The sequence below is a fragment of the Macadamia integrifolia genome, chromosome 12 (genome assembly GCF_013358625.1).
Source record: "Macadamia integrifolia cultivar HAES 741 chromosome 12, SCU_Mint_v3, whole genome shotgun sequence".
Classification (NCBI taxonomy): Eukaryota; Viridiplantae; Streptophyta; class Magnoliopsida; order Proteales; family Proteaceae; genus Macadamia; species Macadamia integrifolia.
In genome coordinates this window covers 19,846,498-19,907,221 of record NC_056568.1, presented here as the reverse complement: position 1 = coordinate 19,907,221, position 60,724 = coordinate 19,846,498, and the positions used below count along the sequence as shown (strand labels likewise).

At 38.7% G+C, this 60,724-nt stretch overlaps 2 protein-coding genes across 6 annotated transcripts; both read right to left on the bottom strand.

The window, feature by feature from the left end:
• Positions 1 to 2,918: 2,918 nt before the first annotated feature.
• LOC122057259 (protein YIF1B-A-like) lies at positions 2,919 to 8,857 on the bottom strand. The gene is made up of 5 exons (XM_042619308.1): positions 8,699 to 8,857; positions 5,702 to 5,874; positions 3,868 to 3,966; positions 3,637 to 3,788; positions 2,919 to 3,500 (listed from the first exon to the last, which is right to left on the bottom strand). Exons 2-5 carry the CDS (start codon positions 5,870 to 5,872, stop codon positions 3,122 to 3,124), a joined length of 801 nt encoding a protein of 266 aa, XP_042475242.1. The 5' UTR covers positions 5,873 to 5,874; positions 8,699 to 8,857; the 3' UTR covers positions 2,919 to 3,121.
• Positions 8,858 to 16,765: 7,908 nt separating this feature from the next.
• Positions 16,766 to 52,165, bottom strand: LOC122058032 (ELMO domain-containing protein A). Of its 5 annotated transcripts, none has more exons than XM_042620425.1 (11): positions 51,699 to 51,953; positions 45,268 to 45,441; positions 45,059 to 45,161; positions 41,410 to 41,516; positions 39,940 to 40,008; positions 29,897 to 30,012; positions 29,760 to 29,814; positions 25,619 to 25,739; positions 18,443 to 18,585; positions 18,219 to 18,346; positions 16,766 to 16,897 (listed from the first exon to the last, which is right to left on the bottom strand). In XM_042620425.1, exons 2-10 carry the CDS (start codon positions 45,406 to 45,408, stop codon positions 18,221 to 18,223), a joined length of 981 nt encoding a protein of 326 aa, XP_042476359.1. In that variant the 5' UTR covers positions 45,409 to 45,441; positions 51,699 to 51,953; the 3' UTR covers positions 16,766 to 16,897; positions 18,219 to 18,220. The 5 variants fall into 5 exon arrangements, with proteins under 5 accessions (XP_042476359.1, XP_042476357.1, XP_042476358.1 ...); XM_042620423.1 differs by lacking the exon at positions 16,766 to 16,897 and adding an exon at positions 51,960 to 52,165 and having other exon boundaries at positions 17,874 to 18,346; positions 51,699 to 51,804; XM_042620424.1 differs by lacking the exon at positions 16,766 to 16,897 and adding an exon at positions 51,960 to 52,165 and having other exon boundaries at positions 17,874 to 18,346; positions 51,699 to 51,797.
• Between the last annotated feature and the right edge of the window lie 8,559 nt (positions 52,166 to 60,724).

Genomic DNA, 60,724 nt, shown 5'->3' with positions numbered 1-60,724 from the left:
CCCTATATATAGTTATCACTGACTCATTAAGTGAGACTAATGATCTAAAGCGAAAGGGAAAGAGGGTAGACCAGACCAACATTGATCGTGTTGTACAAGGAACATATGAGAAGAGGTTTAAGGAGTTGTTATTCTTCAACCATGGATTCAGATATGTCTAAAATATGTCTTTGTAGTATTTATGGCACATGCTCATCGATTTCCATGAATCGTTTCCACACTTATTTTCTATCACAAGGGAGAGGAGTTACAATTCCTCAGATAAATTTGGAAGACAATTTGAAACTCATGGCCCATCCCAAATTCAATATTTTCCTTTGGAAATCTTTAAGGGGCCTACCCATATTTCTCCAAATTAAAACAATTCACAAACCTTGATGACCATTGTAGATTTTTTTTTTTTTTTGATGAAACAATTGCTGAAACAACAAGTACTGTACCAAAAAAAAGAAGAAGAAGAAAACGAAAGAAACAAAAAGGTACATTGAGGAAGAGAGACTAAACTTACATCATAATGAGTAGCTTACTAGAAATAAAATGCTTCAATTTAATTAAGGATTTTCTAAGCAACCCTTCCTTCTCAAACCTTGAAAAAACCTCTTAATTCTTATCACTTTCTCCATCACTGCATACTTCCTTTGGATCACAAGGAATAACATAATCTTCAAAAATGCTAAACCAAACCCCTACCAACTTCATTTCCAAATTACCAGATGTGAACGTGATCTGAAACTCATCTTACCACCAATGCCCACCCCTTACCACACTCATTAATCATCCCACCATCCCTCTTGATTTTACCTAAACCTACCCACCCAAGACCACCCTATCATTATTTCATATGGGAGTTTTGACCCAATTACAAAAGAAGCAGAATTGGCAACAGTTTACATCTCAAACAACCAGTTTGGCAACCATGACTTTTGGATATACAGGAACATCAGAGGAATCTGAAGCAAGAGGAATCCCAACAAGGTATTGAAAGAGCAATATCTCTGGGATTCCAAAACGTAGAATGCTGAACCGATTCGCTGGAGTTAGAGAACTACCTCTCCAATCCTCTGAAGAATCTGTGGCCCCTAACATATTTTAGCCAATAGAGCTAGAAGTAGGAGAATGAATGCTGTTATAAATGACAATGTAATTAACCACCTTTCTTAGTTTCCCTTTAATAAATTTTCATTTCAAAAAGAAAAGAAAAAAAAAAAAAAGGTCTGCTCTCATATTTTTTTCTTTTTTTTTTTTTGGTGGGGTGGTGGGGTGGGGTGGGGTGGGGGTGGGCGTGTGAACGCAGTCAAAGCATAGTGTTCGTCAACAGGAAGACCACATGCATGCAGGAAAATGGATAGAGCGAGGGGGAGAAAGTGTGAAAGGGTGGGGGTGGGGGTGGGGGTGGGGGTGGGGGTGGGCGTGTGAGAGCAGTCAAAGCACTAGTTGTTCGTCAACAGGAAAGACCCACATGCATGCCAGGAAAAATGGATAGAGCGAGGAGGAGAGAAAATGTGAAAGGGCAGGTGCTTTCAACATTTTCCGTTGGGTTTAGATCAACTCCAAAAGCAATGTTTCCAATGAAGTACCAGATATACTTTATGTTCAAGTCGAAGGATTCTCTATCAAATGAAGAGCTGACATTACGGCCAAGATAGGGCTAAGCAGAGGTATAAGCAAAAAGTCAAATGATCCATTTTAGAATGTGACCAACTTGGGCTAAGGAGGATTTAAGAAAGCAAAAGTTTCCATTGATGCTTGATGTAGTTGTCCGATGGACATAGAAAAAATAAATATCTTTTGAGTTGATCTTCTTTTGTTTTAGAAATAATTTCTTTTGAAATTAGCTAGCTTCTAATTTTAGAATAGTTTCCTTTCAAGTAGTTTCCATTAATTATTTGATTTTTTTTTTCTTTATATTAGACATATAATCGATGGAGTTTTTTCAGTTTTAATTTTGGAGACTTACAACTTTGTTGAAGAATTTTTGGGTGTGACCCATGGCTATCAATTTTCCCTTTCTCCCTCTCTGAATTTCTCTCCTCTCTTCCCTACCATTCTTACTTCTTTATTTCTTCCTCTTCCTCTTCATTATTATTTTCGGGTTTTCCCCTACCCTGCTCTGAGCTACAGTAGCTGCCCTATTTCTGGGCGAGAGTTGCAGCACTACTGAAGTGGTTCCAGCTCTCTTGTGTGAGATCTGTTTGGGTCAACACTGTGATCGAAGGAAGCCCTCACATATACGACCTGAACCCTAGAACCTTGGCTCCTATTGATTTCCCTATTGTGAGAAATAAGACCTGCAACTCTAGTTACTTGAAGCTACCGCTCAGATTTGATTTCAGAACTTCAATCTCCATAGCTAGTGGGTGGATCGAACTGCTACTAGTTACAATCAAAAAGATTAGGAGTCGAAATACTCTCTTCAAAAATTCTAGCCGATTGGGTTCTTATCGGAAGGGTAACAATACTCATATACTAGCAAGCCTCTGCTGGTTTCTAGTTCTCACGACAAGAAGAAAAAAAAGAGGTTTTTTTTTTTCTTTTTTCTTTTTTCTTTAGCACAATTACTGTTACTTTCCTATACTACCCTCACTTTTATTTCTTTTTTAATCTGTTGTCCTATTTTCTCTTTAGTCCTAAATTACCCTTTTACTAGCATATTGTAGCCTAGGCCTTTAGTTCCATCTAATTACAAGTCTGCCACTCCCTTCTAAAGTTCCATTTATTTACAAAACTACCACCTTCATTGGAGACTTCAGCTTAATTACAATTCTGCCATTTAGTTGAAGCTTTATTTCAATACAATTGTCATTGGCTGTTGCCTTTGTTTTATTGAGTGTTTAAGTGGGCCCAAAGCGATCCGATTTCAGCCCTTGATCTGGATCCGCATCAATGCTAAGCCTATATGCACCTAGAATTTGCATGAGTACATCAAATCCAAAAGAGCTATATTTTCAACAAATTAATGAAAGGTGACATTGTTTCTAAGATCTAACTCACAGCTATATTTACAAATTAATGAAAGGTGACATTGTTTCTAAGATCTAATTACAACATCATTTACAGCCAACAAAACGGAGTAAAGGGAAAGAAAAAAAGAGGAGAGAGAGAGAGAACAGCACAATCAAAATCAAGCCCCAATATTGCCAAGCCAGATGAAAAAGGGAAACTGGACCAAAGCCATGAAAAGCAAGAGATAGTGATGCTTGCTCGAATCATAACTCCTCACCTCTACAAAGAGAACTTGCTTCAGTGTCTTCACCAAGAAGATCCCCATGCACAAACACACCCATGGCATCAGGAAATAGTATGCGTAGCCCCACAAGAATCTACCCATGATAGCCACACACATTCCAGCAAAAGCATAACCACAATATGCGACAATGTCCAGAAGAGGTGCCTTTCCACTCCCCAATGAATAATACAGTGATGCTTTAAGCAGCATGACTTGTAAAAACCAGCCTAGTAGCCCTCTTGAGAACTGCAGACTTAAAGCTTCCGGGCTAAACCTGGCAAAAATGAATAACAAGAAAGAATACTTCCAGGGTTAGTTCCAAATTTAATACACAAGCATTTCATAAGGCTGAGGCACAAGAAAGAAGGTGTCGTAGAGAAATCTCATGGTCTAGTGACGCTGAATCTTACTTCCCAATAAGTCCCAGCGAGAAACCGGAAAGAACCACATAGGTACCAAAGGCCATTAAGGGAATGTACAAATCTGGAGCATTTATGTCATAGATTGGAGGTTTATAGGAGAGCCTGCCCCCAACTGGTTCGGTTATCCTCGTCCAGTGCCCCTGGGTGAAATGCAGATTTCAGTAACTTGTAAGACAGACAAGCAGCTAGCCAAAAGAACATGAGATTCATTGTGATTACCCTGTGTAGGAATGGAAATAGAATAACCTTCAACTTGTTCCTCACATACTGGTCATTCACCTGGAAATAGTACTGGGGATCGGAGAAATACCTGCTTATCTGCTCATATAAGAACATTCAGTGAGAAAGATGTGTAGAAAGCTAACAGGAAATACATGTGGCAGACAATATTTTGACTACAATGAAGACTACAGAAGAGGTTGACAACCCATTACACACCCATAGCCCAAATTAAACCCAGCCATCTGATAATTAACAGCTTTCACCCCGAATGACACAGCCACTGAACAAAAGAAAGACCAAGTGCCATGGATCGTCACTTGGCTTAACAGCAAGTTTCATAATCCTTCCAACAGGCAGAATCACAAGGTGTGTTAAAACAACCAGAATGGGAGAAATTTTAAATTCCAAATCCAGGATTAAGATCAGGCCCAAACACTGGTCAAGCATAGTCCTAAGATAGAGGGTTAAAACCCCAAACTTTGGCAGTGAGATGCGATGGTTGGATAGGCTGGTATAAAGGGAGTTCAGAAATAGAAACTTGGGTTTTCAGAAATTAGAAACTACCAGAAACTACCAATCTCTAACCAGATCAGGACCAAGTTTAGGTTGATGACTGTGCCTGATGAAATATGCCTCTAATATATTTGAAACTCAATGGTCAGATTTACAGATACAACTGATTCTTAGTTGAGGCAATACGATACAGGTTTGATTGACAGCAGCGAACCAGTATTAAATCCAGATCAGTTATGCCCTAATGAACGTAAAGGATGCCCACAAATAATATTCAGCTAAAAAATATCTGAGAACTTATTGAAATTGCAGGAACTGATAGAAAAAAAAAATAATAATAAAAATAATAATAAAATAAGAGAAAATAAGATATGATGGAGAAGAAGATGGAACAAAGAAAGTAAAGATATGGTTGAGCCTCCCTACCACCCAAACCTAGGTTAGAATCCCACTAGGGTTTCTGCATCCCACAGATCTGTCTCTCACAGTTACAGCATAAAGCCTTTTTTTTTTCAAACTTCAAATGATGGCCTCTATCCAGCCATTCTCGTTATTAAATAACAGAACATCTATTACAATAATGGAAACTTCAAAATAGAAACTATGACTCCAATATTTCTATTATATAAAATGGAAAGTCTACCTTCTAAAAGAGAAAACTGAAAATCAAAACTGCCTACTAACTAAAAACTTGGTAATCAAGTATTGTACAAAATAGGATCTAACTAAAATGGAAACTTTTAAAGATCATGGTAGCATCATTCCTCCCACACCATCTGGCATGGGCCCACAAAAGGCATATAGGATCCACTAAAAACTGCCAAAAATCACCTTTTCCAGATGCTGGTCAATGAATAAATAGAAGGTGGGTCTAAAAATATTTAACAGAAAACGGCCCAAATAAATAATAGAATATGGACCTGAACACCCATGAACCGATGGATAGGAAAAGGCTTGGCTGGGCTTGGTCCATCGATCAACGTCAAGTTGTCAAAATTTCAGGGTCACCTGAGCCATGAATTTTGGCTCTTATCCATGCATGAGATGGTTACCAATGTTACTAATTAGGGACAGGCATTTAGAAGTAATTTTACCCAAATATGAATAAAAGGTGGTGAGCAGAGGTACACTCCTATTATCAGATGTCTGTATAACCCCATAAATTCAGTAGATTAATCCAAATGCTAAATGTATAACATGTGGATTGTGGTGGAACTGTAAACTATTTTTGCTCCTTTTTTTTTTTTTTTCTGTCCTTTCTGTTTCTTTGTCTTTATACCTGAACTCAGGATATTTACAGCAATGGCATGGGACTTACAATGCTTTGTACATTTTCAGAGCTTGAACCCAGTATTTTCTCTCCATATGCGCCAAGTCCACCTTGGATGAGTCCTGAACCAGCTCCATAGAATGCATTCCCAAAAGGATTGCTTTGAGGGTTGAAGGGGGGCCTTGGCAACCCCGACTGTGCTCCCATATTATCATACATTTCTGTAATGACAAAGAAAAAGGTGACAACATCAACATAATCAGATAAAGTTGGAAATATAATTGGGGACGAGGGGAAATATGCTTCTGTGCAACAAATTATCATATTTAAGAAAAAGAAAAAAACTTCAATTTTTATTTTTTTTGGTGGTGGGGTGGGGGGGGTGCAACTCCACCCATGAATCATACCCCACAAAAAGAGGGGGAAAAAGATATAAATTTTTGAAGGCACACGCTTGAGAATCCATTTACAAATTATCCAAGTCATCAATAATGCAGTCGCTTTTCGTACTCTAGAGCTAAGACCAATGTCACTAACCTCAGAGGCATAGTGATGCAGCGAGCCCCACTATAAATATGGATGTTGTAATCAAATTAAAAAATGGTTAATGGAATGGAAGGGTTTCTTCGGCCGAGAATGGTTCTTTGCTTATGAAGGTTGATGGTAACCTTTGTTGGATTTGAGGGTCAAAACTATTTGACTGTTCATGGTGAACACGTTCTATATTAGTTATGTACTCTGTGGGAGTAGAAAAATATTCTTGATATTCTGCCATTTAAAAGTCTGCAACTAAGTTTCTTATAGGGTGCTCTGTTTTACAGTAGTTTTGGGAGTCAAAAGAATCTCTGGAAACTTAAATTTATTCATACAGATCAGCTTGGGATTCGGAGGGTGGATCCCATACCAGAGAGGCTGAGACTGACTGTGACTGTATATTTTGAGGCTGAAGGTTATGCCACAACTGGCCCTCCTTATGCTTCAAGTCAACTGCATATTTCAACATAAACATCGCAACTGTTTGGGTAGCTTCCGATTTCTGTTTCCAGCTTTCTAATTCTCTATCCAGCAACCACCATAAGCAACAATTTCTGCTATCAATTGCATTAAATGAGCATGAAATGCTGAAAACACCCTCTAGTGGAAGTGGGGCCACATCTAGACTTCATCATTTACTGTTTTCCATCCTAACTTTACCATTCTTGCAATATGATCTACTACCTCCTATTATTCATGAACATTATCATCCTAACTTTACCGTTGTTGCAATATCAGATACTACCACCCATAATCCTGTTCAGGGATTACAGGAATGGTGAAACATGCATCACATTTGACTAGCTTCTTCAACATACATCAACCTAAGTGAAGAAGTTTATACCTGTTAGTTATGTTGGATGTGTCAGAACCAATTTGAATAGTTTAAATTGATATAAGTTCTCATCATTTTATGTGTGATTAATTATACCTTAAGGTTAGACCTTTAAACTTTTCGTAACTATGGACTCAATTAGGCCTTCATTTCATATGGTTGTAACACTATATATTTTCTCATGAATGAGATTCTAGAAATATAAGTGTGAGTATTCATATGTTATGTGCATCAAAGGATCATTATGGGACTCTTGCATGGAATGTTGTCTATTGCATCTTGGCCACAAGACTCTCATCATTGGTGCATCAGTGCTGGTAGTTGGACATTGTGCATTTTAGCGTACAAAGGTTAATGCCAATATGCCAATACTGGCTAATTATTGGTGTATTGGATTCACAACGTTCACATGATAGATTCTCAATAAGGAATCCACTTCCTGAACAGGGAGAAAATCAAGTGGGAATTCATTGATTGTGATTGAACAAAATTCCGAGGTTGGTGGCAATTTTGTAAAGTATTTACAAATTATTTATCAAGTATTTCGTCCAATCCACATTCGAGATTCCCTGATGAATTGTGCCTGACAAATTAGATTTTGACGATGTTAGTTTTCCATACCCACTGATTTATTAGGAGATATTGTTCAGTGGAGAGATTAAGAGGTAAAATAATTTAGCCAATGTGCAGGTTTTTAATGACCACCCGCTAAGGGTTGTGTGATTGGTAAATAGTTTACCTATCACTTAAGTTGCCTTTTGGTAAATATAAGGTAGACGACAACAAGCCTAGCAGGATCACCCTATAAGATCCCACCACTCGTCTTGTGGGCTCGCTCATATTAGATTTTTCTTTCTCTTTATGATGATGCTAAGGGGAGGAAAAAAAAGATGCTCGAAAGAAACTGAGAATTTCAAATTCTCTTCTCTTCCTCTCCTACCTTTGGTTTTGAATCCTAGAATCCATAATTGAAGAATGGAGATCCTATGGCTGAGTGGAGACACATGCACAAGTGTTGAGTCCCTTTGGACTTATTGCGTTTGTGAGTTATAACACAAGAGAGGTAATCCAATACCCATCTTCTGGTTTTTGCAAATACCCTAATGCATGCTATGATGCGTTTCCCTCAGCCAAATTTTGATTTCACATCCTCCATCCCCTAATAAGTTGTTGGTTGCATATAAGCTGGGAAGAAGGGATTAGACCCTAGCTCTATGATTGTATCTGAACGCAGACAGTAGCAAAGTATCATCTTTTGCCCACTAATATCCTTCTACCACTGCCTCCACATTCCTCAAATCACACTTGAGAATTCCAAAAGCTCACGCCCAGCATGGTTTGTGGTAGAGAGCTGGGACAAGAGCTAGAGAAGGAGCGGATAGGGGAAGCAAACAAAGAATAATTCAATCCTCGAAGCTGAAATTGATGATTCATCTGAATAATAAATATTCTAATCTTTCACAAATAATAATAACAATAAAGCATACAATCTTCAACCCGGAACCACCCCCTGTTCCCTCAGATTCAATTCCTTTTTTGGGTATCTGAGGCGTAATTTCCCAAGGAAGATGTATACAGTTTAGGCTTTATTCACTAAGAAAACAGTCGCTTAATAAGCAGCAATTTCGCTATGAAACTTCCTGGGAAAGGTTTTTCCGGGTGGAGAGAGAGAGTACCTGGAGATTGCTCTGAATGGTATGTTTGAAGGAGATTTGAACCTGAACCTGATCGAACAAAGCCAACGAGGAAACCCCAGATACAATCGGGGAGAGAGAGAGAGAGAGAGAGAAGGCAAAAATATCCTCTTATCTCTGATTAAATGAAGTTTTTCTTTTTTTTCGAGGTAAGGACATTAAAAGATTACTTGCGTACGAAGATTTCGTTTTAAAAGCTTATGAGACACGAGCGCCATAGTACTTCGGAATTCGGATCGGTTTTTATCGATATCAATTTGAATCGGTTTGGATTGAGTCGTATCAAATAGATTGACTCTTATTTTTTAATAAAAATAGTTTTATTATATTTTTATCTTTAACCGTACTAATGTATCGGGATTGAATAGGTCAGAAATGGGGATCGATCATGGCAGATATCGATCCAATCCAAGTTTTAAAACCATAATATTACTATCTACTTATATAATTTTTTATTATCATTTTACCTTATACCTTACCAGTGGATCCTTCAAGGATCAAGGTTCGTCAAGGCCAATACCAATCCTATTCAACCAATACCAATATTCAACTTTTAAAATCATGGGTGGGTGTGATGTGATCTGGTCCTCACATAAGAATGCATCTCCAAATATTGTTTTCTTCCCTCTCGAATCAGGAATTATAATTCAAGATCAATATTTGATAGATTTATTCCTATTTTTTTTAAAATTAGTTTTTAAACCATTTTACCCTTATATGTTACTAGGTGATTAGTCAGGATTAAGGATCAGCTTTGGCTTATACTGATCTAATCTGATTTCTTTATTAAAAAAAAAAAAAATCTAATCTGATTTTTAAAACTATGCTTTGGAACAAGATTTTTTTCCGGGTAATAAACAAACCAAAAATTAACCTACACAAAAAGAGTGTGCATCAAGAAGATGGTCAGCTTCAGAAAATTATGATGATATTTACTGCATCCTTCAAATCCAAAGTTTTTGAAATCTTTTCTTTTCTTTTCTTGGCAATGAAACATAGTTAGGGTTCAAAAACCCTAACTCACTCTTATAGAGAGAAGACAGAGAAGATGAGCCTACAATCTTTGCTATATGAAGACAACCAAACACCTGAGAGTGAAAACAGAGAACTTATGTGTGGGGTATTTCTCCATCTCTCTCCTTTGCCTATCATCTTTCATTTGTCATTATTCATTTTTTATTTCTCTTCTCATTTCCTATCCCTCTTTTCTCATCTCTTCATCCCCTTTTTCTATTTAGACTTCACCCAATTTTCCCTACTTTGTTTGTTTGGGTCCATGTAGCTGATCTCATTAAGTTGAGAAATGGCTAAGTATGTTATTGTTGTTGTAATATCCCTAAGTTGCTCAACTTGATAAATAGTAGGAATTCATTGCGTAATCCCCTCAAGATATTTAAGTAATTATAGCTCTAGGTCATGGGGGAATCTCTCGTTCATTAATTATAGTGGCATGCCCATCTCAAATGCCCAAAACACCCCCTCCCCCCTATAAAACAATGTTGATGGGGGAATCTATTCAGAAACAATATAACATAGATATAACACATATGTCCCTAAAGTTCATTATAAGCCAATCCTTCCACTTAGCAATATCTCATAACGAATTGGTGGGTATTGAAATAATTATTGTCATCACCCTAATTCATTGTAATGTCTTATGCAAATAATTTTGACTATCTATTGAATAAAATAGTTTTCAAAACCTTTGAAAATTATTATTAAACTTTAGGGAGAGGATTCCCTAAAAGGTAGCATGGCTCCTACACCAGCATTGGGACCAATGGGAGCACATACGGAAGCATCAACAATGACGAGATTTCTATTTTTTTCATGGGGCAAGGTGGTTATTTTTCACTCCTCCATGTATCTCGGTGTAGAGTCCAGGCTACCTTATGGGATTCTTTTTTCCTAAACTTTAATAAGATTTTGAAACCTTTAGTAAATTATTTACTAAGTGTGGCACTAGATCTAGAATTTCTCTGATCATGGTCAAATATTCTCTCTTGATATTCATCATGTATGAGAGTGAATTTCTTTATCGAGCATCACTTTCATTCACTACCAAACAACATGAATCCAACACACTAATATATAGTTGGAGTGACATCAACCCTTTGTATGCCAAAACTCATAATGCCTAACAACAATGATGAGGACCTCTCAGGTCAGGGGACCTATTGCAACTTACTAATGAGAATTGTGTTTCTCATACAACTAACAATAGTGTATTCAAGATTCTCAGGTGATCCAATTCAATATACACATAATATGTATACTCACACTTTTAGCAGTAGTCCATTCAAGATTCTCAGGTGATCTGGTTCAATATACTATAATAAGTATTAAGTCTGTGGAACATTTCTTTAATAACCATTTTCTTCCTTTTATAGTTAATCATACTTCCATTGCCTCAATTCTAAAATAAAATAAAATAATGTTTTTTGTGGGATACCATAGGTTTATTAGTTTGTGTAATGTTTCTTATATATTAATTAATTGTTTAACTTCTTACTATCGGTTGAAACGCTTCTTAGAAGAGTACATATTTTTGTTTTAGTTTGCTTTTGTTCCAGGTAGGCAGATTTCTTATATATCATAATAGTTCAGGAAAATCTTCCATTTTTTTCTTTTTGCTAACGATAGGTATCCAGACCTTCGGCCTGACTAGTCCCATGGCCCATATTGACCCCACAATAGCATGGATCGGTTCATACCGCGGTTCAACTACTCAACTCATAAAAAAAAGGTGAAATTGACTACTTAATTATAAAACTTGACATGTCTAAGGCCTCTGACAGATTTGAATAGGGTTTTATTAGTTCCATTTTTTTATTTTAGGTTTTTTGTTCGCATTTTGGAGAGATGCTCGGTCTCTGAGGTCGTACTATTTAGTTAGGGTACAATATGAAGCATAAGGCTTAATGGCTTTGGAATGAGATCCTATAGTTAATACTTGCCAAAGGGGCTATAGGACAGAAAAAATTGCACAAGGGGGGAATGATACTTGATCATACTGGAACAAATATTGGGATGACCGACCTAATTAAATCATAAGATCAGAAGGGGATGAGCTTCTTGTTTTATTATAAAAACCGACCACAAGGAGGAGATGGTTGATTCTAAATGGTGTGACTTAGTACGTATATTGTATCTTCAATTTCTTATTCTATTGAGTTGGAGAGTATATTTTTTGAAAATATTGAACCCCCTAGAGGTATTAGTCAAGGTTGTCCCTCGAGTCCCTATATTTTTATCATAACTATGAAAGTTCTCTCTCATCTTCTTAGTTTGTATAGACATCTTGATATGTTCAGAGGTGTTCAGGTGCTAGAAGAGCACCTGAAATTTCTCAACTTCTTGCAAATGATACATTTTTTTTTTTTTTTTTTTTTTTTGATAACCAAAGAAAAAAAAATGCATTAAAATGTTTGAGAAAATTTATCTACATTGAAACTAGAAAGATTAATGTTAGTTTTGCAAATCATAGTTTGGTTGGTAAAAAATTTGAGGCTAAGGACCAAATTGTTACTCGGCCTAAGCCACAAATTAGTATGGGGAGGATGTCAATGACATCCAAAAAAGAAGGGATGATGCTCCAACGCCACAATTTGGTACTATTCTCCAACAATAGATGCTCCAAAATGTTTAGGTCGCTCCAGACTTCCACCTCCTGCATCCAAGACTCATGCTTGCTTTAATCCATAAACATAACTCTGTGACGCTGCTTCAATGTTGTTTCCTATCAAGAAATAGTTAGTAGCTAATGAGACACAATTCCCTTTGATAAAAATACAGTAAGCCCAAGCTGATATATTTTTTGCTATATCATATGTTCCTGTAAATATGAGGATAAACGGTTTAGGAAATGTTGGGTTCAATCTTATTAAAATTGGGTTTCGGAGATTGCTTTGTATAGGTTCCTATTCATTTGTGTAGGAGATCCATACATTTGCAGGTTTGATAATTTGGTAAGGATTTGGTTCGACATGGTTGAGAGTAACCTTGTTTCTATCGTTCCAAATGAAGTAACAAAAGATCATAAAAGAGATTAAAAAAGAGCTATGGCACTGATCAGATATATCGTTAGTTTGAAAGAAATACATAATTAGTTGTTTAAGGGAAAAAGCAGGTAACTTCTCAAGGCGTAATGTACTACCCCTAGCATTTATTTTGAATTTACCCTTATTTATCACTTGTATGTTACCTTGTGTTGCATTTATATCCTATAGTTTTCATGTATACTTTATTTTTATTATTATTATTATTATTATTATTATTATTATTATGTAATGTATGATTATATATATAATCATATAAGTAGTTATTTATATAGATCTAAGGGAGGGATATTATCTTATAAAATCTAATTTCAGTAATATTGGGGGTAGGCTAGCATAAATTGATTTTCTAGTGTGTGAGACATTGTATTATTTTGATGATTTAAGATAATTAAGCCAATCAATCATGTGATCTTATCCTAGTAATAGGATTATTTATTTTATTTGATTGGAGATAAATTGGTAATTTTTTTTTTTTTTTTTGTAAGTAAGTGAGTGATTGGAAAGAGGATAAGGTCATGACTCATAGGATGGATTTATGATAATTTTTTAAGGATGATGATTTGATCACCAAAACCCTCATCAATTTTATGTCTTGATTTACACCTCTAATTAGAGAAGTTTATAGGTTGATTGGTATTCTTTCTCCAAAATTTAGGTAACATTTATCAATCATTTTTTTACTATTTTAATAATAGAAAAGAAGAGGTGGAAGGGGGCACGATTTGGGAGAGGGGGAGGAGTTGCTACCACAATTTTAGGAGAAGGGAGGAAGTGAGAAAAGTGAGAAGAAAAGAGAGGAAGAGAGAGAAGAGAGAAGAAAAGAGAGGAAAGAGAGGAAGAGACAAAAGAAAAGAGAAGAAGAAAAAAAATACCAGTTGCAACCTTCCTACGGCATGCATCCATTGAAAAAGAAGAGGAAAAGTAGAAGGAGAAGAAAGCCTCATAATCTAGGTTGCATCCACCATCAGTTTATCCTCCTAGGAAGAGCTCAAAGATCCTTATCTAAGGGGTGAATCTAGCTACATCGTCAATCTTGTGAGTAGAACCATTATACTCTCTTTATATATATATATATATATATATATTTATATTTCTAAACCTCAAAGAAATTCATAGGGCTTTGCAGCCTTGTAGTTTCCATATCGCATGTGATTTTTCTACTCTTTATCCTTTTTTTATTTGCATGAGAATATGTCTTTGGTATATGTATGTGTGTTCATCTTTTCTTCCAAGACCTTGTGGATATATATGTTGCATATTACGTATTAAGTTTTAGGGGCTGATTAGTACTCACCCTTAATCAATGCTATGCTATTTTAAATTCGACTCTAAGGGACTGTCGACTGCTATTCTTGATTAGTTCTATGTTATATAAATATTCCATTTTAGGTATTGTTTTAATGATGATTTAGAGACTATTAATACTACTAATTAATCATTTCCATTCCATTCAAAATGATAAATGATAGAAGTGTTTTATTGATGATTTTAAGGGTTGTTAGCACTATGAGTTAATCAAATTTGATTCTTTCTAAATGTTCAATGTTAGGTATTATTTCGATTAATGGTTTTAAGGGTTGTTAGCATTCCTATTTGAATTAAGCATATATCATCTTGATTTTGATGATTAGGGTCTGTTTAGTGTTCCATTTAGTAAATCTTACCATATTCTAATTTAAGATTTGTAGGGGCTGTTTTGGTACTTTCACTTAATTAAATCAATCATATCTCGGTTTTATAATGATAGTGATTGATTTGTTCTTTGTCAATTAAATAGACATTACCTTGATTTCATGGTTTTAGGGGTTAAATTAGGTCTCTCTATTATATTAAATGTATCATATCATGAACTAGTAATTTAGAGGCTAATTTAGCATTGCTTATTGTCTTAGTTCATTCCATTATGAGTATATGAATTAGGGATTGTTTACATAATCATGTGTATTATTGGATGCGTAAGAACTGATTTTTCATAATTTTTAGGGTAATTTACAACACCACCCCTTGTAGAATGCCAATATTAGAGGGACACTCCATCTCTTTCACCAAATTAGGCTTGGATCCTCTGCCATCAGTCTCTGTTAATGAAGAGTTAAAATGACCGTTATACCCTCCCTATTCACTAAAAACTCATGTTTTAACCCAAGATTCATTAATGGTGTTTCCGCCTACTCCTCAACGGCAACTAGCAGCAGAGATTCCTTCACCTCAGTTCTGATTCTGATCATCTCTAAGGACATTGCTGTGATAAAAGCTTCAGATCGAACGGGGAATGGGAAGATCAGTGGTACAGAGATCGGTCGATTAGTCATCTTGTCATCAACAGGGCTACAAGATCAAAAAGGGAATAATGTGATCAAATTACAAACCTTTAAACTCTGCTATATTCATTCTTCCAGTGGAGGTTTTGGTTATATCTTAAACTGTTGCAATAGATTTAAGGGGAGAAAGAGCCCCTATAAAGCATGCAAGTGAAAACCAAATCTTTGGTCAGTTGGTGGGTTTCACAAGTATATGATTTTCTAAATAAAAATGTTCTTGGTCTGCATATGGGAGATGGTATTGCATCCTTCCATTATTTTTGTTGCGTCAAAGTGATAAGATCAAGTCTATGCCAAATGTCTCTAAAATGCCCCCATGGAATCTCGAACTGTGAATCTTCTTTTGTGTGTTGTGCAGTCAAAGAAAAGAGGGCTCTCCTCCTGAAAAGCAGCCGCTTGATCGATGGTTTCTTCCTCAGTGGCCTCTGCCTTCTCAGCCTCCTCAGTAGCAGCAGGAGCAGTAGCTTCTTCTTTGATGAAGGCTGGCTTGAAAAACACCTCTTCCGCCAATGCTGGTGGTGTGTCTCTCTCCATCGTCGTTTTCTCATTCTTAGCCACAACTACTACTTCCTCTGTTTTCGTCTGGGTGTTCTTCTGCTATGATTAAAGATGAAGATTGAGACATGGGTTTCTTCGCTTCTTCGACGAGATCAAAATTTAATTAGAGAGAGGGAGAATTTGGGTTCTGGGCTTGAGGAGTTGAGGGGTGGAGAGGGTTTTAGTGGAGAGGCTTTGCTTCTATGTTGTATGTAGGGTCAAAGGAAGAAGAGAACCAGTCCATCAAGTTGGACATCTCAATTAGTTATGATGTTGCCATAGCTGTACCGGATTCCGGTGTGGTTGCGGCTCTTGGGTACACAGAGAAGGCAGGGGTTCCCTTCCAACAAGGGCTGATAAGGTCGCACTATGTTGGGAGAAATGTTCATTGAGCCATCCCATAAGATAAGGGACATGGAGATTGGAGACCTATGTGTCCCAACATTCTTCTTCTGATTCCGGCAACAGTGAAGACTGTGAATGAGAGGATGACAAGGGTTTTCTCTTGCAGAGAAGAAATGCAGTGGGTTATTACATGGGTATTTTAGGTACTTCACATATAGTAAGGGCATTTTGGTATTTAAAATAAAATATAGTAGCTGACATCAGTCTATAAGATATGTTTCTTAATGGTGACTGACGGCAGGGGGTCCGAATCTAATTTGGTGAAAGAGAGGGAGTGTCCCTCTAATATTGACATTCTCCAGGGGGGTGGCATTGTAAATTACCTTAATTTTTATTATTTTATATGTTAGTATAATACTCTTTAAACTCTAATACATGATGTGTGTACATGGACTGAAATGTATGTTTTAAATTATTGAGAAACAAAGAAGCTGTTATTATAGCCCATAGTCTTACATGGCAGGGCTAGAGCCTAGAGGGGAGAAAGTGAGGCTGATAGCCTCTGAAAACGTTATGGATGTTATTTCAAAATTTCTTTAGCTTCCATTTTATTTTCCTTCTAATAACAATGAAAATAAATAAATAGAAGAAAGAATACTACCCAACACGTACATACAAGGATTTAGTTACCCCATAAGGGATTGTCCATATCGGTCAATATCATCCCTATTTTTCATATTAAAAAAAAATAATAATAAGATACCCGATCCCAAATTGGCCAGGTATCGGGATCATCTCAACTGATACAAATACGATACAACCAATATCTAAAACCATGAATACATGCCTAGACAGCGAGTGCAAAAAGACTGTTCTACCCCCGTGATGAAGATGCTCCCGCCAACCCTCACATTGGCCTGCGCAAACAGGGTAGTGTTCTCTTGCCCAAAACAATAAAGGGTGAGAGAATGCTAATTGATAGTTTACAACCACACCAGTGCCTGCAGCCAATGGGAAGACACACATCAACATCTTTAAGATAGGGCAACGCGGACTTTTCACACCCGCTGTGTCTTGACATAGGTATCTGCTATCGGGTAGTGTTTTTTCTTTCAAAACAATAATTATGGCCCTACAGCTGTAAACTAATAATCCATATTAGGTTAAGGGAAAAAGATCCATAGCTGGTCATGCACCCCTATGCTGAGACATGGGTTGGCAAAAAGACCACCTTGCCCCTTGATTGGATGCTTGTGCACCTCTTCTGGTTGGCCCCTACATTGACGTAGTAACCACACAACCAGATAGCAATCCCCAGCCCTTAGGTTAATTATTGGCAATGCTCCCTATTGCTTCATTTTTTTCGTTTTACCACATGAAATAAAAAATTTATGGAAAAAGGGTTCCCACGGGCCACAGCCAAGGAATTTGTACGCTACACCTACACTAACTTTGTCCCTAAACTTTTGAGGAACACTGCACACTGGCCACGTGGCAAATCTTTTTCCCAAAATTTCTATAGGCATTGATTAACATAAACTGGATTTAATCTTGATTTGCAGAAGATATTTCCTTACTGCTCTTATACTTTTACCACAGCAGAAAAGGCTCTTGTTTCACACTGGACGCACTTTGGGTGCTTATGTATTGGTGAAAACCCCCCCTCCCTCCTCCCATCTCCACCATATTTCAATACAGTGAATTCTAATCATTGTTTATGAATGCAACTACTGACAAGCACTGAAAGAACACCCATCTCCCACCTGAGAATTACTTGATGCTTTCTTCCTCTTCAACCTATAACCCATTTTGAACAACAACACTACATCAAATGGTGAAATATACGTTGCTGTCGCACCCCTTGGGGTTGCCAATCCTCTGAAACAGTCACAATGTTCAAATAGGATTGAAATCTTAAGCAAATCAGAAACAGTCAACAAATTAATGCTCGCCTGAATAGCAAGAACAGGTACAGGTGGAAATCATGCCGTTTGAAAGACAGAAGAAAATGAAAGTACATGCTATGGTCCTCTCTCCGTATTGTAAACGTCGACGTACTTGGACCAATGAGAATGTTGGTGATGAAACTCGGCAGTATAATTTGTTTTTATAATGTAATTATTTACAGATTTCAAAGGAGGTTAAGTTAATTGAATTTAATTTTTCACATAAGCAAAAATTTTCATGTGATGTCATCGAAACATCTTCATAGCTTACAGAGGGTAAAATGCTTTCTACCTTCAAAAACCAGGCAAAAGTGGCTGGCTACTTCTCAACAAGTTGTATGCAGGCAAGTCCTTTACGTTGGTGACATCTTCGAGAGCAAGCTCACGCTCCAACTGCATTCTTGTTGACTTCAGAACCTCCTGCAGAGAATAAGGCCAAAGCATGAAAGATTAGGAAAGGGGCCTTACCTAACCCTGACATAAAAATGGGCAGCATCAAGCTGGTGGCATATTTACATTGAATTCCATGTAAGTTGCACGCTTTGCAAGCCATTGGGCATCCATCATTTCAAATGCAATACAGAAAAGATTATCAAAAGCCATTTCATCTTCTATTAGCAGCTCTAAGAACCGGATTCCTGCCATTGACGTTGGCTTGCCTGCAAGAAAATCAAACTCCTATAAATTATATTTTTCCATTAGTCCTTTCTCCCTCACTTGTCTATATCTATCATTCTTTCCATCTAATACATCATACAGAAAGAATGAAATAATAATAATAACAAAAAAGACAAAAAGGAAGAAAAGGAGTTTAAAACTTGCAATGCAAGTGGATTGGGAGAAAGATTAAACTTGACTATCTGGAAATTCAATTGACATGTAGCTGAATACTTACAAGAACCATTATAAATCTGGTACAGGTTGGGAGAAGTTTTTGTTCAGTAACAAAACCTAACTACAACTTTACATTTAAAATCAACTCAATAGAGAGGAAAAGGCTGGCAAGGCTGGCAGCTGCAAGTGTCATGTGGCAACCTACCTGGCACCCAAATTTGGAGCATATTTATGCCCCAACCTTCTCTAATCATGGTGTTCAATTTCAAGTTTCAACCTAAACGGACTCTGTCAAATTCCAAAATAAAGCATGACAATTGAAAAAAAATGTCGAAAATAGAAAACAATTTAATGGTTCAAAGGTTTAGGAAAAAGTTCCAATACATGGTGCCCACACAATTGAGACAGCCCATGAAATTTGAAACAAGGCCAATCCAGAAAGTTACATAGTTACCCTATCCATCAAATAGTTCAGACTGGACACAGTGCTCCATGTGGCTCAATTTAGGCCGCAAGCTGCTAAGCCAAACAAACAACTGCTGATACAACTTTTTTTCCATTTCCAAATAGAAAGTTCAAAGGGTCATAAATTATGGTTCATATAGAGTAGCTCCCCATACTTGAAATTAAACAATGGAAACTAATTTTTGTTATCCTTGAGAATAACTAGCTTAGGGCCATTTATACAAAATATGTGACAAATTCTGCTCAAACATTAGTTTTTTCTTTAAATACTCCATCTGTTAGTAAATGTTACTGGGATAACATTCACAAAAACACAGGAGGAGAAACCAAAAAAGAAGAAACAAAAAGGATTATGGGGTTAGTTTTCAACCCTATGGGATTAGCTAAATTGGCCTTATGGGGTTAGCCACATAGATTCTGTTTCACAATTCAGTTTTATTCAAAGCCATACTGTTGTCAACCTCAATACATGCATTCCTTTCTCATTACTTCTACCAAAGTCATTTTACAACTGACCCTTGCTGTTATTGCTTCAATCAGACTTATAGCACTCCTCACCAGTGCATTTTCAGATCTTCATTGCACATAAAGCTAGTCTTACCAGTTACTAAATAATAACAAGAGGGTGGGGGGGAGGGTGGAGATAGGTGATGCAGATAAGTCACTTAATGGGCTTCTTTTATTACAAATAAGCCTTGTGTTGGGTTATGTATCTATTGGGCCTTTGATCCCATGAGTTTTCTTTGTAATGAGCCACTTTAATGGGCCTAAAATATGGGTAGAAAGTAGGGAAACGGGATTTAATTCATTAGTTTAGTTAGAGTCATGTTTTGAGTCTATTTCCTTTGTTATTTCAATTTTAGTCAGTTTAGGTTTCCCTATTAGCGAATGACTTAGTTAGTCACTTACTCCATGTTGGAGTTATATTCCTACTCCTATTATGAGTCCAAGTCCTGCTAGGAGTGCCTAGTCCTATTTGGAAACTAGCTCCTGGTCATGACAGGATTGTTATTCTTCCCTCTTTAAATAGAGGAGCCTATGTATTCATAATTTCATATTTGAATAATGAATGATTTGCAGTTTATTGCTTAGAGCAGCTAGGATGGTTGTGGGTGAGAAGCCCAGGCTAAGATAACCACTTCCTCTCCCACATTCCCTTGTTTCTTCTTGTTTTCAGTATTCAATTCCTTTTCTTTGTTCACTGTTATTGCCATCAGCCTTCAGGAAGAGCTGATTCTGTCCAGCATTACAAGAGCCATAATCGATCAGCAAAGAGTTCCTGTTCTTGAAGAATCTTCTCAATTTTCTCTCTCCTAGGTCGGAAAATCAAGAAAGCTTGTAACTTCACAGCCAGCTATCGGAATCCTCTCAACTTTGGGTGGGTTTTGTACCCTCCCTAGGCCCTACAATCGACCAAATTTGCAGCTCAATTGGAGCCCTACAGACCTAGCCGCACTTCTCTCTCCAGCTCTATAGCAGGTCTTTCTCTCTCCTATCGAGTTGGATTTTGGGCTGGTTTTGCTCCTGTATTGGTATTGTATCATTTGGGGTTTATTTAATGATCATATTTTTTTGTTTCTTGGTCTTATTTGTCTTGTTTGGGGTTTATAAATTGTGGGGGTTAGTTTCTTGTAATCTACTCCTGCATTAATAGGTGCCTAACAGAAGGTTTGCATCAGCGTCTTAGGCTTTCTTGTGCACCATTTTCTATAGTAGTTTGCTAGAACATCTAGGTTTCTCCTTATACCTTCCAATTCACATGACTAGCAGGAGGTACCTGGTTTATCAAACAATCGGGATGACTACGTCTGCCATCCTCATGCATAGGACAAGAAGTAAAGACACAGTCAATGGAGCTTTACCTTAATCAACATAGGGAACTGATCTGTCAATTCTGTCCATCACATAGATTAGGTATCTTTAGATTGACCACATATCACACTTCAGGACATTAACCATGTGACTCGCCATGTTTTTGCTTTTCCCCCGGTATTTTCAGTCTTTCAAACATTTTTTGTCCAAAGGATGACTTTTCTACCATTTCACAATGCTCCATACAGCCATATAGTAAAATCCATTTTGGCAAAACATAAGATTAGATGGAGGTGCAATTATTTAAAACTAATTATTAGAAATGGGACTGCTCTCCACCAATCCCAATCCGCTGATCCTACCCAATCTTTGGCTGTCAGGTATCAGTAAGTATCGAATGGGTATGAGTCGGTCCATCTTGATCCTATTACTTGAGAATCCTTGCAAAGATATAGATCATAAAGGGCATAACCAGTCCATAAGGATCCTGCCACTGCGGGGTCTGGGGAGGGTCATAATGTACGCAGCCTTACCCCTTTTCATAGAGAGGATGTTTCCCACGACCACTAAGTCACAATAGAGAGACCTTACCATTTCCGAGGCCCTCAAGGACAAATTTGTGCATCAAAGTTGCAATGTTATATATACTATGGCCATCAGTGAAGCCATACCTAGGTTATGGGTATCTCATTTATGAAGCTAGAACAGATCTCCTGTCTATTTGAGCAATGAGGGTTGAGTCAACCATTCGAACCGTGACACTCCATGTATTGGATTTCTCTGCCTTGGACTTTGGGTAGTCAAAACTTTGATATCTGCAGTTAAAAAGATAAAAAAAAAAAAATAATAATAACCATACGAAAACCAACAACATGCATTAATGGGAAAACACCTAGCCCCTATCCCATCTTCTTTGATCCACATACTCATTCATTTGGAATGTTTAGGCCCCTAACTTTGGCATTTTTGCCACTTTGTATCGCATATGGTCTTGGGCTATTTGAGAGCCAACAAGTAACAAAAGTGCTGCAGCAAAGTCTGAAAATGTGTGGTATTTTTTTTTAATGCCAAAAAGTTTGTCCCAAGAGCAACTGGTGCAGATTAAATATAGAATTGGGCTTACTTTATTCGAAATAAGCCTTGAATTGGGTTATATATGTGTTGGGCCTTTGATCCCATGTGTTTTCTTTGTTATGGGTCATTTTAATGGGCCTAATATGGGTACAGGATACGGGATTAGTTAGTTAAGTGACTTTACTTCTTTATTTTATTGTTGTTAAGTGTCTTCTTTTAGGATGGATTAGGAACTCTATAAGTCCAGCCTTGTTTTGAGTCTGTTTCCTTTATTATTTCATTCCTAGTCAGTTTAAGTTACCTTATTAGTTAAGGATTGGGCTAGGCCTTTCCCTTTAAATGCATAAGTCTACTTTTGAGTTTTTTATATAAGTTTGTAAAAGGGCCTAGCGTTGTACACCAATTGTGAAGAATGAAAATGATGCAGATAAGTCACTTAATGGGCTTATTTTATTGCAAATAAGCCTTGGGTTGGGTTATGTATGTGTTGGGCCTTTGATCCCATTGGTTTTCTTTGTAATAAGCCACTTTAATGAGCCTAAAATATAGGTAGAAAGTAGGAAAATGGGATTTAATTCATTAGTTTAGTCAGAGTCTTGTTTTGAGTCTATTTCCTTTATTATTTCAGTTTATTTGGGGTTTATTCAAGCTCAGGGACGTAAACCTAGAATGTGGGATGAGATGCCATATGAGTTGCCGACATGTACCTGTCTAAGCAGGAACGAAGAATGTACTTCCTTCCACCAGATTTCCAACAGCCACCCAATTGACAAGAGCATAAAGGAATCATCGGCCTCTATTGTAAAGGAGCAACAAGAGAAGACACCTCCGAGCAGTCAACCAGAGTCAGAAGTTGATGTTAGTGTTGAAGAAATTCCAGCGATTCCTATTGTCAAGGAAGAGCTAGTCATTGATGTTCCCATCAACAAGACTCATGTGGAAGATTTCGAAAGCAACAAGGTTGCCACAATGGACAATGAGGCTGAGACTGAGGAACTTAACACTACAACAACTGTAATGACAGTGAACACCCAAGAGGAAGATCCTAAGGAGCTTGAGATTAAAATTGTTGAGGTAAAGAACACAGTGGGTGAAGGTGTATATGTAGACGACCCCATGAATAAATCTGAAGACCTTGAGATTGAGCATGTGGAGTTCATCATCCCATTAAAGTATTTTAAAGATCTAACTCTTCACATTTTAGACTACATCTTTATTATCAAAGAGCTACCTGAATTTTTCTACAGCTTGAAGAGCGAAGTGCACCAGGATATAATCACCCTCACACTCTACAAAATTCTAGGACGAATTTTTTCTAAGAGAGGGAGAATTGATGCAGATAAGTCACTTAATGGGCTTATTTTATTGCAAAAAAGCCTTGGATTGGATTATGTATGTGTTGGGACTTTGATCCTATGAGTTTTCTTTGTAATAGGCCACTTTAACAGCCCTAAAATATGGGTAGAAAGTAAGAAAACGGGATATAATTCATTAGTTTAGTTAGAGTCTTGTTTTGAGTCTATTTCCTTCGTTATTTCAGTTTGAGTCAGTTTAGGTCTCCCTATTAGTGAATGACTAGTTAGTTACCTACTCCATGTTGGAGTTCTAGTCTAGTCCTATTATGAGTCCAAGTCCCACTAGGAGTGTCTAGTTTTATTTGGAAACTAGCTCCTAGTTATGTTAGGATTGCTATTTTAGCCCTCTTTAAATAAAGGAGCTTATGTAATCAATTTCAAATTAGAATGAATGAATTATAGGGTGCTTACTCTTTAGTTAAAAGCTGTTATTGAGAGGTGAGATGCTTAAACCTTTGAGGGGTGTGACAGCCAAAACCTGAGGGGTGAGATACCCATTCATTTATTATCTTTCGTCCTTCTCAACCCTCCATCTTGTTTTTTTTTTTTCTTAGTGTCCATTACTATTTTCTGTTCTTAATTATTGTTGCTGTAAGATTTCCAAGAGAGAGTTTTCAGATCTGTCAAGCCCTATTAAATCAGAATCGACCAGCAAAGGAATTCCAGTTTTGAAGTCCAATCGATCTCCAATATCTCCTCCATCGGAAGTCTAATCTGCCTGGTCTTGCTAGGGGTTGTTCCACATCATTAATGGATCAATCGATCCATCTTGGAAGAACCATTCAAGGCTACCAGTTGCTGTCCCTGCAGAATTCTGAAAAATTCTCTCTCATAGGTCTGATTTTCAGAAAAGTGAATATCTCAGCAACCGACCGTCGGAAGTCCTTCAAATTTTTAGGTTTTTGTACCCTTCCCAGGGACTACCTACGCCCAAGAATGCAGCTCAATTGGAGCCCTACAGACCTGGCCGCACCTCTCTCTGTCCAGCCATATTGCAGGTCTTTCTCTCTCCTATCGGGTTGGGTTTTGGGCTTGTTTCGCTCCTATATTGGTATTGTACCGTTGGGGGTTTATTTGATGGTCTTATTCCCTTGTTTCCTAGTCCTATTTGTCTTGTTTGGGGTTTATAAATTGTGGGGGTTAGTTTCTTGTAATCTACTCCTACATTAGAAAAGGCTATTTCTACTCTCCTTCTCCATTGGTGAAGAATCCCTTGTGTTTGATCAAAGAAACTCAAAGTAGGTTGGTGTTTGACCCAATCGAACCAACTTGCGGTGTGAAGCCTAGGTGTTATTTTCTATTGTTCTTATTAATCCATCATGGCATTATCATCTTTCATCCATTAACAAGTGAGTTCAAGTCAGTCAATTTTCTGCAATCATCTTCTAGTAAATTCTGTTCTAGTTGGGATTCACACGCAAGGCTTTTTTTTTTTAGATTGAGCAATCCGACCGTTAGAATCCTTCCAAAATTTGATTGAATGTTCCATTCACCAAAAATAGAAATCCTTTTCAATTTGGCCAGATTCTGACCTGCCAATGTGGAATTATTCCTGCTTTCAACTCTGCCCCTGTTTCTTCTTAAGCTACTGTTTTATACCCTGATATATAGTGTTATTGATTCTGATCTGTTCTATGTTATTTACTAATATCAGATTCAAAGGAAGAATCGATTGGTAGTTCAAACCCTAAATTCTGATCTTTGTTTAATGTCTGAAATTACTGTTTTACCCTTATCATTATGCTAGTAGGAATACTCTATATTTTCTCGTTCAGCCATCTGATCAATCTCAGATTTTCAGCAACTGTTCTTATCCCTGATGAATTTTGGATCATTCTAACCATATGATTTGCTATTATTATTCATTATCCTAATCTGGATTTTATCGGTGAAAAGATCTTAGTTTGGTATTGTTTTAATTATTCAATCACAGTACTACATTGGTAACATGATGAGTATTGTCCATTAGTAACATGATGAGCAATGTCCATAGTCCAAGAAAGCTATACGTTTGGTATGGCATTGACTCGTATCATCATAACCACTCAAGCTGCATTCTCATCAAATGGGTAGCAATTCAGATTTGATGCCACATTATAGCTGCAGCATCATACAGTAAAGTTGTCCATTTTGGAGTGTTTTACAGTTTTACCTGATTGCAGATCCAACATTTGTACCAGCATAAAAGATAAATTGATGCCTGCCACGGCAAAGGGATACTCCCACTCAGCTCTTTTTCCTTCTTGTTTGTGTAACAGCTTCTGGAATGATTCCTGCCAATGACCAAATGCAAGCTAAGAATCGTCCTCCCCTAATTGTCCATAACTTCCAATTTTTAAATTCAACATTGGGCCTCATAAGTTACTCAAATGATCTTAGCCTGAGACTTGTGTGGGTTGTGTATATATCTCCAGAACCCACCATTTACAACATTTGTCACAATAATGCCCTATTAGTCAATCAATATTCCAAGCATCACAGCATCAGCATATATCAATTGAAAACCTGGTATAACAAACCAAAAACCTAATGCAGCACCGACAGCATAATAACTTACAACATTATTCGTAAATTTGTTTAGGCTGCTGCTTCAGGAATGCTTTCAATGTCTAGGCATTCCCAGATGCGTACAAGAACACATAAAGAGCTTAGAAACTCTAACCTTCGGCATTTCCATCAGCAGGAAAAAACCAAGCCCCTCCAATATTTAACGATCAAACATTAACTAGAGAAGCAGAAACACGGTCTCCCAATTATATCATTTTGGATTTCATCTGAATAGATAAGGGAAAGATCGACCCCATGGATGATACCCCAAACTTTGCAGCCTCTTTAGCTAGGAAATCCGCAACCAGATTGGATCCCCTAACACGATGGGTATTTCAGTGAAATATCTTGGAAAATATACAAAAGGGAAATTTTTTCAGTGAATAAATAGGAAAATTTACAAAAGCCAAACATACATATACATATATATATATATATATATATAGGGGCAAGCCTGTAGTGTAATGGTTAAGTTGCACTATTGCAACATGTTGGTCACAGGTTCGATGGAAACAGCCTCTCCTACGAAGCAGGGGTCATGCACTGGGTTGCTCTTCTTTTTATATATGGCTTCTGATTCTTTTTTTTTTTTTTTAAATGAATAGCCTAAAATCCTCATCCTATGGGATAAAATCAGTTCCAAACTAGAAATACCAGAAGAACCAGAACTGATTAGCAGAACCAGGACTACCAATATAGAGAAACATAACAATTATATAAGAAAATTGATATCTTGGGACAGATAGGTCAGAAAGTTCTAAATTTCAGGTCAAGTGCTAATCTGTACTGGCAGAAAATGTCTGCAGAAAATATTAGAAAACTGAGAACAAATATGGCTTGTGTAGACGACTAATAGTGCTACAACAACAATAAATCCTTATGCCAACTATATGGGGTCCGCTACATGGATTTTTTCTCTCCAATCAGCTCTATTTGAAGTCATACGTGGCAGAAGGCTAGGTTATGCATGTCTATCCTCACCATCTCTCCTAGGGTTATTTTAGGCCTGCCCCTGGATCTTTTAGATATTTCAATCAGAATCAAATCACTCCTCCGGATTGGATCATCCGAAGGCCTCCAATGAACATGGCCCAATGGTGACAAATGTTGTAGATGGTTGAGATGAGAACGTTTGATTCTAGTTTTGCCATACATCCATCTCAAACATCCTTGTCTCTGCTACACTTAGTTACCCATACAGAATGAAGAATCAAGGCTAGTCTTTCTCTTCCTACTTTATTATCTCATAATTGTCCCTCCACTTAAATTCAATCCCCCATGTTACCTTCTTTTAAGTTCTTTATTTTATTATTTGAGTTTCCGTTTATGCCCCTCCCATCTTCCCTCATCCTCCCTTGCCCATATTTTATAAACCATTCCAAGTTTACCCTTTGGCTTTAGCTTGTGCTTATAATCAGATTTCAACTAAATTACGGCCATGCCACTCCCCTATTAACATTGAGATATTTACAATTCTACCACCAACCCCTTTGCTACCTTCTAACTATTTATTATTTTTCATATTTACAATAATATTTGTCATATTATTGCTTTGGCGGGCCCAAGATCACATCAGTTTCACAATTTGGGGTTACAATTTTCAGAAATCAGGCACTTGCATAAAGTGATGATTGCGATTGCTATTTGCTTGGATTTGTTTAAATCTGGCCTACCTGGTATTTTATTTGCTACCGTGAGGGGGTGATTGGAGATTATTTTATTGGGATCTTGTGATGGCAATTAATCTTTCTTATTGGATTTATTGTGATGCACATCCTTCAAGACTCTAATTGCTAATAATTTTTTCCATATGATGGTGGAATATTTTTTATTGCATCCTATGCATTATTTGTCCATGGGTTAAATGTGAGAGGGAGATTGGAGATTCTTATCTGCTCAAGTCATTAGTCAATTATTATTATTTAATTGTTTGTGTCCTAGCAACAATTTTATCTTTGAAGATGGTCTTCAGCAACAATGCAATTTATCTGGTCTACACCAACCTTAAGTTGAGTGGTCCACAACAACCTTATGCTGAGTGGTTCCCAACAACCTTATGTTGAGTTATTTAGTTTGCACCAACCTAATGATGCAATTTTATTTGAGACCTTTGTCTGGGGCTTAAGAGTGAATTTGATCTTTTCTAACAGATCTTGGTTTGCAGTAACCTATACTGTACTTTTGCTTACCTTCCTTGAGAAGAATCAATAGCCCAGACTTTTATCTGTCTTTTTTTAGCAGATTACTTACTACTTTGCCTTCCTAGGGAAGAGCTTATGATGTCACCATTGCTGTTGCTAATATGGTATTTTGGATTTCGGATTGATGTTCTCCACTGCATATTTTATTCGTTGCTGATGGTTATATTGGGTTTATTCGACACGACGACTTTTATCAACTAATGATGCAGATGATTGGTGCGCCCTAGCTGATAATTCTACCAGAATGAAGTTCTCTCTATGCTCACTACCATACATGACTATTAAATATGTTCAAGACTGGTGCTGCTTTTTATATCTTTTCTTGTTGTTACAAGGTGGAACCCTTGATCTGTATACTCGAGCTTGAGGGGGAGTGTTAAGATATCTATAGTTGTCCTGCAGTACTTTAAGTGTTAGTTGTTAGTCACATTTGGGGGTTTTCCCCTAACGTAATATACTTGTTTTTAGCTTTTTCTTTTAGTTTCTTATTGGTTTATGACTTAGGTTATAAGTTAAGTAGGAGTTCTACTTAGACCATTTGTTGTAACTAAACATTATAAATAAAGGTAGTCTGTCCATAATAGTAACAAGACTGAATATATCGTGGGTTCAGCAAATCCTCTCTCTCTCTCTCTCTCTCTTCTCTCTGGCAGGTATAGGTTCACAGTTCTGGGTTTGTCACAAGACCATTTGAGGGATTAAGTTCTAATCAACTCACTTTCAATCTCTACATTCTCTAACCTATATGTATATATAATAATCAAGAGTAATGGGATCATAATAATCAGAAGTTCCAAACTTAGCCTTATCCCAACTTAATGGGGTCATATAATAATTAGAAGTATCAGACTGTAAAATTTTCATTATTTTTTTTTTCTCACATAAACACCTGTAATTTCTTTAATTTTTTATATAGTATAATTTTTTTTTTTTAAAATTAGATTCTTTTACTACCTTTTGGGTCAAAACTGTTATTCGATTTGTCATGCAAGGACATGCTACGATGCATGATAGTAAGGTGATGCTAAAAAGGCTAATAAGGTAAATGAAAATGATGAACTTTGGCCCTTTCCTTTATGTTGATAAAGGATTTCTTAATAGTATTGAATTCAAACTCATCTTTCTACTCTCACCCTTCTCTCATCTCTCATCTTTGCATCTCTTTTGTTTGGACTTTTTTTTTTTTTTCCCTTTTCCTATTTAGTTTTGAATGGATCCATGTAGCCGACCCCATTAAGTTGGGATAAGGCTGAGATTGTTGTTGTTGTTGTACTGAATTCAAACTCATCATGTGAAGACGAACAACTCAATTAGACCAGAAACCTAACTTTTGTGGTCATTGGTTGGCATGACTTTCCCTTGAAAGAGTTAACGTTATTCCTTCACCACTTCTCATCTCTATGGGACTTGTTGCCCCTTCTCTTCAGTGCTTTATATCTAGGAAGTTTAGTTGAGAATCCATTTCTGAGTAAGGCTACCACCTTAAGATTGTCCAGATTTGAGGAAAACTTAAATGCAGCCCATGTCCAAGATAGGGGAACATACCGGATATTTCTTTGCAAAGAAGACCAGATTTTCCAATGAAATAAATCCACCACCCCTGAGAACCAAGTCCACAATATCAAATCCAACTCCACAAAGACTAATCAAAATACCAATTTCAGTATGAAGCTTCCGTATACCTAAAATCTGTTGAAGGATCTGGACCTTGCCAACCCATCTCCTTCCAAAGCTCTGATTTAAGAGATGGGAGTTCTCTATCAGGATAAGCTAACCTCCATAATTGTTTAAGTGCATCCTGCAACAAAATGCCACTTCTAGTAAATGGTACAGAAAAATAAAACTCAATTTCTAATAAGTATTACTTCTAAAACACATTAGACCATAGATTCAAAGGATTTGAAGGCACAAATCCTGGTAATTTCTCCATATCAGATGTATTAAGAGATGACTGGCTGATAGAGAATGTTCATCAGACTAGTAACTCTTGAATCTGGATTGGCCAGACTAATGTATGCATCTCTACAAACTACTTTCCTTTGAGAAAAATGATCAAATTTTACTATATCTTTTCCAAAATTACAATGGCAGCACAGAAGCCCTATTTGTTTTATATAGTCATGTTGCCTTCTGAAAGAAGTATCATATTATCATGTAATTCAATTTCAACAACTATAAGAATCTAATGGTGAGGAATTAGGACACAAAAGCAGTGATTTCATCAAAACCTAATGCATTTTACAAGGTAGTTTTTATCCTATACATTAAAATATCCATAATGGAAAATAATAAAGTAAACAGATCCTGCAACAATGATTTGATATAGGTTGCTGACCAAAAAAAAAAAATATTTGATATAGCTCCAATTAGAGTAATTTACAAGTTGGGCTTGGATTAAAACATAGAAGCCAAGTTTCGTAATAAGGCTAATCCTGAACCCATGGTTTTAAGTATCGGTACATATTGTACTGTATCGGTCGATAAGTATCTGTATCGGCTCTTACCGATACGATACATGGAAATTTTCAAATCCTTTTGTATCGATATGTATCCTACGATACATACTGATACGCACCGATACACCACTGATACACACCGATATGATACGATAAGCACCGATACGTACCGATACTCTATGGAAAATTAAAAATCAAAGTGAAATGTATGTTTTGATAAGTATCGGTCTGTATCAACTGATACATACAAATACCGCACGATGCGTAACAATATGGTGCGGTATGATCATATAATGGCAAAGATGGATCATTTTTTCAAAAAATAAAAAAATATTTTTTGAGGGGTTTTTGTTCCAAAGTTGCTGCCAACCGTTTCTCTCTAACTAAAGTGGAAATCAAGGTTGGGAACAAGGATTTTACATTTATGGGACAACTACAAACCTTGGATTCTTAGTGTGATACTCTCAATTTAGTGTTTATGCATAATACATGTTGTCTATAGCTTTTTTTAACAATTTTTTTATACAAATGTGTATAAAAAAGTGTCTCCTATCCATTTATATGCGTATCTTCAATATGATAAGATACCCTCTGATACGTATCTTAATTTTTTCCGACCGATACGACGACTGATACCAATACTTTAATTTCAAGCTGAACCAAAAAATCCTACAAGTGACCAAACATGGTTCAAAATCTCGCCGAGATCTCGAAAATTTGGTGTTTTTATATTTTTTACCGAGTCGAGATGACCTACAAAATACAAAAAGGGAATTATCTCAATCGAAATTTCGGTGCCATTTCAGCGAGAAACCGAAATGTACCACCCATGCCTCATAAATGCCCAATCTCGTGAGGGGGAGTCAAAATTTCAACTCTAACTCGATCGTCCACCGAAATTTCGGCTCCTCCTTGCTTGAACATACAAAATCACTCCATTGTCAACTAATTTGCCGCATCATCACATCTATTTCCCTGAAGATCACTCCAAGTTGAAGATCTACACATTTCAAGCTTCGGAAAGGTAAATCATTTTTCCCAAAACCTTTTTTTTTTTTAAATAGTAATATAAATACATGTTGGTTAGGGCTAGATTTTTTATATGATAGACACTAGATGCAGATATATGACCACACGGAGTCGAAATTTTTCTTTTGTTCATAAATATATTTTTTCTGGTTTAAAAAATACATTTTACATCAACAATTTTTTATGGTTAATATAGCTTTGATGGAACTCAATTATATATAAGTTACTCACTATTGGTTGATCTAATACTCTATTGGATCGAAATTTTTTTCCACCCAGTAAATATTTATTTTCATTTTCAAAAAATATGATAAATAGATTAACAATAAAAAAATAAAAAAATTGGGAAAAATATTCTGTTTTGATTTTAAAAATAAAGGAAAAATATGAGATTAATATTAAAGTGTACATATTGCTTGTTATGTTATACCATATTTGATTTTGTTGTATTATGCTATTAAAATATTTTTTTAAATTGATTAAAAAATAACTTTATGTAAGAAAAAAATATAAGTAGCTACCATACTTGTAAGTTAATGACATTCTTTGTTCTAAGCATCAGCATTAGGGTGATATAAAATGGCTGACAGAGGAGGCGACAAGGAAGGCGGGAGAAGAGGGAGAGGAGGTAGGAAACGTGATAGGAGTTGTGATAGTGCAGAGATTGCATGGAAACACGGAGTGCCGATTGATGGCGATAAGAGGAAAACAGAGTGTAATAAAAATAATCTTTTGCACTTGTTGTAACTTGTAATGCAGCTGAATGGTAGGTGTTATATAGGAGTTAGACACCGGAATTGAAGAAGATTGCTATCAAAGTACTCTCACAGACATAATCTACATCTGGTTGTGAGAGAAATTGGAATACATTTTACTCATCCACTAGAAAAGGCGGAATCGATTAGGTACGGAACGTCTCGGTGACTTGGTGTATGTGCACTACAATATGAGACTGAGGATGCAGCACATACGCACAGGTATGGAGAATGATAGGGGCCAGATTGAACTTGTTGACGTTTTCCAAATAGACTCAGATAAAGAGGATCCTCTAGTAGACTAGGTAAGGGATAGAGGCGAGCCATTGATGGATCAGTCGAAAGGTAGGCCGAACCCATATGTAGTGCAAGAAATGGCGGTCAATGTTGATGATTATATGGCTGCAAAGGAAAGGATACATTCATAGACCCCCGGACCATTCGAGCCTGCACCTAGTAGGTATGATTCAGATGGAGATGATTGGTTCACTTCCTCGGGTGGTCATACCCAGACTCAGACTCAAACACATCACACACCAGGTGATGGTGATGGTGATGGTGATGGTGATGGGGGTGGGGGTGGGGGTGGGGGTGGGGGTGGGGATAGATTTGAAAGAGTTCGAGAGCAGTATGAACAGGCTGAGCCCAAGCCCGAGCCCGAGCCCGAGCCCGAGCCCGAGCCCGAGCCCGAGCCAAAACCAATGCCGGTGTGATTCACTAGGGAGAGTCAGTTTGAGTATTCCACAAAAGATACTGATCATGGTGCACATCAATCAAGTGGCAGGAGGAGTTCAGGCTACAATAGAGGGTCTCGTCGCCAATTCGGTGGAGATGGGCAGCGAGATTGTATAAACGTTGATAGTCTATCTACTTCTATTAGCGGAATGAGTTCAAGTAAAGGGGATAGTCATCCTCACAGTGACAGTAGAGGGAGTGGGCATTGGTGTGCCCCATCATTTACTGGAGAGAGCACCTGGTCGGAGTATTATGGATCTTATGGTCAATTCACTAGGATAGGGCATACATCTGGTTCATCCATTCCTAGTATTGACTATGGCCCCCAGACCCAGTCACATGGTGGTGGCTTTGTGGACAGCTTATTCTCCTACCCAGCCCAGCCGTATATGTTGTCGGAAGCATCAGTTGGTAGTAGCTCAATGGTGGGTTCTTCTTTATACTATGGTGGTGACACATACCCTTGGAAATGTGAACTTCAGTATGTAGACGACTTAGTTTTTTTGGCAGTTGTGGAGGACTACGTTCGATTCTTTTCTCAGATTATGACGTGGCATGCATTTGTGGTGCAGTTAAAGGAAAATGCACGTCGACTCGATCGTACTGGGCGTGGAATCTAGCCAGGCCGTCATAGCTCTCTCCAATAGATAGTCATTATGATTAGTGTTGTATAACTAATATGTTTGGGACTTGGGATATTGCCATTTGAGACTTTAAGATTTAAGAGCAAGACGTTCAGTGGATGACTTTAGTTGGGACTTGGGAGTTAGGGAGTTGCATAGTATATTACTCTAGGACACTAAATATTAGTTAATTAATGTTGAGGTATGTTTTGATCATGGCTTAGATGTATTATTTACTTGTTTTACTATCATATTATATCTTGTTCTAGCAATATTTCATAAAATCTCCAGAACAGTTTGACGGTTGCTGCCAACGAGGTTGCAACTCTAAAACACTGTCATGTTCTAATATTTTTGCAAATTTAAAATCTAAACATGTTTATTAACCTTAAAACAATCTCCCCACCAAGTTCCAGGTCATAATATGGCCGTTTGACCACCAAAACAGGCAACCGAGTCAAAAAAAAAAAAATCGCATAGACTTGCCGCAATTTCAATATTTCGGTGGTCACCGAAACGAAACGAGATTTCGAACCTTGAGACTAAGCACATAATAGGACAAAGAACAGGAACAAAATCAGAAGTCCAGAATTAAAAGAGAATTTATTACTTAAGATAAAAAAAAAAATCAAAACAACCCAATATTTCAATGGAGTAGTCTTTCTGTTGGTGGAATAGACCAGCAGAATTGATAGAATTCTGAAAACAGAATACAGATCTGCAAAGAAGTACTAGTATAGGGTTGCCACATATTAGAAAAGTAATAATAAGTAGGGAAAAGGACACACACATCAGCAACATCCTGCGCACTCTCACGTTCTCTCTCATCATTGACGCTATTCCCCTTTTATACTCCAGCTTCAGCGGCAGATAACTAGAAGAATTGATGCAGATGCCTTGGCTTGGCTGGACCGAACCAACCTTATTTGGAGGCCTAAGGCAAGACGTAACCAACCCAAACCGGTTTTCTGGTCTGGCAAGGCTTGGTAGGCTACATAGGAGATTTTATTTCTACATTATTCTTATTTTATTCTTAGTTTTAAAAGGTAAGTAGATACATAGGAGTTTCCTTGGAATTAGTTAGTTTCCATTTTGTTTGGTTTCCATTATTATGCTAGGGAGTTTTTTTCTTTATATTGATGTAATTCGGTGAAGAGATCAGTTGATAATTGAATGAGATAACTGGGTTTCGTTTGAAGAAAGCTGCATGCTTGTGTGTGCAATCTTGCTTCCTACTTCTTCTTCTCCTTCCTGTCTCCCTGTTCACTGTTGCTGGCTGCTGTTAACTTTCTCTACTGGGGCGGTAATACCAAACACCAAAAGGAAGCTTGCTGAACCCTTGTCTTTGACCCGCTGACTCTGAGATTTGGGTCGAAGGTTGCTGCCTTGAAGGCGACTCAAACTATAGAGTATCATGGTTGCTGCCTTGAAGGCAACTCAAACCATAGAGTATCACCTCCAAAGTCTTTCTCTGCTGTGGGTTACAAGACTGATTTCAGGACTTTTCAGGACTGAGCTCTACTCTACCACCAGGTTCTATTTCAGGTTCTTCCTGCAGCCTTCCAGCCTGCAAATCCAAGTGTTCATCCAGTATGTTTGATAGAGCCTCTTCCTGGGAACCTTCACCTGAAATTTCAGGCCAAATAGTGACCTGATGAAGATTTTCTCTCAATCTGAAGGTCTCTCCCGATCTTCCGCCCTGTTTTGATCCAAGGTTGAAGACAACCCCAATCCCTTGCCACCCTCCTTATGACTTCAGTTTTTTCACAAGACTTCCACTGTTCATTATTTGAGTGTTTAATGTGAAAATAAGCCTTCTGAACATTGGAATATTTACCAAACTGCCACTACATCTTGATTATTGAGTTTTCTCATATAGGTGAGCCCATGAGCAAAGCAAAGCGACGCGAACAGGGTTTTTGAACCCCGGTCCCAAATCAAGAACCACCTAAACAGTAGGTGCAAAAAGGCCCTTGACACTCAACAATACTTTATCAGTACCTATAGATTAAGGCCTGATGACAGCATAAACAAATATAGGTAACCTTAGGCCTATCGACAGTACATGGAATAGGTTATTTCAAAAGAATACTCCAACTCCAGAATTAGTAACTAAGGTTGCTTGGATGGAATTGATGCTTCAATCAAAGGTAGGACTCTGAGGCTCGAACACTTCTTCAATAACTCAGTCAAAACTAATGGCTGGATTCTGCGTTATCAATAGGTCTCAGAATCAGAAGGTAAGGGCCAGAAATAGTAACTCACAGTGATTGACAAACCCAATCAGTGAATGTGGCTCAAATCACCATCAAAGGAGGAGTCTAGGTGGGTATTCCACTGTTAAAACATGGCCTGGGATGGTTGGTTTGATCGGAGTTAAAGGAACTTGAAGTTCTCTGCAGAAATCTCCAGTACTAGGGAGCCGCAAGGATTAATATTTGATCATCAGGTCTTCTTCTCAACCGGAACTCGATGGCATGATCTTCAAGGGCTGAATAGCAATCCCAGCAGTAACAGTGGAACTTTGAATGTCATCCAGAAGTTTGGTATATCCCAGAACACTAGAATAGAAACTGAGAATAAACAGAAAACAGAGGAGGGGTAGGGAAGGGCCTCTCACCCACGGTCTCTCACCATAACTGCCTCACACAACAACTAACTCTCTCAGTCCTGGTTACAAAACCAAGTCTTATCTTTGCCAAAATCCAAATATTTGATAGGAGGTCCCTCTTTACTAGTATTATAAAATAAAATAACTCAAACACAAAGAAAGTATATGTGGACTATAATATGAAGTTGAAGGTGAAATATTAGAATTGGAGAGAGCAAAGGATGACATCATTGTTGTCACGGCATCTAGGAGACCCAAGGCGTTGGAGAGGGTCCAAAGTCAAGGCAACCAAGGTGTCCAAGGTGCCTGGACGCCAAGGCGATGCCTTGACAACTATGGATAACATAAATGTCAACCCAATCAACATCAGCCACACACCTGACAAAGAAGATCCAGTTAGAGCATGGATTGATGACAGCAATAAGGTTTTGGTGATGGATTGGTTGAATAAGGGTTGGAAAAAAACCACACCTGATCCGTATATAGAGAACTTAATTAGAGAACTGAATGAGGAACTGATTGTTGATGATGAAACACAAGTACTATCACAAACACAAGCACAAGACCCAGATGAGAACAACAATAGCTCTGAGGATCATCCAATTAGGAAGACAAGGTCAGGTGCTCCATATGGTGGAACCCAACAAGATAGTTATGATGATGAAGGCCATAGTTGTCACGGCGTCATGGCGACCCAAGGCGGTGGAGGGCGGTTGCTAATCGATTTGGCGGTGAATCGCCCGCTATGGTGTTGCCATGGCGATCAAATAGCCCATGTGTTATTTTTATTTCCCCTATTTTCTAAAGTTATTTTGTATGTTATAATATGTACACTATGGCATAAAAAACCAATCAACATTAAACAACATCAAGTCATAAAAATCAACATAGTCACACTCACATCAAATCATAAAAAATCAACATGACTTATTGACATTTAGAGAAATGCTCTTCTTCTATAATATTTTTTATTGGTCAAATGATTTTATTTTTAGATGAGACTTTTTGTATTAGGTATAACTCAAAACTAGTTTTCCAACGAGTCTATTACTTAAATCTAAGTTGTTATGACAAAGTTATGTTCCGGTCAAACTTATTTTAAAGTGTGCCAATGCTGTTAAATTGCTTGAATGGAAATAATTTTATTGACATCAAAACAAAAGATTATTTTACCGAATTTTTGAGTTTTAGCAATGTTTTACTATGATAAGATTTATAAAATTTTCAGAATTGAGAAAAACCTTAGAATTCGAAAGTTGAAAATCGCCCTACAACTAAAAATCCAGTTTTTGTTCTTGGACTGGGGGGTTGACATTTTATCCTTTTGGAATTTGATTTTTAAACTATTTTTATTGTATTCAAATAGGGGATATTTGTTTCTTTATGAATAATATCTTAAGTAAATGAATTTTGGCATAAATAAGGGCAAAAAATATAAGTCAGCGTACAGTGCAACAAGGCGACAGTTGCGTAGGCTCCAGGAAAACTGCCTTGGCGATGCCTAGGTGACGCCTAGGCAACCCCTAGACAACTATGATGAAGGCAAAGGTGGTGATGGTGTTGTTGTTGCTTCTGCTGTTGTTGTTGCTGCTGATGGTGATGGTGATGGTGGCGGTGGCGGTGGCGGTGGCGGTGGCGGTTGCGGCAGCGGTGGCAGTAGCGGTGGCAGTGGCAGCGACAGTGGTGGTGGTGGTGGTGGTGGTGGTGGTGGTGGCAGTGGTGCGGTTTCACAATCTTAAGAAGGGCTGCAATTCACATATGAGGCAGGGTATACATATGCAACCGAAGATATGGATCATGGTGCTCGCCCACAACTAAAGTCTTACCACTGGAAGCATAAGCGCTCCCTTGATCCAAGTGATAGTCATGTGCTTATAAGGACCATGGAGTCATTGAGCATGAGTTTGGAGATCATGATGGTGATTCATCAGGCCATGGACAATATGTACCTTCACGTGTTTCTTCAGTTTACGGATATGGGGCTTGTTTGGGACCAATATTGGCCACTCCAAACCAATACACAAGATTCTACTATGAATGGGACTCCCATTACAATAGATGGTTTGACTGGGGTTAATATTGTGCCTATGTTCAGCAAGTGCACAACATCATCTTAGTTGCTCCCATTCTTGAAGAACCTCCAACAATGACTTTGAACTAGGTCGACACTCTTCATGGCATAGTTGTCACAGTGCCAAGGTGACCCAAGGCGGTGGAGGGTTGTCCAAGCGCTTAGGCGAGAAGGCGCCCACCTTAAGGCAACTAAGTGTTATTTTTATTTTTCCTATTTTCTAACATTATTTAGTAAGCTATATATACCTTGTATCATAAAAAATCAAGATTAAGCAACTTCAAGCCATTAAAAATCAACATTTAGCCATATTAAATCATAAAAATTTAACATTAAGTCATATTAAGTTATAAAAAATCAATATTAAGAGAAATGCTCTTGTTCTATAATAAGTTTGACTGGTCAAATGATTTTATTTTTATATGAGACTTTTTGTATTAGTTATAACATAAAACCAGCTTTCCAACAAGTCTAATCTCAAATCTGAGTTGTAACGACAAAGTTATACTCCGGTCAAACTTATTTTCAAGTGCGCGAATACTGTTAAAATCGCCTGAATGAAAATAATTTTATAGATATCAAAACAAAAGATTATTTTACTGGACTTTTGGTTTTTAGCAATGCTTTAACATGATAGAATTTATAAAATTTTCATAATTGAGAAAAAACCCAGCATTTAAAAATTGAAAATCGCCCTTATAACCAAAGCCCAGTTTTTGTTTTTAAAATTGGGGGTTGACTTTTTATCCTTTTGGAATTTGATTTTTAAACTATTTTTATTGCATTCAAATAGGGAGTATTTGCTTATTTATGAATAATATATTAAGTAAATAAAACAACATTTACTTCAATGACATTTGGCATAAATAAGAGACAAAACCCAACTAGGCGTTGCCTGACAACCATGCTTCATGGGACTCGAGGCAATGGCAATAGATAAATGTAAGAAACCTCAACCCGTAGCATAATGTATCCTTTCCCTTATATAATCTAGCAAAAAAATTGAAACAACATGAAAATATTTAGGGACATGCCCCTTTCTTGAAGCTTCATCCCAAATATCTCTTTGCAATTTTGTGGTGGGAGCTTGAATCCTCAACAATTTGTAAGTTTCTGAAGATACTTTGGCACATTTCCCAAATTTCAACTCATGACGATTCAATGTTTTTTTCCCAGTGAATCTATTACTCAAGGAATGTGCAATTTCAATAACTTCAACCAAAATTTTGTCATTTCGATCATTTTGTTCTGCTCATTTTGATGAAATATTGTATTCTTCATATTTTGCATGTCCTTTCATTTCAAGGCCCATCAAAGCCGAAATATTTCACCGAAATTCAAACCATGACTAAAACTCCATAGTGAGAATAAGAAGACATCAAAAGAAACAATGGCAACATATAACATTATAAAGAAGCTGACATGTGTTGTGGAGGAACACTTACTTGATGTTCCAAACGAGAGCCATCAAAGGGGACTTCCAATCTTTGCTGTAGATTTCTGAGCCTTTCCTCCTAGAAAGTTACCAAATAGCAGAAACATTAAAATTTGAAAAAAAAAAAGATAGCTTCTTTTTTTATTTCAACAAAAACAGATTTTCCTTAAGGAAAACCCCTCAGGGGAAGATAAGGAACAGAGAAGGGAGATCAAACTGACCACGTAAGTTTTAGTCAACCCTTCAAAAGTAATACCTGCTATGGCTCTAGGTCTTAATAGTGTTACTCCACATTACTTGTGAAAAAAAATTATGTTTGATTACCAGTAACAGAACACCTGTAAAACTCAAAATAACTCTTCAAAGAGCAGAGCTTCTCCACCATATATGGTGACCCATGTTACCCACATTGATCTAGTCATTCTCTTCCATAGGAACCAAGCCACCAACTTAAACAAGAAGAGAGAGACTTTGAGAGTAATAAAGTTTGAACTTCATTAAGGATGTGGGTCATTTTCCATGAGTCACGACCAAGATTCCTCTCTTTTCCCTTAGCATTCCTCACCTCAGGGAGCAAGAGCTGCCACTAACGTTGAACCCAACAATCTGAGAGGTCCCAAGTACAAGAGGAATTCACTTTAAGGAATACATGTTTAAATCCCTTTGGTTTAGAATACTAACTTATCAGTTCATTTAAAATAACATAAAGATAACGAATAGAAACCAATCATCCACGAACTAAACCAATGGTTCACTCCGCCATTTCCACCTATTTGTAAAAATGAATTGGTATAATTTTTAAGTAAAGAATTAGGTGAATGAATTGATATCTCAGCCTCAGGTCCAGATAGGGCGTATCAATTGAACTGTCTCAGGATCGGAAGACGCCGATCTGCCTGATCCTGGACGATAAGGCGATACTGAGCCATGTGAAATATTTTCCAGGATCAGGCTGCATCAGCTGATCATCTTGTGATATATGGTGCCCATTCTGATATCCAATCCAAGATTTAAAACCTTGATGACATTCACTTTGCTAGCCCTTGACATTCCTCCACACAAACCCCCCTCCCAAAAAAAAAAAAAAGGAACCCTAGCTCAAATTTATAGTTAAGTACTCATACTCAATTGCATGCCACAAATGCCATCAGTTCAACATCTGGTTACTATTTAATTAGCACGAGACTAATAAACACTATATGGCAAGATGTTTACAGATTTAGTTGAATCCTTTGTTTAGTAACACTTTTCTTTTTGCTATTTATGGCTGCTAAAGAAAAAGAGGAACATAGTGGTGGAAATACAGCATCCTAAATAATTCACCAACATATTACCACAAATGTACAGAAACCACAAATATTTGTCAGAGTAGAGAACATAAAATATATAGCAATCAAGGCATAGAAAATAGTATATGGTGAAAAAGTTAACCAAGCATATATGCATAAATCGTATTAATTATAAGTCATTTCAATCTTACTTGTAAAGGACCAAGTGTAATGTTCCTCCAATGGTGTCCATTGTGAGAGCTGAAAGGGAAAGTTAGAAGCCTTCCAAGAAGTGACCCAGATCCATAGACAATATTTGCTACAAAGAACAATATGGAAGAGATCAATTTACAGAAGAGGAGAAGAACTCTCAAAAATAATTGCAATCAACAGAGACAATGTAGTAGTACTACAATAAAATTTCACCCCAAAAAAAATCACTTGATCACGATATCAGCATTATTGGAGAAAAGGAAGCAAAACTATCCATTATAGTTGTCTTAAGTCCTGTAACACAAAGTTGCAGCACCCAGGCTGTTTAGCTGCTACTTCCAAAGATACATAGCATTTGAAAAGAATAAAATGATGGCTTTAATGATGCTTTTGTGAATTATTTTTATTTCTTCCTTTCACTAGCTGCTACTAAATTATTAATAAAGGTTTCAGTTGTAAACCCCCTCCAACGGCCCATCCAAAAAATAAGGTACTAGATTCATAGTTGTCAAGGTGATGCCTACAAGCCTTGGTCACCTAGGCGGGTCCCTTTGTCACCTTTTTGGTGTCACCCTGTGTCCAGGCCCCCTCCAATGCCTCTGGAGTTGCCTAGACGCCATGACAACTATGACTGAACTGCAATATCTGCATTACTAAATAAAGGGAGCACAAGAATCCATTCTAATACTCCAGTCCTGTAACAAAAACACCCGGGTGGTTTTGGCAGCTAGTTACTGACATTTTATACCATTTGAAAGAATAATGCATTGTTCATAAAGGTACTCTTGTGAAGCCTTTTCATTCTTCGTAAGAGACACAATTAAACACAGTTTATTTGACTCCATTGATTCCTAAAAATCATATTTTCTCTCACTCTCTTGCATCTTCTTTTAACATCGACTTGGTAAAAGAAATTTCCAGCCTTTAATATCCTCCAGTGCTTTAACATGATAGAAACCAAAATATTAAATACAATGAGGAAACAAGGTCCTCCAAGTAAAATATACATAGCAACGCTCTAGAACAATAATTTCAATATTTTTAACTTTATTATAAAGTCTTGGATCCATCTTTTTGTTAAATTGTTGAACAGATGAATTTATTTCAAAACTTGAGGTGCACAATAGAAAAGGAGAAAGACCTACATCAAAATAAAGAAGGCAACAAGCATGGGACACCCAACATAGGAGTCCAACCAAAAGATAAAAGCATCCCTCACTTGATGCAGATGCATAGCTGTGAATTGGCTTGACTGTCTAGAGATCCAGACCAACACGAACCAGGTCCAAACCTGGGTTATGGTCTGTTAGGATATATAGGGTATTTTTATGGGTTATTTTGTAATATGAATCTTTTTTCTTAAATGCTTCTCAGCCAGAGCCGTAGGAGTTGGAGTTTGAGTTATAAATGTTTCCAGTTTCAGTTATAATTGAGAGATTATTTATATACATGCATGTAACCAGTGATTTTTAAGGAGATTTTATAATGGCTGCGGTGCATGCTTGTTGGTGATCATCTTCCTCTTGTTCCTTCATCTTCACAGGTTTGAATTCAGCCTCAAATCTTTTTTTTGTTCTTTCTACTTGTTCCTAACTCTTCTTCCTACCTTTTCCTATTCTTTTTTTTTTTTTTTTTTTGCATTCTTCCTCTTAGATATCAATATTCTGTTCTGCCTAGAGTTTGAGATCCTTAAGGGAGAACTTGAACTCTCTCATGTCCTTCACTTTCAGCCTCAAACCTTGGGGTTATAATCACTATCTAAGGATGATCTAATCTGCAGAGTTCCAGTCCAAAAGTCTTCTGGAGAAAGTTTCAAATCAAACTCAGTTTTGGTCTTCCCTCTATACACCGAACCCTATTTCACAATTTTCATTTTAATAACTTTAGTTTTGGATGGGATGAATTATTGGATGGGATTTACTGATTAGTGGGTTAGCACTTAGCAGTATCATCTTAATTTTCAAGTTGATTGGGGTCATTTTGGGTGAGTTATCTTACCTGAAACGAGGCTCCATTTCCACAGGCTCCTGTTCTCATCGTGAGGAAAGTCTCTTCTTATTTGCTACTAAAAGCACATTTTATGGTTTTACACAAAAGCCCCTCCTCTTCAAAGCTTCTTCTGTTTGTCTCATGCTAGTTTTAAATTCCAGATTTGTCCTTTCCCCTAATTTTATTTATTGATTTGCCCCAATCCCTATTTATCTCTTGCAAAAGGGTCCTAAACTGTTCTGAATATTCAATCTGAGTTATTTGTCAGGTGGCCATAGAAATCCAAATTTAAGGGTGTCAGAACCCGGCATTGCATTATCATTATGGAAAAAAATTCAGCAACCGCAAAGAAAAACCCACCCCCTAAAACAACTACTTCCCACGTTGAGGATCAGAAATCTGTCAAGGTACACTACAGCCTCACATTCCCTCTGCCTCTACAAGACCCTCTAATTGATGCTATTCCACTTTGAGTAATGTCACCACATGCTCAGATTACAGGTTAGTAATGTTTTCCTCTTTCTCTTTTTCAAAATTATTTGTACTCTTTATTTAAAAAATTAGGTAGAAGCTACTAATAAGAGGGTGAGCCATGGCACAACAGTAAGGTTGCTCTATTGCAACCTGATGGTCATGGGTTCGAATCAAGGAAACAGCCTCTCCGCGAGGGGGAGCAGGAGCCTCACGCACTGGGACACCATTTTTTTTACAAATAAAATTCAGCATAGTCAAATTATGAAGTAAAAATTCAGAGAAATATAAGTTCAAATTATTTATAGCTTACATAATTGTACTAAATATGTTCGATTAAAAAACCATTTGTTCAATTAAAAAAACCATTATGTATAGGTTAAAAAATTAAGAAAAAAAAAATGATCATGTCCATCAAGCGTTGTTCTGTTTCCTTTTCCATCTCCTTGGTGTAAGATACAACAGAGGGGGGGGGGAATCTTGGACTTTGGACTCACATCCAACCAAAAAAGGTGGCCTAGAAAATAAACACCTGAACATTAGTAGGACAGAGAAAATAGAAAATCTAAAAGCATATTTCTAGCATTTTCAAAAACTTGACCCATGACAGCTCCATCTGGTTACAAGTGAAAAAGAGGGGAACTGAAATTAATTTGAAAAGGAAAATGGAAACTCTAGTAATCATGATTGTGTTAAATGATTTAAAATATATCACATATGGTATAATTAAAATGTTCAAATAGATTTCTTAGCCCTGTCATATTTTCATATTCAAATCCAAGTAAATTTGCTCAAAAGTAAAGCAAATTTAATATTTTCATATTCAGAAATATTTTGATCTAGTTATACAATTGCTGATAATGACTACAAAAGTTGCATTTTATCTATGCTTTAGTTTCACTTAACTTTATCACTTTACTTGCAACCAGATGGAAACCAACAAGATTCCTGAGTTTTACATTGCATTTTCACCCAATGTCCTATTTGTTTCCCCCCCCCCCCCCCACCCACCCACCACCTTTTATGCATAAGATAAACTATAAACAATATACCAAACCTTGGACTTGGAACTCATGTCAAACCAAACATGTAGATTAGCAAACACACCCAGATAATCATGGGAGGGAATAGGCACAGAATCTTTTACTTCATATAAGAGTGGCAAAAGCATCATGAACAAAATCTCACCCAACCATTGTGCCCATTGAGCAATCAACTGGGAGAAAAGAAATGTCCAGTGGAGGTGTTCCTTTTTCCTTTCAGATTCCCAAAGATCATCCAGAGTATCTACCTACAAGGCAGCAATATATAAATCCACCAAGTGGAGGCATATCTCAACAGCTATCTTGTTCCATCAGCAACATAAACCAACAGGAAACATAAAAGAAAGGAGATACCTCTGAGTGCGTACTATCATAGTTGGACTTCCCTAGTAAAGGCTCGCTCAGGCTTTCGAATCCTGATGTTTCCAAACGTTCATGCCTTTTCCCATCAACATCTCCGTGATGGAGCCTTCTCCTCAAATTTCCTGATGTCATGAGATAATCTTGTCGAGGCTTCACTAATAGCTCCTGTTGTAATTCAATTGATGAAATCATTCGTGAGGACATGAGAAATCATTACCAAATAATAGCGTTAGATTAAAGTGAAGATAATAGCCTTCACCCATGTAAGCTGAATTTTGTTAAATCCAATCTCTTAGATGGAGTCCACCTACTAGTGCATTCTAATCCTCTTAACAATTCAACATGTGCCACATTATAAGAGCCCCAGGTCTGTAGAATGGTCTTGGTAGCCAGAACTGAGGTTTTTCCTTTCTAATAACTAACTTCAGTACAATAGACTCACAAGTATTGCCTTTTTAATAACTTTAATCATCTACCGTGAAGGAACAATGTCTCAAAAGTGTACTAATTCAGAGAGGATATACAGGGGAACTTCACACTCAGGCTGCGTTTGGTAGTCATTCAGTTCCAGAAACGACGTTTCGTGTCAAAAACAGAATTTTCAGTTTTTATGCCAAAATGCAGTTTTAAAACAAAAAAATGGTGTTTGGTGAACCTGTTTCAGGAACGATTACCCTAGTTTTCACATTTTTTGTATTTGGAACGAAACGGAAATAACGGAACAAGGTTTTGTCGTTCCATCATATTGCATTTCTAGCATTTTTTTTTTCTTTTCATTCCAAAAAAAGGGAAAAACACCAAGTTGACACCAAACACTTTATTCCATTTTTTTGTTCCCATAGAACGGAAAAATGCCTGAAACGTTTTTCTGGATGACTACCAAACGCAGCCTAACTTCTTTTTCTCTAGGGAAAATGCAAATTTCACTAGAAGTTATATTAAACCTTTGGGATTAACTAACTTCAATCCATCTAACATGAAGGAACATTCTCTCAAAAGTGCACTAATTCAGAGAGGATATACAGGGGAACTTTAGACTAACTAGGGAAAATGCAAAGTTTCACTAGAAGTTACATTAAACCTTTGGAAGTGGGATTCCTGCACCCACAGCATTGGAAGCCATTCCAGCACAGACACTATCATTTTTGTAAGAAAACTCATGTCTAAGAATCACAAGGATCAACTTAACTATTTTACCTGTTAAAAATCCTAAAGCAATCTACAATAATCCAACTTGACCCAAACAAGGTTGAGTATATCTCAAGCTAAGGATCTCAACTCGGTACTTCACAAAACATGATCCAGGCCTAGACTAGGGGCCCATTTGATAACATTTCAAAAAACACGTTTCTGTCGTTTCTGGACACAGAAATGGCAGAAACGGAACAAGAAGCGTTTAATAAAACTGTTTTGTTTCACTTGTTTTCAGAAATAGAAATTGAAATTTCTACCTATTTATGGTTCAAGAAACGACCCAGGCGAAACAAGTAGATTATTGTTTCGCCGTTTCTAGAAACGACTCGTGGCCATTCTTTTGCTGGTTACTATCGACTTCTAGAAACTTGACTTATCAAACACCTTCAATTCCGTTTCTGTTTCTAGAAACGGAAATTTATGTTTCTGTCGTTTCTTGAAACAAAAATGGCAGAAACGTTATCAAACGGGCCCTAAAACAACCCAACTCCTTTTGTTACTTCCAGTTTATGTTGTGATATTCTGTTTACTATATTTCTAAGTACTTTGTTCTCATACTTTTGATAGGTAATACCAGCGGATATGAACAGATGTCTTTCATGGATGGGTTGTCTAGGTATAACCAAATCCAAATGAATCCAGAGGACGAAAGGTACATGTCCTTTAGAACTCCATTTGGTACTAGTTCTCATACAAGTAAAAGTACACCTTTAAGGGAAAAAATAATTTTCTACCTCAAATTGGGGTTAGACCATCTCACAGCCCAATAAAGTCAGAGACTCAACTCAAAACAGCAAAACCTTAACTCCAACTCAGCTACATGAAACCTGCCATTCAACTATCTAAGGTGGCATTACTTATTAACCCAAAGACATTAATGGGAAAAAGGGAGAAAAAATATCCTTACAATGCCCGCAGGTAATGGGAACAAAGGAATTCCAGGAAGAAAGATGTAAATATGAAGAAAAGAACACAACTGAATAATGAAAGAGAATAATAGAAGACCTAAGCACAAAGCTAGAAAATCAAACCGGCAATATCACCAAGTTACTACCCCAGGAAAACAGCAATAACAAAGGAGAAATTGCTGACAATTCTTACTCCAAACCCAGTACCAATACTCTAGGTCTCAATTTCATTAACGAAACACCACAGATAATAACTAGCAAGCTGACTCTCTTTAATAATAAAAACTCCTAATATAAATCTTATAACAATATATAGCAATTACCGTGAATGCCCAACACCTTTCCCATAAGACTCAACAAAAGATATTTTCAGTATAATAGACAAGAAATAGAACTCCTATTCCAATTAGACTTCCTAAAGAAGAAATCTCATCACTGATCAACACCCTATCAGTAAATTGGCCAAAACTCTCCAACACAACTAGGAACCACAAGATCTTGGTCTCATTGGATGGGTACCTCAATAATCTATCAAATAACATCAATATCACCCATAATAGAGGGTTTTCTTACCATCCAAAAGTATCCTCAAAGAACACTGATGAAGACAACCCAATTTCTTGATGCTCCCAAACACCAACTCAATCCAATACTCTGTGGAGCATATCCAAACCACTCATTGGGATGCTCCCCCACATTCATATCTTTTTATTACTTATCCCGAGGTAATTTCTGCCCTACCCCCTGTTATATATTGCTCTAATCTGCACCATATCACTCCTCTTCAACAGAGTCACAACCTATCTCGCTTAATTGGCTATCCCTTTTCTCACTAAGTCTTCATTTGTTTTAGACTTGTTCATAATTGTAAAAAGGTTTTTTCTTTATATCAAAAGTCTCCTGTGTAAGGGGTGCATTTGGTTTAACAGTAAGGTACGAATATTACGACCTGGTGGTCAAGCGGTCGACATAGCCTCTCAACATTCTCGGGGTAAAGGCTGCATAGCTCTCCCCCCTCAGGACCTCGCACATGCAGGAGCCTTGTGCACCGTATATGCCCTTTTTTTTTCTTTTTCAAAAGTATCTTGTATATTAAAACACACTTATTTTCTTCAAATAAATTGATGTCGCTCGATTCCAAGGAGTTGCTGATTCCATCTTCTATTGAGTAGGGCAAAAAACTATCTCTTTCCACTTGAATATTGATTAGGATGAAGTTCCACTCTTGAAGCATCCTCCTAGGGAAAAAGATGGTATTGACTGGATAAACATCCTAACTCCTAACCTTCTCTAAGATTTATATTACATAATACTGTGAAGCTAATTTGCATCATACAACTTTGTGCAGTCCTGTCAGTAATCTTCCAGGTTTCAGCAGCAAAAAGCCATTAGAAGCCTTCATTTATCTATTTTAGTCAACCCTATCCTACATCTTGGCATACTTTACCCAATCAAAACTCAAAAACATGTAGCATCCCCCATGTCCCAATGTGAGTCCATTTTAAGACTACCAGACATCATCTACCCTTTTCATTTTTGCATGTGACAGATACTTTGAGAATAAAATGGCAAAATACTGGAAGATGAAAATCTTTCTGTATTGTATCCTTTTATGGAAAAAATAAGGATAGAGGTGTGAGTCAGACAAAAACCCTGTTAAGTTTTCCAGAACCTAGAGAAAGTAATATTAAGTCAATTCCAACTGGTAATCTATTGCTAACTAGGCTTTGTAAGATATGAGATAATTCTTGAGAGAAGTACAGAAACTTGTTTTTCTTCCTATCAGGCCGAGCAGTATTGTAGATTTAATGGCACAATAGATCTCTACTGGTAATCCGGGTCTGGAAGAGAGAGCGAATCATCAACAACCAAGCAAAAGCCTCTTAGGTCATTTCCAATTAAGAAGTCAATGATGCCAATATACAAACATCCTGGTAGAAGTAATGTATGTTTTTAGAAGTTACAAAAGCTTATCCCAAAAGCTCCAGCTGTTAAGAGGCCAAAACAAGGTATATCAACACATAACACCCCACCACACGCACACGGCTCTGCACATGACACCATCACATGGCATCAAGGGGCCACAACCAATGCATAGAAGCACAACAACACATAACACAAAGCCCTCGCACTTACCAGGGATTGAACACCTGACCTCCTGGCTCTGATACCATGTTACAACCACTTATTCCAAAATTTCGAGCTATTAAGTAAGGGCCACAACAATGTATATCAACACATAACATACACAATATGATAAATTATTCGATATAGTCGACGAGTAGTGATTATATCTTCCCCTTTCTTTTCCATTAATCCCAAAAGAAAAACGGCCATTAATTACAAGTTAACATAATTAGACCTCCATTTATTTTCAAAAACAAAAATAAAAAATAAAAAGTGGCTGCTTTTAGATCACGTGTAGCAACAAGCTGCTTAAGCTCATTTTCAGTATAATCTTTTGCTGTCACAGGTTTTGTCATTCCCATTGCTTCTTGGTTAATGGCTAGGCCTAAACTTTGCAATGGAGCTCTTGATGAAATTTGTTCCCAGGTCAATCTCCTCAGCCTTTATTGGTTTTAAGGCTCTTTATTCTATTTTATTTTTCTTTTGAATCATATTCATCTAATTATGGCTATGAATGAATCAATATTGAATTGATCCTTTACTACACTACTTTTTATGAGATGATTAATAGACCTTAAATATATAGGAAATCAGATATCATTGATATTCTCCTTCTTTCTTTCTTTCATCCTTCTAGGATTTTTATTTTACTTATTTTATTCTTTTCTTGAATTTTTTTTATTATTTTATTCATTTTTCAATTCAAAAAATTCAATTAATTGATACAAGTTGATTTTTTATGCAAAAAATTGACGAAACAATGGCTAACCCAATTGCTGCTTCAGAAGCTGCAATAGCTATAACAAAAATCGAGAAAATGGGCTCCTTCTAATTGGAGAGTATAAAAGATCCAATAAGTTTGTCCATGTCTCTAAATTCAATACAATATCAATATTAAATTTATAGAAGACTGAAAATGAAAGTTCATTTCTCGCATTTGTTCTCCATCACATTGTCGAAACACAAAAATATTGGAAGCATCAATATGGAATGAATCATCACGAACCTCCCCTTTTTTCTTTTCTAATGCAATTACTCGATTATCAATTTATCATATGATAACTTCTTAACTTTGCACATATAGAAGTAGAAAGAGATAACAAGAAACAACATCTCTTTTGTCAGAGACAAAAGAACAAGCTCATATTGTATGATTCCCAAGAAATTCTTTGATTTCTTCCCAAAGAAAATGATTATCTGCTTCTCACATTTGTGAATAGCCAGGACATTGAGGATTACATAGTGTCTATATTATTTGATAGAGGTATTTCCATTGGTATCATGTTCATACCGTTGTACCAAATGATCTTTGTCACTTGCTTTCTGTTCATATAAATACAATGCATGAAGCTCTAGTTTCTGGTTGGGTCGGTTCAATGGCTCTATGTGAATTGGAATTTTTTATCCTTTCAATCTCTATATCTAGATCAAATAAGATATAAGACTATATAACTCAAATGCTCTTATTTCGGGTGTGGGGTTGGTTGCACACACCTACAACCAAACATTTCTTTGTTCAAAAATGTTTAATCTCATCTCAATCATCATTCAAATAATCGATCCCTTTCAACTGTACAAGAATATGGAGTTTAGCATGTCTAGAATCGTGGGAGAACATTCTTTTGCCGATAGTATTAACAGTATTCGACATTGGGTCCATGGTTGCAAGACACACACAAACTGTTAAAAAGAGTTCCATTGGCTGTAACAGAAACTGAAGTAATCAGACAATTTAACTTCCATCTGTCCAAATTTAGTACATAATATTTAAGCCTATCCAAAATCTAACTACGAACCCCAATGAAGCGACATCCTTCCTCTATCCCAGTGTCTGGAAAATCTATAAAGAAAGAACTTTACATACCAAAAATATCTCCCCTAACAAAACCTCCTACCCAGAACTCCAATTTGAAGGAACCCAATCATATTAACCTGTTGCCATTCCCCTCATATTATTGCCCAACCAATTTCAACAAAACCATCTCTGACCGATCCTTAAAGTCAAAGCCCAAAAAAATACAATGTAAGCATATATGCAGCCAATATTCCCAATTCCAAAATCCTAAAAGTTTGATCACATTGGGCGATCTCAAGCTTGAAGAATAACTAAGAACAACAATAAGCCATATTAAAAATAAATACAGCATAATTAGAGAAGACAAACGAGATCAATATTTGAAGATGTACACTTACCGAATACCAGAAAACAAAGAATTGTTCGCAACGACAGCTAAAACGGGACCTCCTGCTCAGAATTCCGATACCCAGAAACTAAAACCAGTTTCTACGCCACTGGCTCCTCCAATTTTCGCATTAATAGGAGGAAAAAGAAAACCAGAAAAATTCAGAGACACGGCAGGCAACAAAGAAGCTTCATCTCTAAGGAAGCAAATGGAGTGATTGGTTGGTAAAATATAATATTGGTTAAATGCACCCGAAAACCTTTCTCCTTACCATTGATCTCCGAGTCCGACTGAGAATTGGAGATACAACTTTTTCCTTTTATTTTAGTTGCTCGATTCGGGAGTCTTGAGTTTCGTTGACAGCATTTCCGTTAGACGTGTAGGCCCTTTGTCGAGTTTTCAGTTCAGCTCAGTCATGGCACAAAAAAGAAGGGAAAAATTAAGGGTGAAAGAATACACAGCTGGTAGCGTGGTCCTTGCGCCGCCTGGGGAAGTGAAATGACCGTTCTACTCCATGAAAGACCAAAATCCAAAATCCTGTTCTGTTATGCTTCCGCGCTCCTAGAGCGGGCCACACTACCTTTCTAATAGGGGGTGCAAGTTTGGTCTTGATTACCCAAATCCGTCATTGGTTTGCATGGATCCCAAATAAGTACCGATTCAAAAATTTTGACCCGACCGGGTCGATCCTGAAATTTTTTATCCTGAGTTAGGTCAGGGCGGATAAGGGTTGATGTCTTTGGCCCGCCTAACCCACCCTGAACCCGACCCTGATTTTTGCCCTTGATGTTAACCCTAGTTGTGACCACGATGTTAACCCTAAATTTAACCTAATTTTATTTATTATTTGATTTTGAGTCATTGATACCTCAAAACTCCTAATATATCTTCTCTCTCTTGCTTTTTTTATCAAAAAAAAAAGATCTCTCTTGCCTTTTTTACCAAGAAATTTATAACTTTGTATTTTTTATCTCCTCTTTATTATGAAATTTTTTTTTTTTTTAAGCTAGTTCATATTTTGCAGGGTTAGAGTTAGGGTATACCCAGCCCTTGATGGCAAACCAAGGTTAGGGTCAGTCAGGGTCTGGGTCATGGTCATCCCAGACCGACCCTGAAAAATCAGGGCCAATCAGGGCGGGTAAGGATTGGGCTGAACCCTGAAGGGTAGGGCCAAGGTTGAAGTTTTGCATCCCTAAGTCTGGGTCAGGGTGGATTTGGGCCCAGAGTCAGAGTCAGGGCTGGTTTAGGCCCAGTTAATGAGACTCAAGGTTGGGCTAAGGTTTTAAGAAACCCAGCCCAACCCGGCCCTGTTGCACCCCTACTTTCTAGGAACCCAATCCCATAAATAAAAGGTGAAAGGTTATTTTCCTAGTAGTGCGCTCCTATACCAGTGATATGGCCAAATTGATTACCTAGTAGGGTAAGAACACGTGGTATCTAAGGAAAGGACACGTGTTGCTCACCTATTAGAGGCTGCAAGGAGTCTGACAGCGTCAACCGCGTGAAGAGAATATTCCCCACGAAGGGGATAAGATGTATCCGAGTAGGACTCAAAGAGGAAAGGAGGCGGACCCGAGGAGGACTCCTCCAAGGAAAAGAGAAACCCTAAACCCTAAGGACTATAAGAGAGGGCCCAAGCGGAGGAAAAAAGGTAAGCAGCCATTACCCTTGTGAAAAGCTGTGCGGCCGATCTCTAACTTGGGCGTCGGAAGACTAACCCTGGATAAACATCCGGGCCTCTGCCTTCTGTATTTGTGCAGGATCAGCTCATAGGGATTTTCGGTAGCAACAGATTAGCGCCGTCTGTGGGAACGACAATAATGGTGGGGAGAACCTACAATTATAGGAACACTAGAGCAAGGTCGAATATAAACATGGGGGAGGAGGAACCTTCAGGAGGGCTCCCTCCCTGGACGGAAATCGAAGGAGAAATGGGAAACGATGATCTGAAAGGTTCTGTGAGGTACCAGCGTTCATCTGGATATTCGGTGCGCGGAGATAGTAATCCTTTATCCCCTCCTGGAGCACAGGAATATGTGACAAGGAAGCAGTTCGAAGCCCTCCAGGAGAAATATGACCGAATGGCCGAGGCAATAAAGGAGGTCTCCAAAGTTGTCTTCAGAAGACCAACGGAGCACCGCGAGGCCCCCATATCCAGCCCAAGAAAGCTCGAGACGAGGACCGAAACAGTACAGGATCGATAAGGTCCGTTCATAATCCTCGAAACAGAGCGATAAGGGAAAGTCTCGCACCCAGGGGAAAGAAGCGACGTGCCGCCGGGGCCAGACATGGGGAACTATGCCAAGGAGACAAACAGAGACACGAGGACTCAGGGTTGAAGCAGATGATCCTGGACCTGAAAGATGAGATCAGGAAGGTGGCAGAAAACCAAATGGGAGCTCGCGAGCTAGACCTCACTAATGACACGGCTCTAGCTGATGAGGTCATGAGGGACCCGCTCCCGATCAGCTTTCGCCTGCCAAAGTATGACACCTACGATGGTTCTGGAGACCCCGTCGATCATCTGGAAGGCTTTGAGGCCGCTATACAATTCTATCGAGTTTTGGAAAACATCATGTGTCGCGCCTTGCCATTGACGTTCAGAGGAGCGATAAGGCTATGGTAGAACCGTTTGCCGAGGAAGTTGATCCACAGATTCAGCGATTTAAGTTACTTCTTCGTGAAGGGATTCTCCAGTAGCTAACCCCTTCAGAAGACCACGTTGAACTTGACCAACGTCAAGCAACATGAAGGAGAATCACTGCGAAACTATATGAAGCGCTTCCAACAAGAGAAGATCACGATCAGAGGTCTGGACCCGAAAGAAGAGTTCACAACCTTGCTGGGAGGTGTTAAGGATAAGGAGCTGAAAAGGTCTTTAGCAAAGCATACATTGAGGAACCTGGCCGAGTTGAGAGCTCGGTGTGATATGTACATCCAGATGGAAGAAACCCTTCAAGCCGATGAAAAAGTTGAAGGGAAGACAGGAAGGAAAAAGATCTCAAGGGGCAACGACAAACCTTCCGAAGAAAGCAAAAGACGAAAGTTCAAGCGTAGTTGGGTACCCAGTCCACCAAGGAAGTTCGAGAAATACGCGCCCCTGAACTGGAAATGAACGGATGTGCTGACGCAGATAAAGGACTCCCCAGATACCAGAACCATGAAGTGGCCAGGGAAGATGGGACGACACCCTGAGAGACGCAATATGGACAAATATTACCACTTCCACAGGAACCACGGCCACGACACCGAAGATTGTTGGCACCTCAAGGGGGAAATAGAAGGAATGATAAGAAGAGGATATTTAGGCCGATTCGTGGACCGCGAAAAGGAGGATGCCCAAGATGGTAATGACCGCAGGGATAACCATCGTAGAGATGACAAAGGCCGCTATGAAAGAAGGGCACCAGCCTGCAGAGGCAATCAGGAACGGCAAAGGGACCGGACACCCGAGGAAGCTGACCATCACCTCTGAGACAAGAATAAAAGCCCAACTAGGGTTATAGCGACAATCTGTGGAGGCCTAGCCGCTGGAGAAAGTTCAGTCTCTCCCAGGAAAGCAAAAGCCTATACGAGAAGCGTACATGTGGCTGAATGGTCGAACAAGAAGGCAAGGGCGGAGATGGTTATTTCCTTCTCAGACGACGATCTGGAAGGGGTGCACACTCAGCAAGACGATGCCCTGGTAGTCACCATGACCATAGCCGATTGCAGAGTGAAGAGGATCTTGGTGGATAATAGCAATTCAGTTGATATATTGTTCCTTGAAACTTTCCAGAAGATGGGCCTGGACGAGGGAAAGCTAAAGAAAGTCAAACACCAGTTGCAAGGATTCTTCGACGTCCCAGTAAAAGTGGAGGGATCGATTCAGTTGCCGATAAGAGCCGGCACTAGAGATCGCCAAGTAACAGCCATGATCAACTTCTTGGTAGTAAGCATTACTTCGGCATACAATGCCATACTAGGGAGAGTTGGTTTAAACCTGTTAAAGGCTGTCATCTCCACACCACATCTCAAGATGAAATTCCCAACCAAGAATGGTGTCGGTGAATGTCGAGGTGATCAGGAGGCATCTCGAAGATGCTACGCCACTACCTTATGGGGAAGAGAGAAGGTGAGCGAGGCACTCCCGATAGAAGATCTATACGATGATACCAATTATCAAAGGGGAGAACCGACTGAGGATCTGGTACAAGTTGAGGCCGAAGAGGGGGATAACACTTGCCAATTCCAGTCGGGGCTACAATGCTAAGGCAATAATAAGAAAAACTCATCTCATTCCTCTGAAACAACTCTGACGTCTTCGCCTGGTCGGCCTTAGACATGCCTAGAATAGACCGAGAGGTAATAGAGCATCATCTGAGTGTCAACCCGGTAAAGAAGCCGGTGCAACAGAAGAAGAGGACCTTTGCCCACGAAAGGCAGTAAAAATAGATGAAGAAGTAAAGAAGTTGCTGAAGGCCCAGTTCATCCGCGAGATCCAATTCCCGAAGTGGATATCCAACATGGTGATGGTCCCGAAGGTAAATGGAAAGTGGAGGATCTACAATGACTTCACCGATCTGAATAAGGCCTGCCCAAAGCACGGATACCCCCTGTCGAAAATAGACCTCCTCATCGATGCCACGGCAGGGTACGAGGCGCTGAGCTTCATGGATGCGTACTCAGGGTACAATCAGATCAAGATGTCTGAGGGTGATGTCCCGAAGACATCCTTCGTGACCGAGGGGGGCTTGTACTGCTATAAAGTCATGCCCTTCGGGCTAAAAAACGTAGGGGCCACCTACCAAAGGTTGGTGAATAAAATCTTCAAGGGGATGATCAACAAAACCATAGAGGTATACGTGGACATGCTTGTAAAAATCCTGAAGGCAGAACAACACATTCAAGACTTAGAAAAGGCATTCCAGTTGCTGAGGTAGTACGGCATGAAGCTGAACCCGGTAAAGTGCGCATTCGGAGTAGCATCGGGAAAGTTCCTCAGCTTTATTGTCTAGAAGAGGGGAATTGAAGCCAATTCGGTGAAAATACAAGCCATTCGAGATATGAGGTCACCCCAGAATGTGAAGCAAGTCCAGGAGTTAACAGGCAGAGTCGCCGCCCTAGGGCGATTCCTGTCTCGATCGGCTGAAAGATGCCTCAAAGCCTTGAAGGGATCCAAAAAGTTCGAATGGACGGAAGAATGCAAAAAGTCCTTTGAACAACTGAAGGAGTACCTGGCCGCACCCCCACTGCTGACAAAGCCAAACGCCGGGGATACCTTACAATTGTACCTTACTGTATCAGCAGTAGCGGTCAGTGCAGTACTAACGAAGGAAGAAGGAAGGCAACAACGGCCAATATACTACGTCAGCCAAACCCTGCTAGATGCCGAAACAAGGTATAGAAAGATGGAGAAAGTGGCATACACCCTGGTAACAGCGGCAAGAAAGCTGAGGCCCTATTTTCAATCACATACAGTATGTGTATTCACAAATCAACCCCTGAAGAAGATACTGCAACGGCCGGATATGTCCGGTCGCCTGGTAAACTGGGCCATAGAGTTGGGAGAATTCGACATCCAGTACAAACCAAGAACCGCGATAAAAGCATAGGCCCTCGCAGACTTCATAGCCTGGACGACGCTCCCTGATGATCCCCAGGAGCTTTCCGAGGGCTGAGGAGAAAAGGCTTGGGCATTGTACGTGGATGGTGCTTCCAACAGCGTGGGAAGCAGCGCGGGGATCATATTGATCAGCCCCGGAGGTTTCAAGACCGAGTACGCCCTACAATTTGACTTTGATGCCTCCAACAATGAAGCAGAGTATGAAGCGTTAATGACCAGAATTAATCTGGCACGGGCTTCGATGGTGCAGGAGCTGGTGGTGCATAGTGATTTAAAGCTCGTGGTACGACAGGTGAATGGAGTCTACGAAGCCAAAGAACAAAGGATGACTGGATACTTGAAGACAGTGCGAGAAAGAATCACAGCCTTCAAGGAATTCGAGGTAAGGCAGGTGCCACGAGAAGAGAATGTCAGTGCAGACGCACTGTCGTAGTTGGCCACCTCTAACTTCACAAACCTTGGACGATCAATGTATTTTGAAGTGCTACCACAGCCAAGTACCGAAAGACCCCAAGAGGTTTTACCCGTAGGCGAACATGGCCATAGCTGGATGGATGCCATAACGAAATACATAAAGGAAGGAAAACTCCCCGAGAATAGGGACGAGGTAAGGAAAGTACGAATGAGGTCAGCACGCTTCCTTTTGAAGGACGAGACGCTGTATAAAATAGGGTTCACCGTGTCATACCTCAAGTGCCTAAACCCTGCCGATGGCGAGTACGCACTCCGAGAAGTGCATGAAGGGATATATGACCAACACCTAGGAGCCCGAGCCTTGGCACATAAAGTGCTGAGGCAGGGCCTATTCTGACCGATAATGAGGAAGGACATGGAATCATTAGTCAGAAAGTGCGTCAAGTGTCAGATGTTCACCCCCATCCCCAGGCAGCACTCTACCGAGCTCTCATCCCTATCAAGCCCAATACCATTTGCCATGTGGGGAATGGACATCCTGGGCCCATTTTCCCCTAGCCACGAGACAGAAGAAGTTTGTGGTGGTGGCGGTAGACTACTTCATGAAATGGGTAGAGGCCGAAGCACTGGCGACGATATTCGAAAAGAATGTAAGGAACTTCTTCCAAAGGGTGGTAGTCTATCGATTTGGAATCCCTCGGGTGGTGGTAACGGACAATGGAACTTAGTTCGCCAATCTGACTTTCATCTTGTTCTGTGATGCCCTTGGCATTGACCACAGGAAAACGTCTATCGATTATCCATCGACCAACGGGGTGACAGAGGTAACCAACTGTACCCTGCTCTAAGGAATAAAGAAGAGACTGGATGATGCCAAAGGGTTATGGGTAGATGAGTTGTACAACATCCTCTGGGCTTACCGCACAACTGAGAGATCGACCACCGGAGAAACAACCTTCATTTTAACTTACAGCACCGAAGCTGTACTTCCGATGGAGGTAGGGGCCATAACCCACTGGATTCAGTACTACAATGAAGAAGAAAACGATAAAGGACTCCGAGCGAATTTAGACATCTTGACTGAAGTTAGGGACACCTCACAAGAAAGGATCGCCACCTACCAGCAGAGGGTTGTGAGGCACTACAACTCCAAAGTCTGAAAGAACGAGTTCAGGATGGGTGACCTCGTCCTCAGAAGGGCAGAAGTATCAGACCCGAGGCATCAAGGAAAGCTAGCTCCAAATTGGGAAGGTCTTTATAGAGTCTCAAGGGTAATACGACCGGGGTCCTATCACCTGGAGACTACAGGGGGAGAAAAGGTACCCCGATTGTGGAACTCGAAGAACTTGAGAAAATTTTACCAGTAGTGAAGTAGCAAGCACACTCACATTTTGTAATTTTTTTCTCCTAAGCACTTTCAAGTTATAACTCATCCTAAGCTCTCCGGATGATTTTATTTATGAAAAATATGTAAGCTAGTTTACGGCAGTTGATGGGAATTCTCCTGTTTGGTGGCTTTAGCTTTGTCGAAGGTCCTTACCTCGGTCATTATCTTGGTTGTTGATCAAGGCAGAGCCGAAGGAAATTTGCTGAAGGGATCCAGCCAAAGGTCCTCACCTATGTCACGACAGCCGAGGGAGCTCCCCTCTACTGGATGTTCGGCCCAGGACCAGAGGATAAAAGACCCCTCGGCCGGAGCTGAAGGGAAAGACCACTTGGTGAAAATCCTACTTGTTCAGGTGGGAACTCTAGCTAAGGCCAAGCAGACCTGACCGAAGGTCACCACCTCGATTGGGAGCTCAAGCCAAGGCTGACCTGACCTGACCAAAGGTTAGCACCTTAGTTGGGAGCTCGGACCAAGGCCGAGCGGACCTGATCGAAGGTCACCACCTCGGCTAGGAACTCTGGCTAAGGCCGAGCTGATCTGATCGAAGGTCACCACCTCGGTTGGGAGCTCAGACCAAGACCGATCTGACCTAACCGAAGGTCCTTTCCTCGATTGGGGGCTCAAGCCAAGGCTGAGCAGACCTGATCGAAGGTCCTTACCTCGATCGGGGGCACCAACCAAATCTTACATGTTCAGGATCCCTTAAGTCCACGGCTCTCGGACGTGGGAAACCTCTCGGATAAGCTGATGGAGCAGAATTAAGCCTCGTACTAGAGTAGAGGCGTATAAATCCTTGGGCCGCCGAGGGGTTCGGCCTTCTTGCACCTACCTACGGGCTAAAGATCCCTTATCAGAAAGAAAATGCGAAAAAGAAAAAGGCAAAGGTATCTGAAGAAACAAAAATATCCATTCATTGAAAAGGCCCGAAGGGCAAGATTACATGAAAAGGGCTGAAGGCTCACATCACAAAAAAAAAAAAAAAAAAAAGAGGATAGCCCGAAGGCTCACATCATAAAAAAAAAGGAGAGAAAGCCCGAAGGCTGAGGTAAGGTGTAGGGTGGCTTCAGGGGGCGTCTATCAGGTTCACGGCCTCGTCATTGGCATGGTGGAGGGTCTCCCCATCGGAGCCATCGTGACCAAGAGTCAGAGGCACCTGACATTGCAGCTGAACCTCACCTTCCTCGCTATAGCTTTCACCGTCGGCGTAAACGTCGGTAACCTTAGTGGCTGTTGGGGCTGCCTCAACACACTCCTCTTCGAAGATGAGCCCATTGTACTCAAAAGAGACCTCTGGGTAATGCTCGAGGACCTAGTCTCGAACCTCAGTAGCACCCATTGTGAACCCAGGGGCAATGGTGCACTTAACCTCCTCCCAAAAGCCCTCAGAGGCCCTATACTTCTCGGCCCCTCGGGTCTCGACCTCCTGAACCCTTGCCGTTATCTGCGCCTTCAGCTCCGCAAGCTTCTGATTGCATTCCTGGCGAGTACAAAGAAGGTCCACTTCTAGTTGCTCCACCTTCTCGAGGAGAACCAAACGCTCATTCTCCAGGACTGACTTTTCACGGTCAGAAGCCTCGAGGTCTCAGGCCATGGCTTTAGCCCAGATCGCCAGTTGACCCACTTGGTTTTG

What these genes read in the sequence shown, in the direction of transcription:
- LOC122057259 (XM_042619308.1), bottom strand. Translation starts at nt 5,872, where the DNA reads ATGTATGATAATATGGGAGCACAGTCGGGGTTGCCAAGGCCCCCCTTC. An exon ending in CTGAAAATGTACAAAGCATT is followed by an intron (nt 3,967 to 5,701) that starts GTAAGTCCCATG and finishes TTATATGAGCAG; the next exon opens with ATAAGCAGGTATTTCTCCGA. An exon ending in TCGCTGGGACTTATTGGGAA is followed by an intron (nt 3,501 to 3,636) that starts GTAAGATTCAGC and finishes CATTTTTGCCAG; the next exon opens with GTTTAGCCCGGAAGCTTTAA.
- LOC122058032 (XM_042620423.1), bottom strand. Translation starts at nt 45,408, where the DNA reads ATGACATCAGGAAATTTGAGGAGAAGGCTCCATCACGGAGATGTTGAT. An exon ending in ATGATAGTACGCACTCAGAG is followed by an intron (nt 45,162 to 45,267) that starts GTATCTCCTTTC and finishes GCTGCCTTGTAG; the next exon opens with GTAGATACTCTGGATGATCT. An exon ending in GATCCTTCAACAGATTTTAG is followed by an intron (nt 29,815 to 29,896) that starts GTATACGGAAGC and finishes CTTGGTTCTCAG; the next exon opens with GGGTGGTGGATTTATTTCAT.